We start from the raw sequence: 63056 nt of genomic DNA, 5'->3' as shown, positions 1-63056 counted from the left end.
ACATTCTGACTTTGTCAAGGGGGAAGTACTCAAGCTTAAGCAAGCTGGGGCTATAAAGGAGTTATTTTACCCTAAGTGGCTGGCCAACATAGTAGTGGTAAAAAAGAAAACTGAGAAGTGGCGAGTATATGTAGACTTTACGGAATTAAATAAAGCTTACCCAAAAGACCCTTTCCCCTACCTCGGATAGATCAATTAGTGAACGCAACTGTAGGCCATCCTCGGATAAGCTTTTTGGATGCCTTTCAGGGCTATCATCAGATACCATTAGCTCTGAACGATCAGGAAAAGACTGCTATTCTTACACCCACTGGGAATTACCACTACAAAGTAATGCCCTTTAGATTGAAAAATGCAGGGTCTACCTACCAGAGGATGATGACCAGAATGTTTGAACCTCAATTAGGCAAAAATATTGAGGTGTATATAGATGATATGGTGGTGAAGAGTAAAGTAGAGTCCAAGCATATAGATGACCTCAGAAATATTTTAGGGATACTGAGGAAATACAAATTGTGCCTTAATGCCGCTAACTGTTTTTTCAACGTAGGCTCTAGCAAATTTCTAGATTATATGGTTACCCATCGCAGAATCAAAGTTGACCCTAATCAGATTAGAAAAATTAACAATTTGCAGCCTCCTCATAATAACAAAGAGGTCTAGAAGTTGACAGATATAACTGCCGCCTTGAACCGATTCATTTCTCAGTCAGCAGACAAGTGTAGGCCCTTCTTCTAGTTGTTGCATAAGTGGAAGGGATTTGAATGGATAGAGAAGTGTTCCTCGGCCTTCCAGCAATTGAAGGAATATCTTTCTCGGCCATCTATTATGTCCAAACCTGAGGAGGAGGAGGTTCTATTTGCCTACATTGTTGTAACCTCACACACGGTGAGTCTAGTGCTGATACGGGTCGATGATGGGGTACAGAGACCAGCTTATTATGTGAGAAAATCACTACATGAGACAGAGGTTCGTTATTTACCCTTGGAGAAGACCATCTTATTGGTAGCACATGTTATACGGAAACTCCCACATTACTTCTAAGCTCACACCGTTGTGGTTCTAACCCAACTCCCTCTTTGACCACTGCTCCGGAAAGCTGATTACACAGAGAGGATTGCAAAATGGGGAACGATCCTAGGAGCTTTCGATATCAAGTATATGCCTCATACTTCTATAAAGGGTCAAGTCCTTGTAGATTTGGTGACGGAGTTTACCAAGCCTTCCCTAGAAGAAAATGGTGAAAGGTTGAACATGGATGGAAAATCAGTGGGGATGATCTCCTTACAGGAATATCTATCTTAAAAGGTGTATGTCGATGGCACAGCAAATCAAAGGGAATCAGGAGTGGGGCTAGTTGTAGTATCTCTTGAAAGGATCATCATTTAGAAATCCTTAAGGCTGGGCTTCTCAACCACAAACAATGAGGCTGAGTACGAGGCCTTGTTAGTGGGAATGGCTATGGTTCAAAAAATTGGAGGAAAAATAGTGGAGATATTTTTAGATTCGAGGTTGGTTGTAGGCCAAGTAAAGGGAGACCTAGAAGCTAGGGATGTAAGAATGCAGGACTATTTGAAACAAGTTAGGCACTAACAGTCAGGGTTTGAATCTTTTTCCTTACAACAAATCCTAAGGAGCAGAAACACGTATGCTAACTCTCTCACCACTCTTGCAACCTCCTCGACACAGAGTTTACCTCAGGTTATCTTGGTTGAAGATTTATGCAAGCCTACCGAGATGAGAGAGGAGAAGGTCCTTATTCACCAGACTAGGGTGGGACTTAGTTGGATGGATCCTATTGTGCTATTTCTTAAGAATGACATCTTGCCCAAGGGGAAGGGTGAGGCTGATAAAGTGCGAAGAAGAGCTCCTTAGTTCTGGTTGTCCGAGGATCAAAAGTTATACAAGCGCTCTTTTTCTGGGTCATATTTGCTATGCATTCATCCTAAGGCAGTTGACCTACTCTTAGAGGAGCTACACGAAGGGATTTGTGGAAGTCATACAAAGGGCAGGTCACTGTCTCACAAAGTCTTTACCCAAGGGTATTAGTGGCCAAATATGCAAAAAAAAGCATAGAAATACGTGAAGAAGTGTGACTAATGTCAGAGGTATGCCCCAAATATTCATCAGCTTGGGGATGTCCTTAATCCTTTGTCTAGCCCCTGGCCTTTTGCCCTGTGGGGCTTGGACATTGTGGGGGTCCTTCCTTAAAGTAGCAGGAAATAGGAGGTGGTTATTGGTCGGCACTGATTACTTCACCAAATGGGTTGAAGTTGAGCCCCTATCAAATATTAGAGATATGGACTCCAAGAGATTTGTGTGGAAAAATATTGTTACTCGATTTGGGATCCCTCACACCCTCATCTCAGAAAATGGTTAGTTTGATAGTAAAGCCTTTAGGAGATACTGTTATAATTTAGGCATTAGGAATCGATACTCTACCCCGACTTATCCACAAGGGAATGGACAGGCTGAGGCTGTTAATAAAGTCATAGTGAGTGGACTTAAGAAGAGACTAGATGATGCAAAGGGTAGATGGGTGGAAGAGCTGCAGCACGTCCTTTGGACGTATCGGACTACCCCTCGTAGGTCAATAGAGGAGACGCCCTTTTTAATGACCTATGGAGCCGAGGCCGTGATTCATTTAGAGACTGGATTTTCAACGCTAAGGACAAGCTTATTCACTCCAAACAGCAACAACAACCTACTAGAAAAGAGCTTGGATTTAACTGAAGAACGAAGAGAAAATGCTAAGGTTTAATTAGCATATTATCAGCAAAAGCTCAAACAGGGGCATGACTCAAGCATGAAGTTAAGACCATTAGCCTTAGGGGACTTGGTATTAAGAAAGATTGTGGGTATTGCAAGAAACCCGACATGGGGAAAGTTAGGGCCCAATTAGGAAAGGTCATACCGTATCACCTTGGTAGCTGGAATAGGTGTATACTTCCTAGAAGATCTAAATGAAAATGTTGTACCACGCCCCTGGAATGTAAATAACCTTCAAAGGTATTATTATTAATGAAAGGCAAATCTGCCATGTTTTTGTTAGAGTTATATGTCATCTTAATTGCTTGTGTGGATATTAAACAGAACATTAGTTATGTCTGGCTCCTCAGACCACATACATTGGGTAAATTAATATTCCTAATTACTTGTGTGGATATTAAACAAAATCTTGGTCATGTCTGACTCCTTGGATCACATACCTTGAGTAAATTAATATTCCTAATTACTTATTTGAATATTAAATAGAATATTGGTCATGACTGGTCCCTCGGACCACATGCTTTGGGTAAATTAATATTCCTGATTACTTATGTGGATATTAAACAGAACTTTGGTCATGTCCGGCTCCTCGAACCACAAACCTTGAGTAAATTAATATTCCTAATTACTTGTTTGAATATTAAACAGAACTTTGGTAATGACTAGCCATTTGAACCACATGCCTTGGGTAAATTAATATTCCTAATTACTTGTGTGGATATTAAACAGAATCTTAGTCATGTCTCGCTCCTCGGACCACATACCTTGGGTAAATTAATATTTCTAATTACTTATTTGAATATTAAACAGAACCTTGGTTATGACTGGCCCCTCGAACCACATGCTTTGGGTAAATTAATATTCTTGATTACTTGTGTGGATATTAAACAAAACCTTGGTCATGTCTGACTCCTCAGACCACATACCTTGAGTAAATTAATATTCCTAATTACTTGTTTGAATATTAAACAAAACTTTGGTCATGACTGGCCCCTCGAACCACATGTCTTGGGTAAATTAATATTCCTAATTACTTGTGTGGATATTAAACAGAACATTAGTCATGTGTGGCTCCTTGGACCACATACCTTGGATAAATTAATTATCCTAATTACTTGTGTGGATATTAAACAAAATCTTAGTCATGTCTGGCTTCTCGGACCACATACCATGGGTAAATTAATACTCCTTATTACTTCTCTAAGTATTAAACAAAATCTTAGTCATGCCTGGCTCTTTAGACCACATGCCTTAGGTAAATTAATACTTTCTATTATTTCTTTAAGTAATAAACAAAACCTTGGTAATGTTGAGTCTTTTGGACCACATGTTTTGGGTAAATTAACACTTATAATTATACAAGCCCATTGTGGGATGGAGTGTTAAGTGAAATTCTAAGTATGATGGCCTTCTTGGATTATATACCCTGAATAGACATGAACTTCACTACCACTTGAGGTTAAGAAGAAAATCTAGAAGTACACTTTATCCTTTGAGCTATTTATCTAGGGTACACAAAGTTTTTTTTTTAAGTTGAGTTACTAGATGCCAAGTGCCACGAACAAGGTAAAGTTGTCCAACTACTACTAATCACATGAAGGACAATAGTCGGACTGTTAATTGCATGAGTAAATGTTAACTTTAGGGGTCAGAATATGTCTTGGTCAAGGTGATGGTCATTCTTCTCACTATTTACACGGGCTTAATTCACTTGAATTAACAAACGAATCATTACTGTTAGCTTTTGTTAAAGTATGGGTGTTCACCCTCAGAAGCATCATCAATTTAACATTTCAACAAAGAATAACGCAGTAACTATAGCTAATCAGATATAAGTATAGCAAGAAAAACAAATGTTCAAAAAGCAAAAGTTGATATCTTTTCATTAAACAAAGGAAAGATACATTATAAACAATGGAAAACTGCCACAACAAACGGAGAAGTACAAAAGGGGGGGTAGAAAAGTAAAATCCTAAGCTAGGCCTTGGCTGTAGGGGGTCTTCTTTGCAGGCTGGGTGGGAGACAGGGGGTCAGCAGCCTTGGGAGCAGTTTCCTTAGCCTTGGGAGCAGCATACTTGGCTTCTTTACCTTTGCCCTTGTCCTCTGGCCCAACTCTACCTTGACTAACCTCCTTACCCTTGGCCACTTCCACCCCGTGACCTGGGTCATTGGCCTTGCCAGGCCCTTTAGTGGCCTCGGAAGGAGGAAGAGAAGCCTGGGTGGTAGGAAGCTGCTCAGGTGCAGGCGGGGCAAGGGTAGCATCCGTCCCAAGGCCCAAAGCTGCCTTAGGAGCCTCTCGGAGGTCTTCTAGATAATAGACGTTCTCAGCCTTCCTCCACTCTGAGTTGGCAGGAACCTCAGCTGCGTTTAGGGCCTCAGTCCACACCTCGAGGCAGTAATCCCTGCAAACCCCAGCCAACTCATCAATTAACCAAGCCTCGGTCTCCTACACTCTGAAGTCGTAGAACTTTTTCCCTGCAGCATCCGCAGTCGCCTAAGCTGCCTAGGTAGCCTCCTTAACTTTCCTTAGCTCCGCCTTCAACTCCACCACCTGCTGCTTGTCCGTGGCCAGCTCTATCTCCGTGTAGTGGAGTTTTTGGCGCTACTCCTCTGCTTGCGCCCAGCGGTCCTCAGGCCGACCTCAGTGCTCCTCCAATCCTTATCCACAACAACCAACTTCAAAGCCAACTCCTTATTCCTACCTTCGGCGGTGGCCAAGGACTTGCTGGTCTCTGCATAGAGGCTATCCGTGAGTCTAGCCTCATTCCGAGCGTCCTTCACCCACTCCTTGAGCATAAAGACCTCTTGGATGGCCTATGCAAAAACAACAAGGGAACGCTATGTCAAAAAAGAAAAGGACAACCTAGCATGAAATCAGGAAGGCATGACAAAAAGCTTACCAAAGCTAAGTCCCTCTTCAGGGATAGGAAGAGATCCTACTGCCACACGTTCTTTAAGGTAGCCATGTCCTTCGGCAGTAGGAGGGGCTTCTCTAGAGCGTCGGCCACATAGTGGGTGTTCCTGTAACGACTCAAGGAAAAGCGCTAGCCACATCTGCACTAGCCACATCTGCGCTATACCTCAAAATGACTAGTCACAATTGAGACTCATTTTAGTTGTTAATAAAGCCCAGATTTACCTAGTAAATACCTGATATGGGACTCATCACACACCTACACACATCATACAATCAATCATATTAGGGCATCACAATCTCCCCCACTTAAATCCCTAACGTCCTCGTTAGGGCCCACTTTGTGAGGTAGTGTCTCTGAGCCCACACAGGATTACCAACCTGGCTCTGATACCATATGTAACGACCCAAGGAAAAGTGTTAGTCACATCTGCGATATACCTTAAAAGGACTAGTCACAATTGAGACTCCTTGTAGTTGTTAATAAAACTCAGATCTACCTAGTAAATACCTGATGTGGGACTTATCACACACCTACACACATCACACAATCAATCAAATTGGGGCATCACAATATGTAATGACCCGAGAAAAAGCGCTACCCACATCTACGCTATACCTTAAAAGGACTAGTCATAATTGAGACTCCTTATAGTTGTTATTAAAACCCAGATCTACCCAGTAAATACCCGATGTGGGACTCATCACACAATCAATTAAATTGGAGTATCACAATTTCTCCCACTTAAATCCCTAACGTCCTCGTTAAGGCCCACTTTGTGGGGTAGTGCCGCTGGGCCCACTTTGTGGGGTAGTGCCTCTGAGCCCACATGGGGTTACCAGGCCGGCTCTGATACCATAAGTAACGACCCAAGGAAAAGCACTAGTCATATTTGCGCTATACCTCAAAAGGACTAGTTACTATTGAGGCTCCTTGTAGTTGTTAATAAAGCTCAAATCTACCCAGTAAATACTCGATGTGGGACTCATCACACTCCCACATACATCACACAATCAATCAAATTGGGGTATCACAGTTCCCCCCTCTGGAACTCCCTGATGGAAGAGTTCCAAGGTATGGTTGTGCCATCTAATTCCAGCCTAAGATTCCATGCCTAATTCGGGGGGCGCACCTCGGCTAGGGGCTCAGACTCCTTGATCTCGATAAAAAAAGGCCCTCCCTTTACCCTTGGCCGTCTTAGGCAACTTGGGAGGAACCCCTTCATCTAAAGGGACTACCTCCCCCTCCTTAACAACCTCTTTGTCCTTCTTCCTTTTTTTGAGGTTGGCGAGCACGAAAGGGTTGATTGAAGAAGGAGGGGGAGGAGGAGGAGGAGGAGGAAGAACAGGGGGGAGTAGAGACCTCGAGGCATCTTTGGGCGCCGACCCTTTAGCCCTGCCCGCGAAAAGCTCACGTAAGCCCTTCTTCTTGTTGTCCAACGGCATTTTGTCCTTCTCTTCTTCCAAACTGCCGTCTATGCAGACGGACGATAGAAAATATGTCGAGCTCTTCTCCTAAATCCAAGACTTGGATCACAATCTCTCCCTATTCCTCCCTGTCTTTCTCGAGCTGAAACTGATCTATCTTCGCCTTGAGTGACAGGCAAGAGGAAGCTATCTCTCCTCTCGGAACCACGGCCTCAAGGGGAGCATGGTGAGAGGGCAGTTCGACTTGCACGATACCTTCTTGGGCCAAGAATCTGGGCACTGAAACATCGATCCGAGCTAGTCGAGGGTCACCAACTCAGATCACATTGCCTACATCCTGGGACTTGTCGGACAGGGGCTTGAAGTCGAGGATGAGGTGGACGGCTCTCAATTGTCTATCCTCGCTTACGAACACTTCGGATCTCAGGACCCTGTTAAGATCTAGATCGTTAACAAAGTTCAGGTTAGGAGTCACATATCTTTTACTCCTTCTGTCCTAGTTTGTTTGTCCTCTATTCTATTTTGGGATGTCCCAAAATATTGTCCTGTTTCTAAAAATAAAAGTTATTAATTTACTAATGTTCCTATCATACCCTTTCTTTATCTTCAAAACTATTTGAAAAGAAAACTAACAAATATTTTAAAAAATCAATCTAATTGGGGCACCTTTTTAGTTGCCTCATTAAGAATAAATCTTTAAAAAAAATGATAAATTTATTTAAGGGCAATTTTGTAAACTTATACATTTTTATAAAGTAAACAAGACAATAAATGATGTTCCTTTAAAAATTTTGACTTTTCAAACAAGACAAACAAATTAAGACAGAGGGAGTATCTGTAAAAATAGCCGAGGAGCAAAATCATGGTCAGAATAACAAAACCTTCCATCAAAAAGAAACAAAATACTAAAGAAAAAGAGAAAGCAGCAAAACTACAGAACTAGTGCCCATGTTAAAAGACCTAAACCTAGGGTACCCCACCTGGCTCTCCCTCCTGGACTGGGCAATGATGATCGTTATGCCATTCACCCGAGACAATCAGAAAGTCGTCTTTCATGCCCTTGTTGGATTTGGGAAGACATGAGATGAGCCTAACTACTGAGGACCTAGACTTAAGGTAGTACCCCGAATTTGCAAGTAAATGGCACTTGTACATCCAGACGACGTTGTGCCAGGTGAGGCCTAACCCCATTTTATCATTAAGAGCATCTACACTACCTAAGACTCTAAATAGGTTGGGGGCGCACTAGTGAAGGCAAATCCTATAAGCTATCAAGTAGTCCCTAGTCACCCTTCCCATAGGTAGGCTCATCCCCCTTTCTATAAAGGTGATCATAGGAATAACCACTTCCCCCTCCCTTCTAAGGTCAATCCATTCGCCCAGAGGGCGGTACTGCAGGGAAACGCCCCAGGAGATCTGATACAAGGCCCTAAACCTCTCCATACCTGTGGGAGTATCAACTAAATGAGCAAACCTACCCATTAGAGCAGACTAAAGAAAAGTGAAGGAAATATTTGTGAAGAAGAAGTAAAAAGTAAAAGGCCGAGGAGAAAATAGCCTAAGAACGAAAAATCTTACGAAAATAAGGACAAGGGTTACTTCAGGAGCTTCTCGAAAGTTTGAGGATTTGGGAAGTCTTGAAAGTTTGGAGATTTAGGAAGTCTCGAGAGTTTGAAGGTTTGGAAAGTGAGAGAAATGAATCCCCCAGGCGCCTTATATAGGAGGCGGGCTTTGGTGAGAGTTATCCCGCCTAAAATTTGAGAAGAAATGCCAGCATTTAATGAGATGTTGTGGACTTTGAAGCACCACAACGGTTGTGGGGCACGCGAAGTGACGTTCTCATGTGTGGAAGTCAAAGAAACGTGTGGAATTAATTATCTAAGGTCAAAACCCCATTTTTCTCCTCTGATAAGAAGAAAAAATCGGAGTTTTGAGAGGCTATTGTGGGGTACAGGAATTTAAATAAGGTAATTGTGCCACGTATCATACCCATGGCCGAGGGGGCCATTATCGTGCCGAGGAGGTCACAACTTCGGACAGTAAGGCCACGTCAATAGCTCGTTACAAGAGGAGGTCATAATGTAGAGAAAGAGTTTTGGAGAAGGGGTTAGCCTTGACATGACTAGAGGGATGGTGGCTGCCACCACATTTTATGCATCCCATAAAATCTCTTGGCTGCATTTATGTGGAGAAGACTTCTGAACAGTGCTGCCTTGGCTGCCGCAACTCACAAGGTATTTGGGAAGATGTCTAATGGGACAAGCACTCAAGTAGTGGTCTGGACGACTAACAAATGGAGGGCCAAAATCATCTAAAGTGAGCTATATAATGTAAGAGACCCTCTAGGGAGAGGGGATCATAAAATCTATAGAGAAAACACTGTAGCAATAAGAACTGAAATTGTATCAAAGTCTAAAAGAACTATATTCAAGAACCACTCTCCTTGGACTTCGCTGAGGAAGAATTTCTTTGCATAGAGCTTGTCTTTCTTTGCTTTCTTATTATCTATAATCCACTGTGTGTGTTGCTTGATCCATTGAAACCTAGCTTTTAAGCCCACTCTCTACATATTCATTTTGTTGGGCTCTTTGGGCCCGAATCCTTCTACTTTTTGGGCTCAGGAACCAAAATGACACCCTTACAGCTCCAAAACAAACAAAAAGGTGCATGCTGCACTGATGAAGGATTGCCAGTGATATACTAGAGGAACACGGGGATAATGTCAAGTTTGCATGACCATGGACTAAGTCAAAGACGTGCTACAATGACAATTATAATGAGAAGTAAGGATGTAAGGTAGGGCAAATTCGAAAAGATTGCCTCAATTCAGATTGTTATTTGCAACTCGATAACATGAAGTTGGTATTGGTAATCGCAAATCACCACATGCCGCAGTTAATATGTACCTAACCCTATACACAATTTTTAATTAAACTAACACAATATTCCATTAAAAAAAAAAAAAAAACCAAACTATGAATGAAATAAAACTCTCCTCTTTTGAGGTTTATCCATTTGTGGATGCATGACATTTCAACCCATATGTATAAATTATTATGAATCTTTAAAAAAAAAAAAAAAAAAAAAATTTGAATATTATTGATGAAAACTTAACTATTGTATTTATATACAAAAACTCACACGAAGTGTTATTTCATGAAATATTTATGAGTGTCATTTTGTAAAATCTCAAGAGAGATTAGGGTAATTTACCCTCATGGCACACATTTTTTCTTTATCATTTTTTATTTGGGCATGCTATAGGTATATAATTTTTTTTTTTTTTAGAATTTTAATGAGTCTTGTTACTTATTCTTTAACTAACTCGTGTATAAGAAAAAAAAATTGAATAATTATAATAAAATCAACAACCTTAACCAATGTCTCCATACACTCATCAACCAATCCCTTGACTTGGCCAATATTGAACCAGCTACAATGCTACTAAAAACAAGGTCATTGATATCAACGTCCCTTATCTACCACCCCTACCTACAAATGCTTCACCTACTCCTCTTTCACACATCTAACTGATGATTTTTTTTTTCCCTAAGCACAAAGACTCTCCCTCTCTACCTTCCTTTCTTTCAACTTTGAACCTGTAACACTCACTCTTTAGCAAGGAGTGCACATGTTGTCACGTTGCTCAGAGACCAAACCCCCTCTCAGCTTCTGTTTTTCTGTGTCAGCGACAATGTCACCATTCGGAGCCTTGGCGGGGTTCTTCTTCTTGCTCTTAGCCTTGTATTGTGGCACAGACCCTTTGAGGCACAGTGCCATCTCTGACTTCCCTGACTTCGAATCGTACAAAGTGGACATGCCACCTTGGTCCCAGGTTCCCACAGAAAAAGACACCCAGAATTTGCTTCAGAATTCAGAAATTAAGTTTCTCAACCAAGTCCAAGGCCCTGAGAGTGTAGCCTTTGACCCTTTTGGCTGTGGACCCTATGCTGGTGTCGTTGATGGCCGGGTTGTCTTCTGGAATGGCCAGTCTTGGATTGATTTCGCTTACACTTTGCCAGGTGAGGCCTAACCCCATTTGCTCATTGAGAGAATCTACACTACCCAAGACTCTAAATAGGTCGGGCGTGCACTAGTGAGGGCAAATCCTATAAGCTATCAAGTAGTCCTTAGTCACCCTCCCCATGGGTAGGCTCATCCCCCCTTCTATAAAGGCAATCATTGGAATAACCACTTCCCCCTCCCTTCTAAGGTCAATCCATTCGCCTAGAGGGAAGTACCGCAGGGAAACGCCCTAGGAGATCTGATACAAGGCCCTAAACCCCTCCATACCAGCGGGGGTATCAACTAAATGAGCAAAACTACCCATTAGAGCAGACTAAAGAGAAGTGAAAGAAATATTTGTGAAGAAGAAGTAAAAAGTAAAAGGCCGAGGAGAAAATAGCCTAAGAACGAAAAATCTTACAAAAATAAGGATAGGGTCACTTTAGGAGCTTCTCGAAAGTTTGAGGATTTGGGAAGTCTTGAAAGTTTGGAGATTTAGAAAGTCTTGAGAGTTCGAAGATTTGGAAAGTGAGAGAAATGAATCCCCCAAACGCCTTATATAGGAGGCGGACTTGGGTGGGAGTTATCCCACCCAAAATTTGAGAAGAAATGCCAGCATTTAATGAGACGTTGTGGACTTTGAAGCACCAAAACGATTGCAGGGCACCCGAAGTGACGTTCTCATGTGTGGAAGTCAAAGAAATGTGTGGAATTAATTATCTAAGGTCAAAACCCCGCTTTTCTCCTATGATAAGAGGAAAAAATCGGAGTTTTGAGAGGCTATTGTGGGGTACAGGAATTTAAATAAGGTAATTACGCCACGTATCACACCCATGGCCGAGGGGGCCATTATCGTGTCGAGGAGGTCACAACCTCGGACAGTAAGGCCACATCAGTGGCATGTTACAAGAGGAGGTCATACTGTAGAGAAAGAGCTTCGGAGAAGGTGTTAGCCTTGACATGATTGAAGGGATGATGGCTGCCACCACATTTAATGCATCCCACAAAACCTCTTGGCTGCATTTATGTGGAAAAGACCCCTGAACAGTGCTGCCTTGGCTACCGCAACTCACAAGGTGTTTGGGAAGGTGTCTAATGAGACAAACACTCAAGTAGTGGTTTGGATTATTAACAAATTGAGGGGCAAGATCATTTAAAGGGAGCTATATAATGTAAAAGACCCTTTAGGGAGAGGGGATTAGAAAATCTATAGAGAAAACAATGTAGCAACAAGAACTGAAATTGTATCAAAGTCTAAAAGAACTATATTCAAGAACCACTCTCCTTGGACTTCGCTGAGGAAGGATTTCTTTGCATAGAACTTATGTGTGTTGCTTGATCCATTGAAACCTAGCTTTTAAGCCCACTCTACAAATTCATTTTATTGGGCTCTTTGGGCCCGAATCCTTCTATCTTTTGGGCTCATGAACCAAAACGGCGCCTTTACAGCTCCAAAACAAACAAAAAGGTGCATCTTGCACTGATGAAGGACTGCCAGTGATATACTAGAGGAACACGGGGATAATGTCAAGTTTGCATGACCATGGACTAAGTCACAGACGTGATACAATGACAATTATAATGAGAAGTAAAGTTGTAAGGTAGGGCAAATTCGAAAAGATTGCCTCAATTCAGATTGTTATTTGCAACTCGATAACATGAAGTTGGTATTGTTAGTAATCGCAAATCACCACATGCCGCAGTTAATATGTACCTAACCCTATACACAATTTTTAATTAAACTAACACAATATTCCATTAAAAAAAAAAAAAACCAAACTGTGAATGAAATAAAACTCTCCTCTTTTGAGGTTTATCTGTTTGTGGATGCATGACATTTCAACCTATATGTATAAATTATTATGAATCTTTAAAAAAAAAAAAACTTTTTTGTGAATATTATTAATGAAAACTTAACTATTGTATTTATAAACAAAAACTCACACAAAGTGTTATTTCATGAAATATTTATGAGTGTCATTTTGTAAAATCTCAAGAGAGATTAGGGTAATTTACCCTCATGTTACACATTTTTTCTTTATCATTTTTTATTTGGGCATGCTATAGATATATAATTTTTTTTTTTTTTTTTGTTGAGAATTTTAATGAGTCTTGTTACTTATTCTTTAACTAACTCATGTATAAAGACTTTCCCAAAAAAAAAAAAAAAAAAAAAAAAAAAAAATCGTGTATAAGAAAAAAAAAAATTGAATAATTATAATAAAATCAACAACCTTAACCAATGTCTCCATACACTCATCAACCAATCCCTTGACTTGGCCAATATTGAACCAGCTACAATGCTACTAAAAAACAAGGTCATTGATATCAACGTCCCTTATCTACCACCCCTACCTGCAAATGCTTCACCTACTCCTCTTTCACACATCTAACTGATGATTTTTTTTTTTTTTTTCCTAAGCACAAAGACTCTCCCTCTCTACCTTCCTTTCCTTCAACTTTGAACCTGTAACACGCACTCTTTAACAGGGAGTGCACGTGTTGTCACGTTGCTCAGAGACCAAACCTCCTCTCAGCTTCTGTTTCTCTGTCTCAGCGACAATGTCACCGTTCGGAGCCTTGGCGGGGCTCTTCTTCTTGCTCTTAGCCTTGTACTGTGGCACAGACCCTTTGAGGCACAGCGCCATCTCTGACTTCCCTGACTTCGAATCGTACAGAGTGGACATGCCACCTTGGTCCCAGGTTCCCACAGAGAAAGACACCCAAAATTTGCTTCAGAATTCGGAAATTAAGTTTCTCAACCAAGTCCAAGGCCCTGAGAGTGTAGCCTTTGACCCTCTTGGCCGTGGACCCTATGCTGGTGTCGCTGATGGCCGGGTCGTCTTCTGGAATGGCCAGTCCTGGATTGATTTCGCTTACACTTCGCCTAATAGGTCAGTTTTTTTTTTTTTTTTTTGTTTTTTTGTTTTTTGGTGTAATGGGGTTTCTGGGTTTTTGTCGGTTTATGAGTTTCTGAGCTCGGTGGTACGTTCTGTGGGACCCACATCACATGTGAAGAAAATGGTGACTTATAATATCTGCTTTTATATTGTATATTTAGTGAAATTACATGGGTTGCACCCTTTTCTGCTTCTTCTTTTTTTGGGGTTAAGAGTTAGTAGTTTAAAGCTTGATTCTTGACATGAGAGAGCATTTAGCCTGAAAATACTGAATTTGCATATTAAAAAGAAGGGAATAGAGATGGAATAGATAGAAGAGCAAACATGTAAAAAGTGCGACATGGATAACTTATTGGAATCACATTTATGTAAGTGCCGTGAGCTGTTATGGTGTTACTATGGTAGGAAAGCCCCACTGGTTGCCCCTTTAACCGCTTATATTTACCCCAAAAAAAATGTTTGTGAGGGAAATGTGAAATATTATATTAATTGAGATGTAAGAATCATGTCATATGTTTTGATTATCATAAGTGTTGTTGTGTTCACGCTCCACACTCATATAAATTATAATCTCCAAGATGCCATTGATTGGATTTTGTAAAGGAATTATTTCTTGGTGGATTCTTATTTAAATTTTTGGTTTTCTTCATGTTTGTATTCTTCACTCTTCAGTATACTCTTTCATCCTCCATCATGTTGGTTATAGTTTGTCTTTTTATTCACTGTTTGGTACTCTTCATCATATGGTTCAGACCTATAAGCAAACAAATTATGAGAACATGTCACATGGGATCAGAAAATGAATGGCTCCATGTAATTAACAGCTTCCTTGATTAATAGAATTGGTCTGAGTCATTCTCCTGTGTTTTGCTACTTTATTAAAAAATAATTCCTAGTTGTGTTTTTGCCTTTTGGTTATTTATCTTTGCAATAATGCCTTTGGGAATAATAATTTGTATTCCATCTATTATTTGGGATTCAGGTCAGAACTGTGTGATCCAAAACCATCACCTTTGAGTTACTTGAAGAATGAGCACATATGTGGCAGGCCTTTGGGGCTCCGATTTGACAAGAAAACAGGCGATTTATACATTGCAGATGCATATTTTGGGCTACTGAAGGTGGGACCAGAAGGTGGTTTGGCAACATCACTAACAACTGAGGCAGAAGGGGTTCCATTGGGGTTCACCAATGATCTAGACATTGATGAAGAAGGGAATATTTATTTTACAGATAGTAGCACCAAGTATCAGAGGAGGTAGGCCCTTTAATGCTATTCCTTCTGAGAAGGTGACAATGCATTTTTTTGAAGTTGTTACTTCTTTGGATGTTAGTTAGTTATACATGATTCGAGAATGTCAAAGAGACCCCCTTATTTTGTTGTAGTGTCCCACTCACTGCTGAAATGCCACTTCCCCTATACAGTGCACAATAGAATGCACAACCTTATTTTGTAATGAGAAGCATTAGAATGCTTATTGTCCTTTAGGGCATAAAGAAGAATGTAGTTTCCCTTTCTTCTATTGCAGTGGGACATCGTCTTATTCTGAAAGGCATTAAAATGACACTTCTGTGCATAAAACTAATGCAGTTAGAAAAAGGACTAATATTTCTTCATAGCAATGACCAGCATACCAGGGTATATGGTTTTTAACTTCATAGATCAGTATGGATGATAAGTTTAGGCTGAGAGCCTTGTAGTTGAACTCACACCTCTTAGTATTTCCAATGTAGACATCTAGGGTTCAAATCATTCTTTCCCGAACTATCGATTTATCAAAAAAGTATCGATGATAATTTGAGAGAGTTGATACTTCCCCTGCAATGACCCTTCAGATATTCAACTGATTTGAAAGAGTGATTGTGAGTATCTTCTTTCTGTTAAACTAGTAATGACGGATTGTGCAGTGACCTGTCAGGAAGTGATATAATTTGGTTTTTCTAATTTTAGATCTTGCATTTGTACATGTTTATTCAAAATTTGTGATAATTGAAAATGTTGTATTTAACTTGTCATATCAGGTCCCACTGAGTGTCTATTAACAATTGAGAAATGAATAAAAACCCATGTTCCATGTAGGGTTTTTCTTGTATAATGACTCTCACCATCCACTTTGCTCATTTTAACCTGCATATTTGATATGATGGTATGCATGGATAATTTTTAAGTGGCAATGAATTTTCTTTATCCAAATTTACCAAATTATATGAATTTCGTAAATATGCAGATTAAACCTCAATATCTCTATCAGATTTACATTTTGAATGATTGTAAACATGGTAATATCACATCTTCTGCAAATTATTCACAAAAAGATTAGATATGTAAGATTGCTGGTTTAAGATCCACTAGGTGCACTTGTAACTTACCAATAAAAAAATAAAAATTATTGGCAAATATTTCTTAAAACAAAAACAATGTTCTTTCTTCTTTTTATGCATTAGTTATGGATACACTTACTAGATTGATTCAAGATGAAGCTCCATGGTGTATGGTTTTAGCATACAATATACTTTAGTGGATGAAACTAAATGTGGAGTCAAAGCCAAGCTTGAAACCTTTAGGTTTAGAATTTAAAGGCTTTTGGTTAAGTAAGTCTAAGACAGTATATGGGGTGTAAATTCAGTAACAAGAGAAACAAAGATGAAGGGGATGTAAAACTTGATGGCCAAGAGATACCACAAAGTAAGTGATTTCAATATCTCAGATTAATAATTATAAGAATGGTGAGATTGAAGAGAATGTGAATCATAGGATAAGAGTAGGATGGTTGAAGGAGAAATGCATAAGGAATAATGCGTGATTGTTGAATACCTACTAAATTAAAGGGAAGGTTTTACAAGACTGTTGTAAGACTAGGCATGCTATATGATATTGAATGCTAAATATGTTTATAAAATGAGTCTATCTAAATTTAAAATGAATATGTGAAAATGCAAGGAAAGATAATGAAGAAATTCAATTAAAAATAGGGGTAGGTCCCATTGATAAAATGATGAAGCCAAATCGCTTGAGATGGTTTGGTCATATGCTAAAGAGAGTGATTAATGCACTTGTAAATAAGAGTAATTTGATTAAAGACGAGGGAACAAAAAGAGGCAGAGAAAGACCTAAAATAACACGTAGAAATATTAAAAAATGACTTGTTAATTACGAAGGCAACAGAGTGTGATTTTGGAAGGAATAGAATAGCAAAGAAGAACACGAGAGGATCCATAACCGACCTCATAGTTCTGGGAAAATGGCTTTGTTGTTGTTGTTTTGGTTCCATTAACATTTCAGATTTTGAGAGAATATTTAATTTTCCTGATCTTATGTTATTTTAACTACCAAAAATTTTGGTATCTTGAATTTGTGATATCTTCATTTTTTCCCAACGCTTGAATTTGTTCTTGAATCTTGAATTCTTTCCCCAGTATGTATAAAACTCTTGTATCAACTTGTTTTCATATAATACCCAAATGCTTTCAGAATTGTCAGTCAGTTAATTTCTGTAATCTGAAATTGTATAATGCCAAAGATGGTTGCAACCCAGCAAGTCATTGGTTTAGAAGTAATTTAAGACTACTGCTGTCAAGTTGTCTGGGTGGCCCCTAATAGATTTCTCCAGCTCTTTTTGTGTTCGGTAGACTCCTCAGTTTTTTCTGCTAGTTTCTTAATGATCATTCAGCCTTTTCTTTTTAACAGCATGAGAACCACTATGCATCAGTGTTAACACAGTTATTTCATGCAGGAACTTCATTCAGCTGGTTTTTTCTGCAGAGGATACTGGGAGGGTACTGAAATACAGTCCAACTACTAAAGAAACCACTGTCCTTGTTAGGAATATCCAATTTCCAAATGGTGTGTCTTTAAGCAAAGATGGTTCCTTCTTTGTCTTTTGTGAAGGAGCCATTGGCAGGTGAGGACCCTCCCTGTGAATGTATGCCACTTATATATAGGCAATGTCAATGTCTAGAGTCACATGACATGGACCCTCATTTTGCTCAGTTGTTATTCATTGCATTGTTTGCCTTTTAAATTGGTAGTCAGTAGTCACAAATTTAATTTATTATGCGATTATTGGAATTGAATTGGGACTACTTTGGAATACTTTTCATTATGAGACTACTTTGGTCATCAAGAGACTACTTGGGTATACTTTTCATGAGAGAGAGAGAGAGATACAGATAAGTTGACATCACTATATGTGACTCGTGGAGAGCAAATATTGCTTGCTTTTGGCAGAGTTCTATAAGAAGTTTTAACTCTGAAGTTGCTAGATAGATGTTTCTCAGAAAATATTTTCCAAAGTACTGTACTCTTACCTTGACATTTTTCCTTTTGACAGAAGATCTATGAGAAACATATAACTCATCTGTATTTTTGTCCATATGTTTTGTTCAACAGTGTAAAGAATACCTTTATATCAAATTGGTACAGCTGAACAATTTTAAAGTAATCTGGTATGTTATGATCATCAATTGATATAGTCCGCATGCATATATCCCAAGTAGGTTTCCTGGGAATATTTTTGGGTCATTGAAGCCATTGTTATCAGAAATAATTTTTGCTGTAATCTTTTAGTCATTAGTGAAGTCTGATATCATCTTGATTATGTAGGTTACGCAAGTATTGGTTGAAAGGCGAGAAAGCTGGGACTTCAGAGGTATTAGCAATCCTACCTGGATTTCCTGACAATGTCAGGACAAATGAAAAGGGCGAGTTTTGGGTGGCAGTCCACTGTCGACGAAATCTATATACTTATCTTTGCGCATTATACCCACAAGTTAGGAAATTTTTACTCAAGCTCCCAGTTCCTGCAAAAATTCAGTTCCTGCTTCACATTGGGGGCAAACCCCATGGGGTTGTTGTCAAGTACAGTCCAGAGGGTAAGCTTTTACAGATATTGGAGGACAGTCAGGGGAAGGTAGTTAAGGCAATAAGTGAAGTGGAAGAGAAGGATGGGAAACTGTGGATGGGCAGTGTTTTGATGCCTTTCATTGCAGTTTACAACTTGAATTGAAGCAAAAAAAAAATCTGTAATCCTGATAAAGGGCTTTCATTGCTCATGTTGGGGGTAGCTCCTATGGAACACTTCCCCCTCTAAAAAATGTTTTTTCCCTTAATTTTCCACATTTAAGAATCCGAAATGTTTTCAGTCCCAGGGCTAGAATATGATGATTTTACGATCGTATTCCATGTTTCGATATGTATCAAGTATTTTGTTTTCACGGACTGACTTTGACTTGTGTCAAAATTTGTTCATTTTGCTTTCTTCTAATGCTACAGTTAAAAGTAAAATATATTAATAATGATTTTTGAGACATGCATAAATCCTTAAAAGGCATTTTCTGTGAATGCCAAAGTTTTTTGTTGCCTTTCTCATTTGGCAACCACAATTCCTTGAAATGCAAATGCAAATGCAAAGAACAGGGAAAGAAAGCCACTCCCCAACTTAAATGTCATAAATTACAAAGAATGCTTTAGCAAAGGCATGCTAGAAAATGGTGGCCTATGGAGAAATCAGGAGGTACTCTCTTCCCTTGACTCCCTTAACTTGACTGCATAATTGCTCTTATCTACTTAGTAAGACAAACTTTTAGACCTCACTAATGGATGATTCTAGATCATGAGATATGATGATATATATGATTGTAACCTTAACTCAAGGGATGAAAGAAAGAAAAAGTAGAACACTGCACTCCGATTCCAAAGTTCGATCTCTTCTTTTTAGTGAAATAGTCACTAGAATTGAGTACCAATTTTCTTGAGGTCGGTTTCTGTTGATATTGGGCCCGTATGGCTTGAATTGCCAAGCCCAACTCGGTCATCTAAACCAAATACAAGCGGTAATAGGAAACCTCACTGGCCGACTTTAACATATCAATATTTATCTTGTATTAAGTGCAGCCGTGTGTGTAGAGAATTCCAATAACCTATTAGGTATAGCCGCAAAAGAGAAAAATAGAGAAAAAAGAGACAGTCAGCTTCTATTTCTATTGTTTTTGTGAGAGAGTTCTAGGGTGTAATTGGGATTTGGGTTTCTTAAAAATATTCTTGTGCAATATTGTATCTCCCTATTTTTATAGTGAAATTTCTTTGTCGTCGTTGTGGAGGTATGCAGTTTGTCAAACTACGTAAATTCTTGTGTTCTTTGTATTTGTGTTTAGTATTTAATTTCTGCTTATTTATTGTTATTAATTTGAGTCCTAAGGTACTATCTGTACAACAGTTTCCTTTTAAAGCTGTGTTTTGTTTTTTTTTTTTTAATGGGAAAAAAATAGTTAGGGGCACAATTTAAGTTGGCGGCTTTCACCTAGACATGACCATAGGGCACTCTATCTGTTGGGCCTAAGCCTACAGTAGCAATGAATCTAGCATGAGCTAAGAGAATGAAAATTTTTTCTGAAACACTTTCCATTGCAAGATTTAAATCTGAAACCTCCACCTTTCAAACCCTTACGAATGCCCATGACCACTAAACCAACTAGTCCGGTGTTCTTTTAAAGTTGTAATAGTTACTTTAGATAGCCTATTTTTCATAAGTGGAATTGTATTGATGGGTGGTTATTAATGATTTGTAATCACTACACGTGGTCCACATGTTGTGTATTACCAGCTTAATGCACATTCAACACATGGGTGTTATCCATTTACGACGAACATGGCTTGTGGTTTGGGTAACGAAAGGCCTCACGTGGTATGGTCAACTTTGTTTTTTTATCTAGCTAAACACCATGCCTAATATGCCGAGTAGAGTGGTCCTTGATCTAGTTTGTCAAGCATAGGTTACTATGTAATGCTCACAAAGCTCGATCTCCCAACCCACCCCATTGTCATTACGCAAACAAAAAGGACATATGCTCGAAGAGTAACTTTGTTAAAATAAATACACGTTTCAACGGTGGAAAATGGAATATAACCATTCTGAAGTTTAAGTTTTTGAAAATACTTGGCAAAACCTTTTTATATTTATTTATTTACATTTGAACTTATCGTATTTTGTTTTTTTTTTTACAAAAACATGAATCCTGATTCCAAAATAGGTGACCAAATAGGCCCAAAATCACAATATTAATTAATGCAGGCCAACGAAGAAGCCCATTAAGGTTTGGGCCAGGCCCATAAAACTTTAGCCCAGCCCATTTTGTACTAAAACCCAAAATTATAAAATCCACGGCACACTTTGTACTAAAACCCCCAAACTATAAAACCCCCTCATCTTGCCTCCCTTGCATACTTTCACCTCACTCTCGCTCTCTCTCTCTCTCTCTCTCTCTCTCTCTCTCTCTCAAAACTTAGTGTTATAATAAGAACCGTTACCCCCCCCCCCCCCCACACCCCCACACAACACACACACACACACACACACACACACACACATATATATATATATATATATTTGTTTTGTTCCTTCTAAAAGTAGAGGAAATTTTTAGTTTGTAAGTGCCATCCATAACTTTGCATGCATGATCATTAGTATGACATAGTCGTAATTCTAACATTTTTTAAAATTTTTTTTAGACAAGTTAATCCTTCAAACTTTTGCCATTTCTTTATGTTCTTAATGAGTATGTCAAGTTTGGTTCAAATGGAATGTTATTTATTATTTGATTAATAATTTTTTTTTTCTTAGTTTTAGAGTCCAAAAACTTAAAATTTGATTGATGACATAGCTATTAATCTTTTATAAGCACGAAGGATATAATAAGAATATGCAATCCAATAAAAATATGTTTTTATTAGATAAGAGGAATTTTGGAAAGAAACCTTTTTTTTTATTTTTTATTTTATTTTATAGAGCAATCAATAGGTTTTGCAACTCAGAATCTTGCTTTGTGTTATTGGCCAGATTGTGCTTCAAACGTGAAACATAAGGCAAAATCGCATGGTTTTGCACTCTGGATCCTTTGTAAAGTTCAAACATGGTGAGTTTTGCAATTTTCTTGAGGAAATACAAATACAATGCTTTAACAAATATGAACTGAAATTTACTTATTTATATAAAATTTATCTGTATGAACCTGTTTGTTGGAATTACAGTCAGGGAATAAGCAGACGGATATAAGGAAGTGGTTTATGAAATCCCATGACAAGGGCAATGGCAAGGAATCCAAGCTTGCAAATCCTGCCCCAACCAATAAATCACAGCCAGAAGAACCGGTGGGTATTCTTACATTTTTATCTTGCATCCTTACATTATTAGTAGAACTTGTAAAAATAGGATGTGTCAATTAAGGAAGTAACAAAAAATATGAGTTCAGATAAAATAGAATGAAGAAAAATAACATATGTGGCTGGCTCTGAATAATTTTTTGAGGTTTTATAGCCGACCCAAAAAGTTTGGGACTAAGGCTTTGGAACTTATTTGGGCATGTACAATTTTTTAAAGCCTCATTTTTCTAGGGTACAACCATCATTTAACCAACTTTCAGAAAATGAGTGATAAAAATTAATTTAAAAAAAAAAAAAAAAAAATTGCATCCAAATGCACACTAAGTTTTGTATAAAACTTAGTTTTGCTTTTAGCTGCTTTGGTTCTAGTTAAAAATGGATTCCTGTATTTTGTTATGTGTGTATGCGATAAGCCCGAGTTTCAGGAAAAATTGGGAAGATAGAATAGAATCCAACTTTTGACATGTGTCAGGTCAAAAATGAAAAATATATTTTTGTGGATTATTTTTTTCTATTAAATGGATAGAAACTGAAGGTACTGATCATCACCTAGTGCACCTTTTTAGTTTGCTATCTTGACTTACTAACACATGAATGCACCAATGAGCTTTGGCTCAAATGGCACTTCCTCCTCCCATAAGAATATGGGAAGGGTGAGATCATGATTCAAACCCCATTGGGTGCGTCCATTACTTACCAATAAAAAAAAGCTTACTAAAATATGAATGCTATCAACAAAACAAGAAAACATGAAGTATGCATGACTATTTGTTTCTTACCTTCCCCCCCCCCCCCTCTTCTTTTAACTGTCGTGAAGTAATTGAATGATACAGTCATGGAAGATTAATATGCTATTACTTTGCAAATTCACCTATTCAAGAATTATTTTATTGGGTTCTCCTGTGACTTCCTATTGAAGTGAAAGTAGTGCCTTGTTAATGGTCTAAGTATGAGTCTTTTAGGGTTAAAACAGTTTTTAATTTGGGTTTTTATTTTACTAGTTATGGTCAGTTTTATATTGAGGGGCAAATCTGCAATTTCTGCAATTCATGCGAATTAAGGGTATTTTGGTAATTTTGTTGAGTCTAGAATCTTCTAGGGTTTTAAGTATCTTAGGTTTATTTACTTCGGGTCCAAGTTTGTATTTATTAGATTTTATTAGTAGTCCTAATACTAGTAGGAATCATATTACTACTAGTACAAGTAAGAGTCTTTATATATATATATATATATATTGTGCTCAATGTATTCAAAGAAGTAGAATGAGTTGACTAATTAAATTGAGTGTTTTGAGCAATAGGTTACCGTTCACGGGTACTGTTCACACAGCCCCTAAACAGCCCTAACTTCTCTCTAATGCTTCTTCTTTCCTACCCTAAATCCACCACAACTAAAAGTAGACCAATCCCTAATTTGTCCTGCATCATTGAAGTAAGTTGATAACTTATCTATTTATTTATTTTATATTTGGGACAAATGCAGGCTCATGCAAGCCAAGAAAGTTCAGACAGAAGGAAAACTAGCAAGTATCTTGTTACTGACAAACAAAAGCCAAAAGATGAAAAGGAGACACAGGAACTTCCAACAAAACGAAAGGCTCAAAAGCATAATGATGAATCAGTTAAACCACCACCTGTTAAAAAACTTCACATAGTTGATGATGATGATGATGATGACGACTTTATCTTGTCTAGTTCTAGGAAGAATTCAGTTGATGTGACTTCTAGGAAGAAGTTGAAGAGTGGGTCAGGTAGGGGAATTGCACAGAAACCTGTAGACATTGAAGAAGGTGATGAGGATGATGATAAGGATATTGATACTCATCTTAAGTCTGGTGGAATAGGTTCATCAGCAGAACCAGCTAGTGGAAGAGGCAGAGGTAGTGGATGGGGTTCATTTATTAACTTTGGAGAAAGGAAAGATCCTCCACATAAAGGGGAAAAGGTGAAAAATATTGAAAATTTATGGATTGATTTGGACATGGTTGTACCATTCTCAATGTTAATGTTGAATCTTGTTTTGTGTCTTAGGTAGTCCCTGAGGGTGCTCCCAATTGTTTAGCTGGTTTAACTTTTGTAATTAGTGGAACACTTGACAGGTAATTCTGTTCATCTTTGTTTTGATGTAATCATGTTTATCTTTAATGGAATTAAATATGAAAAATCCTATATTTTTGTGTTCATATGTGGTCTAGATCACATTTTGCTGAAAGATATTAAAAAAAAATGATTTTTGATTTGTGAATGTCATAATTCTTTGGCGATTATTGTCTCAGCTGTGATGCTGGCCTAATTGTGGGATTACTTTTATCTATTGCACATGTACTAAAAATAAAATCCATTGCAAAATCTCTTTACAATTGTTATATACCTTTTGCATTGTATGGGCTTGAGAGTGTATATTGAAGTTTGACTCATTTTACAGCCTGGAGCGTGAAGAAGCTGAAGATTTGATTAAACGCCATGGTGGTCGTGTCACTGGATCCATCAGCAAGAAAACGGTTTTCATTACTTTTTTCTTGAATGTGCTTGGATTGATATGACTATCAGCATGTGATTAACATCTTCTGTTTGCAGAATTATCTTTTATGTGATGAAGATATTGGGGGTCGGAAATCTTCTAAAGCTAAAGAGCTAGGGTTTGTAATCTGAGACCCATACATGTGATTTGTTGTGAGTTCCTTTCTTTGTTATATTCTAACACCTCTAGCTTCATATCTTTATATAGCACTGCCTTTCTCACTGAGGATGGATTGTTTGATATGATCCGTGCATCAAATCCTGCAAAAGCACCTGTACAAGAAGGATCTAAGAGGCCAGTAGTGGATAAGGTTGCACCTCTTCCAAAGAAAAGCCCACAGAAAATAGAAGCAAAGAGTATGTCCCAAATTAATATGTGCACTTGTTTTTAATCATTTTGTTATTAGTTGAATATCTCAATGGCTTTTGTTTTTGGGTTATTCTGTGGGTCTGAATTCCTTTTCCCTCTTTTTAAATTTTATTTCAAATATGTGGTTTTGCTCAAAGGGTCTGCTACTGATTTTGACCTTGGCCCTTGAATTATGGGACCTTTTCTCTGTCTGTTGTGGCCTTGCTGGGTGTTCATGATGCATTATCTTCTAATGTCTATCCATTTATTGTTTGATTAAGTCACATTATGCGATAACTGTGAGGACAAATTGGAAGTTTATGTGTGGCATTGAGACCCAGAACTGTTGCAGGGCAACAAAATCAATGCAAAGTGATTTCAATATCTTTATGACTTTTGACAAAAGCTAGCTCTAGCTAGAACGGATACCCTATATTTGAACCTTAATGATTTTTTATTATTATGGGTAGATAGTGGTGGAGGGGAAGGTGGGGTTCGAACTATAGACATGGGGCACCATAAAGGATGCCGTTACATTTGAGCTATCACTTGAACCCCAACCTTATAGATTTTCTAATTAGCATACTCCAGCAAATGCATTGTGCAGAGGGCAAATTTAGATGTAAATTCTATTATTTGGCATAATTTGATTGTTTTGTTCCTAACGTTGTTTAATGAGGTGGAAGTCAGACTGTGTAGGTTCTGCATTAATCCTAGACTTTGCTGGTATCAAAGATCACATTTCTTGGTTCTTCCAAAAGTTGCAAATATATAGCTCTTGTATTTTCTTTGAAATTTGTGTGTGTGTTTTAAAAAAAAAGAATTATAGGAGATTTGTGATTCCAAAAAGGCATTTCTTTTGCTGATTGGACTGTTCGAATGTTTATTATGGTGATTTTTAAAGATGAGATAAAATGTGAACTGTTTTTTGCTTGTATTTTTCTCCATTAGTCTTGCTTGAGCCTGCAAGGGGAACCTGATCTTTTAGCATGTTGGAAGTAATGGAGGCCCAATCAAGTTTTAGTCTTTTGGAATTAGAAATGCATATGATAGAGACTTAACCAAGTAGTTGCATTATTCCTTGGGTTTTCTCTTACATATGTTGGTAACTGATTATTCTAGAAGATAGCATTGGCAACTCCTTGGCAGCAGCTGTATCTGGAAAAGGCTTGATCTCAGGGTTGTCCCCAGCTAAGCATAAAACTCAAACCGTTGCAATGAATGCTTTGACATGGACGGAAAAATATAGCCCAAAGGTTCTGAAAGATATTATTGGAAATGAGTCGCTGGTATGTGTGTTAGTTCTCATCTTTCTGCCATTGCTTTTGGAACTAAATTTATATTTTCATGTATCTAAATCTGGAAAAAGAATTGTAAGGACTCCTTTATCTAATGATGTGCAGGTTGATCGGCTTCGGAAGTGGTTGGCAAATTGGAACGCTCAATTTCTTGATACTGGAAATAAGAAAAAGAGCAAAAGACACCAATCAAAAAAAGAAGAGGAGAAGGGCAAAAAACAAATTAATTCTGCTGCCAAAAAAGCGGTGCTAATAAGTGGAACTCCTGGTATAGGAAAAACTACCTCAGCAAAATTGGTTAGTCAGATGCTCGGTTTCCAAGCAATAGAGGTGGCGTAATATTTTATCAAGATACATATTTCTATAGAGCATCTAGATCATGAGTTTCACCCCCAAGACATATGAATCAATAGGATGATTTTTAATCTGCCCTTGTGTTCTCCCTTATTTCATTTAGGTAAATGCTAGTGACAGTCGTGGGAAGGCTGACACCAGAATTGAGAAAGGAATTGCTGGAAGCAATGCAAATTCTATAAAGGAACTTGTCAGCAATGAGGCCCTAAGTGTCAACATGGATCGGTTGGTTTTGCATTCTTTAATATCTCACATAAGTGCACAGAAATATGATTGGTTGAAATTTCTGCTAAAGTTAATTGTTGAAGTTGCAGATCAAAGCATCCAAAAACTGTGCTGATTATGGACGAGGTTGATGGGATGTCTGCTGGAGATAGGGGTGGAATTGCTGACCTTATTGCTAGCATCAAGATTTCCAAAATTCCTATTATCTGCATTTGTAATGACCGATACAGCCAGAAACTAAAAAGTCTTGTGAACTACTGTTTGCTTCTCGAATTTAAGAAACCTGAGGAATCGCAGGTTTTTGTGCTCATTTCTATAATTGTTTTTAAAGTACTTGTTTTCGTTATGCATGAAATTCCATGTAGTTGTGATCTAGTCCCTTTATCTGGTACTTTTTGAATTGAAATTCTCGTGTTTTTTGCATATGTGATGATGTTTAAAAGACTAGAGTTAGTCAGATTATCTAAAATATACCATTCCAAGTTATGTTTAGCTTGGACCGGCCTTTTTTGGGAAATTTTGTCAACTTGAGTTCTTGGAAAGTTCATGGCCTAAAGTATAATAGTTGATATATGTAGATATACTAGTTTGATTTTAATAATAGGTGCCTAGACTTAATGGAAGTGAAAGGCATTTTTGTTTCTTCTTACTTCTACTTTTTTTGAGTTTGTGGGGGACTCACTGGAATCATGTTTATGTTTAGATTCTTCCCTGTGAGATTTTTACACAAGCACACTCATTGGTGTTACCCACATTAAGCTTTTATCCAAGATTTGGATTAGCTTTGTTGATGAGTCATGAATAGTAATATTTCTTATCCTTAGATTCTCTCCTTAATATTGTTCTTTGGGAAAATTACAACTAGCTGCCTTCTTTTATTCTACATGACTGCTCCAAAATTTAAAATTTACAAGATGAGGGAACAAAAAAATATAGAGGAATACCAAAAATCACATTAGTAGAAATAATAAAAAAAGACATGGAAATTAAGGGAGTAACAGAGAGTATGACTATGGGTAGAGTAGAATAGAGGAAAAGAGTACATATGGCCAACCTTCACTAACCTGTCGAGGATCCATAGCCAACCCCAAAATTTTGGGACTAAGGCCTTGTTTGTTTGTTGTTTGTACCCCAAGTGTCTGAAATTTGATTTTTGGTTTTGTTGTTTTAAATTGATTGTACGAGATTGAATTTCCAAGGCAAAGGTTCATTTTATTTTTGTTTAGAAGATGCTGAAATGGGTGGACTTGAAGAGTCCACCATTTAGAATCACTAAGGTCAATAAACTTTAAAAGAGATTCTAAAAAAGTGATGTTTCATAATTGGAGTAACACTAGGTTTGGCCATGAGCAAAGGGATGAGAGGTGGAAGCATTATGTTGAGGATGATGTTTTGGCTACAATATGTTTGTGATCACAGACATTTCAAACTCTGATCAAATTTCGTGGATCATAAATATACATTGTAAGAGAAATGTATGGTCACCTTTTATGACCCTAGACAGGTTGATTCATTGAATCAGACTCATCAAATGATGGGTTGGAAAGAGGCTTGGTCCAATCCTTTTTTGAGAAGATGGCTTTGGGGAAAATCAGTCACATTTTTTATAAACTTTATCTGAAAAAGTCTTGTATGGTGGTGAATGGTGTGCTACCCCATTTATGGGAAGCCAATGTGAGTATTAATATTGGGTATGCTTTGACTCTGTGTGTGTGTGTGTGTGTGTTGGATGCATATGCCAGTGTGATAGAAAATAAACATTTGGTGCTCTAGCTTCTGCAATATTTGCTGTACATTTTAAGTCCACTACTTCCAATTTTAGAGTTAATAATTCTAAATTTGGTTTATGATAGATGATGGCAAAGAGATTAATGGAAGTTGCAAATGCAGAAGGCCTTCAAGTTAATCAGGTAAATACTCCATCAATGCTTTAGTTTATATTTGCACTTGGTTATAGCTGCTTAAGTAAATGTTCATAGTGATGAACTCATCTAGTTTTACTGTTTTGTGACATGTTATATGTTTATTTTTATGTCTAATGATTCTCCTTTTTATTAATTTTAACTAATAATTAATCCACAGAAATTTTCACTATCTATTGTATCAGATTGTTCTTAAGGAACTTGCAGAAAGAGTCAATGGAGATATGCGTATGGCACTAAACCAATTGCAATATATGAGCCTCTCCATGTCAGTCATTAAATATGATGACATTAGGCAGTGTCTTCATAGCGGTGCAAAGGACCAAGACATTTCACCTTTCACTGCTGTTGACATGTATGACATTAATGATCCTATTTTACTACAAAAATGTAGCCCATGTTCTGGTTCATTTGCATGCTATATTTTTCTTCTTATGAGATAACTTTTGTGTGCTGCATCTAATTTCCTGTTTGACTTAAGATGGTTGGCTGAACTTGACATTCTGCATACTTAGTCTCATCTCAATTCATTGTGAAGTTTCTTGGTTTTTCTATTTTTATTATTTTTTGGATGAGAAAGGCTCTAATTTCTTCAGAAAGGTGCTGCAACAACATAATGGGTTATTTATAATAGCGTAGTTCAAATACATACTCAAGTCATGACTACTATTTTGGTCTGATATATGGAGTTTCGGAGTCTTTGTATTCATGAAATTGGGATTTTAGCTATATGTGTGGTGCAGATACAGATGTGGGTCTAGACGGATTATTAAACTAAACAAAGCCCTATAAAGTATACCTTGTTTACTAATTTACCATTGAGGATTGGGAAATGGTCTAGAAGCCCTTAGGAATTCTAGACCCAGAATATGAATTGCTTTGTATCTTCTTTTGATATTTCTGTTAGTTGGGAGATTTTTGGTTGCTTCCAGATCAAAAATACAAAATTATGAGCTGATATGGTTACATTCTACCCTTTTTCTAGTTTAAATGATCACACATATGCATGCCTTAGACTAACTTGAAGGCTTTATACCTTATCCTTTGTTAAGTTTTGACAATTACATTTCATCCTTTCCATGTGATTGTAGCCTGTTTAGATCCAATGGGAAGTTGAGGATGGATGAGCAGATCGACCTGAGCATGAGTGATCCTGATCTAGTCCCTCTTCTTATTCAGGTTCTTTTCTTGAGCTTTTGAAAATTCTATACTGCATGGTGATCAATTAGTCTCTGCAGAATCTTCCAACTATGAAATCAACAAAATGTTATGTGTAGTTTACCATTTGAGATTTGTAGTGGAAAAAAAATTAAAAAGAAAAGAAAATATATGACTCCACATATTAGAGTGATAGAACCAATACAGACAATACCATTTTCAGAAGGTTTGGTCACCATGTTGCTGGCTCAATGTATATACTGTATAGTTGAACTGTGTTACCACAAATAACTGATTGGAAATACAAAATATTTTGAGAAAATGCAAATTAATGGTAATTGAAAGTCTTTTTGGAAATTCTTTAGGTGGTAATTATTTTTCTGGGGAATATTACTACTTGAAATTCTACATTTTTTTTACAGTTTGCATAGGAATGAAATGCTAATTAGTTTTTTTTTTTTTTGACACCAAGATTTGCTCTTTTTTTGTTGATAAGTAATCCAGAATTTTATTATAAAGAGTACTCTATGTTCCCGAACACAAAGTACTAGAAGCAATTACATGCAAATCAAATAGAAATTCTAAAAGAATGTTGAAAACCAGAAAGGGAAGTACAATGAGTAAAACCACAAACCCAAGATCAATCAAACAGAGTCCATATTTGTAAGGAATTAAAATGATCTATAGGACTCTCAACATCCTCAAAGGTGCAACTGTTACATTCCTACCATACTAACCACATCAAACACACTTGCACCAAATTCCAAACATCTCAGGATTGTTTCTCCAACCAATTCCACTATCCAAACAAAAGAATGGCGACCTTTTCCAGCATCACCCATTGAATCCTAAACATTTAGAAGACTTTGCACCATAAAAGATCATCCACCGTTTTCCCACAAACAACAACACATTCAGCACCAATTAACTAGAAAGAGGCCACTCCTAACAAGTTTATTGATGGTAGGATTCGACCCCAAGAAGTTGCCCATAAAAAGAACGAAACCCTTTTTGGGACCTTTACATGCCAAATACTCTTTCATGAGAAAGAAACAGTAAGGAAACCACAAATAGAGTTATAATAAGAGCATACATCAAAAGCACCACTTCTAGTCAAATGCTAAATCAGCCCATCTCAGTGTTGGTAAAAGCGAGGGGCGCACCTAAGCGCAAAGACCTCTTGGGGCCTAGGCGCAAAGCGCAGAGCGCAAGCGCGCGTTTGATTGAAGTGAAGCACACATTAAAAAAAAAAAATTTAATAAATTTAAAAATAATTATTAATGAGAAATGCAACTATCAAATGATCAAATTATCATAGAAATTGAAATAATTTTTTTTATATAATTCATATAACATTTAGAAAAGCCCTACTTTTGCAATTTTAACACAAAAATTGCAAATCAAGTCATTTTATTTTTTTGGATAAGCTAGATATGAGTACTTCCATGTAATATCCTTTCTTAAATCTCCAATATCCACAATGCCCTATGACTAATTAGTAATATTAGTTAATAATTTAATCACTTGTAACTCTATAGGAATTAGTTTGCTATGTTCAACATCAACCACTAAAGTAACTAAACAATTACCACAAATATGTTATATTGTACTTTTTTTTTCCCCATGAATGAGCTAAAGAATATGAGGACATAGCAACATGGTAATTGGTACCAAGCAGATATCCAAAAGGGAAAAAATAGAATAAGAAGAAGAAGCTGGGTGGGTTACTGTTTCAAGGAGAAAAATCAAGAAAAAATAAAAATAAAAATAGGGAAGAACTGAGAGGTTGTGGGTTGGGTTTTAGCCTTTTAGAACAAGTTACACTCAAAATATCTTTTTTTGATAAGTAAGTTACACTAAAAACATGTCAAATCAATGGTTTATATCAATAATGTCAAGATCCTAAAGTTTTATTTCAGTTTTGATTTATTTTTTTGAAAAATATAAAAAAGCGCCAAAAAGCGCGCTTTGAGCTTTTTGAAAGAGTGCAAAAAAGCGTGCTTAAAGCGCACTTCTTTGAATGAGCCTAGCTTTTGAGGCAAAAAGCGCTGGAGCCTTGGGGCTTCGAGCTTTGAGCTTAAGCGCACTTAAAGCGTGCTTTTAACAACACTGGCCCATCTTCTCCCTCCCCCTCAACAACTTAGAATAAAGAAGCTCAAAGAATGAAAGAACATCCTCCAACTCACAATCTTGAAAAGCTCTATGGAACTGTAAATAACCTATTATGTTGTTGCGTGCTATGTTTCTAAGGAAGCATTGATTTGTGCTATTATAAACAACCTATTATGTTGTTGCAGCACCTTTCTGAAGAAATTAGAATGAGATTGTTCTAATAGGTTATTTAGAATGCAGCATATCACAAATCAATGCTTCCTATTATGTCCCACCTCGCCTATTGGGACAATCTCACTCTTGCCAATATTAACTTTCAAGCTTGTGATAGCTTCAAAGAAAATCAAAACCATTCTTTTATACAATAACTGCTCCCTGGATGAATCGCAAAATAAAATAGTTTCATTAGCAAAAAGAAGGTGTGGGACACTCAAACCCACGGGCGCATTGAGGCCCACTTGGAATCCACGAATAAAACGTCCCTCCTCCATTCTCTTCAACATCCTAGTCAACACCTCCAACACCAAGAGAAATAAGAGAGGAGACAATGATTTTTTCCATATGCTTAGGAATTAAAGAAATGTTTATGCACCATCTCTTTTTATTGTTTGCCAAAATCGTGTACCTTTTCATCCTTTTTATTTTGGATTTAGGAAAAATTTTCCCTTGTTCATTTGTTTTGACAACTTGACCTAAAACTTCAACTACTTCTGAATTACTTTTTCTAAGAAAGATTTATTATGATATGGCAGGAAAATTATATTAATTGTAGGCCAAGTTCGGTTGGTAAGGATGACAATGGAATCAAATGTATGAGCTTGATTGCTCGTGCTGCTGAATCTATTGGTGATGGGGATATTATCAATGTACAGATTCGACGATATAGACAGTGGCAGCTCTCTCAAATTGGTTCCCTTGCATCGTGTATAATTCCGTATGTGTTCAGCTCTTGCAATTACAAGATTTAGTACTTGGTCTACGTTTTACAACTTAATTGGTGTTTAATTAATTGGTGTTTATTTATTTTTTAATTTTTGTTATAATCAGTGCTGCACTGTTGCATGAGCAGATGGAAACACGTAAACAGGTAAGGAATTGTCTATTATATGAGAGTTGTATGAGAGTTTCTGTATTTTGGCATTTGGGCATTCAATGCAATATGCAAGGGACAACTTGACTATAATAGATTAGGATGAATGAAGTCCTGATGCTTGCATCTGATATTCACATAGTATTCAGCATTTTCTTTTTAGTTTTCTCCCCATACATACTTTCTGAAGCTAGCACATACTTCTTTTTTTTATAATTTGATTATTGGGGGATGGGGGATTTGAACCCTAGACGTCTCTATTGGAAACACTAGGAAGTGTCAATTTAGCTGCAAGGCTCTTGGCTAACAATATTATTTGGTTTTAGCCTGAATCTTGATGTCAGTTGTAATCATGTCTGCAGAGAAAGAATAATTTTATTAGATTTGGAGGATGGCTGGGAAAGAACTCAACAACGGGAAAAAATTTGAGGCTTTTGGAGGATTTTCATGTTCGTCTTCTTGCTTCTCGTGAATGTAGTTTGGGGAGGTGAATTTCTATTGCATCCAATTTATGCTTTTTTTAACCTCATGTTCTTGTCTATGTGCAATTGTTTTCTAGTTTTTTATTGTAAAAAGCACCTACATGTACTTATCAGAAAAATAAAAAATAAAAATTGTAGAAAGCACCTACACGTACCTGAATATTATTCATAAGGCTTTCTTAATGATTTGAATTTTTTTTCAACAAAAGGGGAACTGACTTAGACATTAACTGCTGCCCCAGCATTGTTTACAGCACATGGCTTTATGAAGCTGTACATATGCACTCTTTTTTTTTTTTTGATAAGTTGTACGCATGCACTCATTACACATCTAGTTTGGTCAATGATGTTTTGCAAACGAATTTTTTTTGCATTTACCTTTATTTTTGAAACATTTTAGTTAGTTGTCATGTTTGCACAACTATTTGGCAAACTAGCATCTTGAGGCTCCAAAACTTGAGTTCAAAGATGAAATGCAAGTCTTAGTCTCCAAGGTAAAAAAAATTTGGAATTTTTATTTGTTTGAGGTTGCCATGGTTGATATTTTCCTGCTTTCATTTTCCTTTTTCCTCCTTTTACATGAAGTTACTGTTAGTGTAACATTCAGTGTCGATGCTGATAATACAAAATATTTTTACTATTTGCTCCAGCTGCAGCAGTTATTTGTCTAGCAAATTTAACTTGTAAAATACTAAAATTCATTAAAGTACTTAAAAAAAAAAAATCTTCGTCATAATTGTAAATCATTCATACTAAGAAAGAAGAAATAAAAAAGAAACATGTCAATATGGAAGCTCAAAACTAAGGTCACTAATTGTCTAGTTTAATATGCAAGTTTTTTCTCCTGTTACCTGTTTGTTAGAGTCAAATCTCAAAGTTTTCCTTTTGCTAATGAACTGTAACCCAAATGGCACCTCCTCATTATGATGGGATGGAGGGTGAGGTTGTGGTTCAAAACTAACTGGGTCTGTGCTTCACTTACTAATTATATTGACTTCAAGTTTTCCTTTTAGAATTCATAGGGTTTAGAATACTCCTTTCTAGTGTTAGTACCAGGATATCTACTTAGTTTGACTTGAAGTAGACTTCTAATTGAAGTAATTTTTACGATTTCCTTAAGAATGAATGTTAAGTATTTAAAAGTCAGAGTAGATTTTTTGTGTTTTCCTCAATGTTCGGTATTCCTCTTTATCTCTTGTTTTCAACTTGATGCTGTATTATTGATAATTCTGGTTGTATATGCCAGTCTGTCTATTTTTCTCCCTTGCGATGCGTCTAATCGCCTTTCTTATGTACTGTGTAATTTTCACTTGGTTCTGATGATATAGGGAAACCCTGCGAGTAGAATACCTTACTCTCCTTACACTTGTTCTGAAACGATTGACTGAGCCACTGCAGGAGCTGCCTAAGGTTGGAACTGCAATATGTTTATTATATTTACACTAGAAAATCCTGGAGAAGTTAAAATGGAATATTTGTTGAATTTGCATTTATTCAATCTGAGATGATGACCAGGATGGAGCTGCTCAAAAATTTGTTGAGTTTATGAATATGTACTCAATAAGTTGGGAGGATTTCGATACAATTGTGGAGCTATCAAAATTTCAGGTACCCCTACATACCTTGATTGCACCTTGGTTGTCAGAACTGCTATTAAACTTTCATGTTATTTTATGGTTGTCTTTATGCATCAGGGGCATCCAAATCCGCTGGATGGAAAACAGCGTGCTGTGAAGGCTACTCTCACCAAAGCTTACAAAGAAGGAAGAAAAACAAGAATGGTACGAGCTGCAGATTTAGTCAAGCTTCCTGGTGTGAAAAAAGCTCCTAAGAAGCGGATTGCAGCAATTTTAGAGCCATCTGATGATGGATTTGTTGATGGTGGTGGTAGCACATTGGCAGAAGGTGAAGAAGACAATTCTTCAGATATGGATGAGTTGGGTAAGCTTCAATACCTAATGCAAGTTTTTAAGCAAGACAATAAAGATCACCCAGTACCAAATTTCTTAATATTAACAGGCTATCTTTACATCCATGACTTAAATTCTTTAGTAAGAATAGGAAAACCAAATTTGACTTAATTCTTCTCAACCTCCTTAAACCCAAGGGCCAAGGAAAAAGGGAATTTTTGGGGTTGGGGGGAATCTCCATAATCAATTGCTATTAGGGGAGGTTTTAGGTTTCTATGCTATGATCTTTGCATAATTGATATTACTGATTTGCTGGTTCTAAAGGTCTCTGTCTGAGTTCAGGAGAATTCTGGTCAGTTGTTATAGTTTAAGGTTTTCTCATAGTTCAAACTTCAAAGTGAAAACTTTTTTGTTATTAAGGTTCGAACTTCAATTTTTATTTTTTATTTTATCGAGACAGTAGATTAATTTTGTCGTCATGATGATGAACACAAAGTAACCTAAACGAATAATAAATTATGCTCAAAACTTAAGTAAACCTGTGAAATCTAAAATGGAATTGCCATGTAAAAGACTCCATGCACAAGACTAGTAAAACAGAGTTTGAATCTACAATGATTCCAATTGAGGAATTGATCTCTCAGTATCTTCTAACTGTTTTGTTCTCTCCACAATGTCCACATTAGACATAATGGAACAAGGTTCCAAATACCCGATGAGTGCTTCCCAAACCAATTCCTCCACCCGAATGAGAGATCAGCTACCCTCCTAGACAACACCCCATGGATCCCAAAAGCCTTAAAAAATTCTGTGTTATACATTTTTTTTTTTCTTAGCAATCATTCAATTTTTTATATTTATGTCAATCTTATGTGCATATTGAATTTTTCCAATAATTTGGTGTTGATTCCAACCAACCCGGGATTCTTACTCCTAGGTTTTGTATCCCTGTTGGCATTGATTCCAAACAACCCTAGATCTTTTTTATTTTCTATTCTTCATTTGCATTGTTGCATCCATTTTGGCTTTGTCCCATGTCAGTTTTGGAACCGGAGCAAAATTCCATCGCGGTTTTCAAGCATCCTGTGGATCATAACAGTAACCAGACCCAAAAAAAGAAAGCAAATAAAATTCCCTTGTCGTAAACCATTCCTGCTAGCACCAACTCTCTTCTTCCTCAGCCATCTTGCCACAATCAACACTCCCGACATTTAGGCTTGCAATAGATTGGTGCTATTTTATAACATGTGGTCCAATCCACAAAGCTAATACATTGTGTGTTTTAGGGTCGTGGCATGGCATGTGTTGCTTCTCTTCATTTGTTTAAGGTCGTGGCAAATGGCCGTGTGTTGCTTCTCTTTATTTGGTTAAGGTTGTGGCAGTACTTTCTTCAATGGGCCGTATTTACTCAGTCCAGGTTGACAAAACTTTTAGCCCATTGCACATTGGAGATAGTGGAAGCACTTATCTATGTTGATCATCAAGACTCTGAATTTTCAACAGTTGGTTACACACGAGATGGACCAATTCTTTGAACAAGTAGGTTAATCAGATAACCACAAAGTTAGGCTTTTCAAGATGAAACTCATTGATAGAACTATAGATTACTGGAATGATATTGAGAACCTTCACCCTTAAATTGTACAAGTCTATCATAATTAATTGGGAAGAAATGAAAAGAAAAGAAAAACTGAGAGGAATACTTACCCCGATCTTATTGAAAGAACAATCTCATTAGGATGGTTTTCTAGATTGAAAAAACAGTTTTAGGCCAAAGAACAGATATTCAGTTAGCCCATTTTGAAGCAAACAAGAGTATTTTATCCCTTTAGCAAGTTGCATATTCTTGCCAATAAATAGTGCCTTAGCTAACTTGAGGCCCTCTCTGGTCATGAGCTTCAAAAACAGTTTTTTTGTTTTGTTTTTTGGGAGTCTCAAAAAACAGGAATTAAATGTGATTGAGAATGCAAAAATGCCATAGATTGTTTGTTTCATCTGTATTTATGCAGTAAGACACAAATTTTCCGAAAGCTGGCCTGTCTTCTGGGATCATCTAATTGATGCTCTTAGTTTCATTTAGGTGGCATTTGGTACGGGGAATCTACATTATTCCTGGCATTCAGATTCCTGGGAATGTGATGCATTGCAATCTAGATGCCTAGGAATGTAACTATTCCTATGTTTGGTTTAATTGAGAATTTAATAAGATTCCTAGGAATGTGAGATTATAATATTTGGTTTATTCCTAAGAATCTTAACTGAATTATTTATTTTTCCCATTTTATACATAGATTTGTAAATCCAATATAAGTCTTTCAAAAAAAATAATAATAATAATCTTCTTCTAAATAAATAATGAAAAACAAAATATAAACTATAAATTATGACAAATTTATTAAAACTATAGTCTAAAAGAAGAAAAGATGAATATATCAACAGAGTTGTCTATCATGTTTATGTTGTTTTGGTGGGAAGAGATAAAGACAAAGGAAAATATATTGATAATTTATTTTATATTTTATCTCAATTGCTTAAATGATAAGGAAAAAGGGTTAAAATTGTTAATTTATAAAAAATACAATTTCCTTTAAACTTGGGAATCTAGGCATATGAAAAGAGTTAATGTAATTTTAACAAAATTCCTGTTGAATTCAGTAAAGTATTTTAGGAAGCTGTTTTATCAACATGTAAGCAAACATGCCAGAGATCATTTGTTTCTTCTATTTATTTATGTAAATTGAATTCTTCTGGGTTCCCAATATGTTGATTGCTTGTTTAAGCATGGTGAGTTGATTAAGTAATTGTTTTTTCCTCTTCTCGTGATTGTATTAGAAGGCCCTGCCAATGTTGAGAAGCTACAAATGGAACTTCAGAGTTTGAATTCAAAAGGTTGGTGATAGTACTTCATATGTGATTGTGATGTCTGGAGTGTTCACCTAAATACTCAATTTCATTTTGAGTCATTTGGGTGATTGGTATTCCTGATTGATCAGAATAATTGATGGGCTCTTTTACTGTGCCTCATATATTATAGGAATGCAAGTGGAGTTCGATATGAAGGGCACAGGAAAGTCAAAGAAAACACCAGTTGGCAAAGGAAACGGTGGTTCTGGACCTTCGGAGAAGAAAGGTGCATGGGGTTCAGTGGCTGGTGCCAAGAGAAGGAGATGAGAAATGATGAAAGCAGAGGATTTGGTAATTTTGGCAATGTTCATAATCATTGTAACTTGGTTTTTCTTCCTTTTTTGGCTAAGTAATTTGGAGAGAGAAGAAAAATAGACTTTCCTCCTGTACACTGTTTTTGTAGGTAGATGTGAGAGTTGTAGGAGGGTGTTCCTTGCTAATATTTCCTTTTTCCAAGGAAGGCTTTGGTATCATTGATGTAAACACATGGATTATTTCTTTTTGAGTACATGACAGGGCTGGGATTTGTGGTCCATTCAATGATGCATGATCCTTAAACCATCCCTCTAGCACCAACTCTCTTCTTCCTCAGCCATCTCAACACCATTGACACTCCAGACATTTTAGGCTTGCAATAGATTGGTGCTGTTTCATAATTGTGGCCCAATCCAAGAAGTTAACATTTTGGGTGTGTTGCTTCTCTTTATTTGGTTGAGGTTGTGGCAAATGGCCGTGTGTTGCTTCTCTTTGTTTTGTTAAGGCTATGGCAAATGGAATAGCAAAGAAGAATACAAGAGCATCCATAGCTGGCCTCACATTTCTGGGAGAAAGACTTTGTTGTTGTTGTTTGTTTTGGTTCCGGTAACTTTTCAGCTTTTGAGAAAATATTTGATTTTCTTGATCTAAGTTATTTTAACTTCCAAAAAATTTTGGTATCTTGAATTTGAGACATCTCCATTTTTCCCGACACTTGAATTTGTTCTTGAATTCTTTCCCCAGAATGTGCTGAATCTCTTGTCTTAACTTGTTTTCTTATACTCCCAAATGCTTTCGAATTGTCAGTCAGTTAATTTCTGAAGTCTGAAAGTTGTGCAATTCGAAGTGTTTTCTGCTGGTTTCATAAATTTCATTGGGCTTTTTCTTTTTAACAGAGTGAGAACCACCATGCATCAGTTTTAACAGTTATTTCATGCAGGAACTTCGTGCAGCTGGTTTTTTTCTGCAGAGGATACTGGGAGGGTACTGAAATACAATCCAACTAGTAAGGAAACTACTGTCCTTCTTAGGAATATCTAATTTCCAAATGGTGTCCTTAAGCAAAGATGGTTCCTTCTTTGTCTTTTCTGAAGGATCCATTGGTAGGTGACCCTCCCTGTTAATGTACCCCACTTATATATAGGCAATGTCCATGTCTAGAGTCTCGTGACATGGACCCTCAATTTGCTCAATTGTTATTAATCTCATTGTTTGTCTTTCACTTTGCTAATCAGTTATCACAAATATAATTTTGTATACAATTACTGGTTGAATTGGGAGATGAATGGCTTCTAGGACATGCTAATATTTAGTTTGCTAGTTTTGGGTCATCATGAGACTACTTTGGTATACTTTGAGAGAGAGTGAGAGAGAGATACAGATCAGTGGACATCACTATCTGTAACTCCTAGAGAGCAAATGTTGCTTGCTTTTGGCAGAGTTCTATAAGAAGTTTCAACTCTTAAGTCTCAGAAAATATGTTCCCCAAGTACCATACCTTTAACTTGACATTTTTCCTTTTGACAGGAGATCCATGAGAAACATATAACTCATCTGTATGTTTGTCCAAATGTTTTGTTCAATGGTGTAAATTGAACAAGAATACCTTTATATCAAATTCATACAGCTGAACAAAGTCAAAGGAACTCTGTATGCGGATATTAATCAATCGATATAATTGCAAGTGAAATACTGCAAAGTCCATATGTCTATATACCCCAAGTAGGCTTCCTGGGAACATTTTTGGGTCATTGAAGCCATTGTTATCAGAAACAATTTTTGCAGTCATCTCTTTGTCATTAATGAAGTCTGATATCATCTAGATTATGTAGGTTACACAAGCATTGGTTGAAAGGCAAGAAAGCAGGGACTTCAGAGGTATTAGCAGTCCTCCCCGGATTTCCCCGACAATGTCAGGACAAGGTAAGTTTTGGCTATTCACATTGTACCCAAAAATTTGGAAAATTATACTCAAGCTCCCAATTCCTGCAAAAATTCAGTTCCTGCTTTATGTCAGGGCTGGCCTCATGGAGTAGTTGCCAAGTACAGCCTAAAGAGTAGGCTTTTACAAACATTGGAGGACAATCAGGGGAAGGTTGTCAAGGCAACAAGTGAAGTGGAAGAGAAGGATGGGAAACTCTGGATGGGGAGTGTTGATGCCTTCCATTGCAGTTTACAACTTGACTTGAAGCCAAAAAAAAAACCCTGTAATCCTGATAAAGGGCTTTCATTGCTCATGCTGGAGGTAGCTCATATGGCACACTCCCCCCACTAAAAAATGTTTTTCCCCTTAATTTTCCACCTTTAGAATCCGAAATGTCAAGGGCCACTGATTGAATATGATTTTAAGATCATTTTGGATTTGTATTGATATATTTTTACGCTTTAATGACCTTGTTTCAATATGTGTCTAGTATTTTGTTTTCATGGACTGACTTATTTGTTCATTTTGCCTTCTTGTTGTGCTACAGTTGAAAATAAAATATTTTAATAAAGATTTTGAGATATGCATAAAATCCTTAAATAGGCATGTTCTGTGAGTGTCAAAAGTTGTTTTGTTGCCTCTCATTTGGCAATCACAATTTCCTGAAATGCAAATGCAAATAACAGGGAAAGAATGCCACGCTCCAACTTTAAACGTCATAGATTACAAAGAATGCTTTAGCAATGGCATGCGAGAAAATGACTTACCTTTTAACATGATGTGTAACTACCAAAGTAGTATACAATATTGTTGACCGACTTGATTAGAGGAATGAAATATCTTAGTATCGGTTAATACTAGTATGTATTTATTCACGTGGACTTCTTATCCTTTTGTATTTAGCCTTCTGTTAATATCAGCATAGTTGAGACTTGTGGTCGACCTTTTGGACCACTTATCTTTCTTTTGGTACCTAGCAATGGTAGTTACAAAGCTCAATCTTCTAACTAACCCATTTTTGAGAGAGAAAGAGAAGATATCATGTGTGTAAACTCTAATTTGGAGAACATTAAATAAAGAGAGAAAACACGAGTCACACTTAACTTGGAGAACATTAAATGAAGAGACTTGGAGAACATGAAATGAAGAGAAAAAACATTAGTCCATTTGACTGCTTATTTTTGATAACTTATCTGCACAGAGTTTATCAAAAGATGTAGTTTTATGTAACTTTTATATTACATGTGTGACATACTCAAAAAAAATATATATATATTACATGTGTGACAAAAAAATTAAAAACTAAATTTTTTTTTTTTTAAACAACTAGTTAAATTATTTTGGAAGAAAAAAAAAAGAGAGAATAAGCAAAAAGCTTTTGCCTATTCGCCAAACCCAAAAAGATGTTTTCAATTTAGTGTTTTGACAAATTGAGTAACCATCTTTAAGTTACAATTTTTTTTTTTTTTTAATTAAGACACATTCCATTTTGTTTTTAAAACTAGTTTTGAAGCACGTGTTAGCTAGTAAAAAGATTACAATTATGGATAGAAATAGAATTTATTTATGGTTATTTAATTATTGGATTGCCTAGAAATTATACTATCAAATGTTTCAAAATATTCAGATATCAATAATTTAGCCCTGTTCTCGTCACTTTTCTCGTAAATGCTATTTTTTATATTTTACTGTCAAAGATCACATACATAAATAAAATAAAATAAAAATGTAGTATATTACTGTATCTCACCCTCTTCTCTATTTGCGGCTGTGAAGAACTTGAGCAGCTCAACAAAATGACAAGGCACACACGGTAAAATTGATGAAGCATCTACATTCTAGGGTTAATAGGTGAAAAGATATAAATACCTAGACATGGCAAAATGGGCGGGTCGGGTTCGGTTCGGTTCGGGTCAATCGGGTTGCGGGTCGGGTCGGGTTGCTTCGGGTTGACCCGTATTTTTCACATGAATTTTTTTTTTTTAAGAAAACAACATATATTTGCCATTTGGAAAGTTATGCAACAAATTACTTGATGTAAAATGCATTATTTTGAATTCACAACTTATATCAAGAATGAACTCAGTTAAACTTATTAATACTTATTCAATTATTTTAAAATTATACAAATCCTAACATTGCTATCTAAAACAAAATAACACAAAGATAAGTAAAACAAATACAAAAGTTTTATTTTTACACAATATCAACATCCCAAATCATAAAACAAAATTACAAATGACTTATTGGATAACTCATTTGATAAAGAATAAAAACATATAAGAAATTTACAATCTTGAAAATTAATTTTATAATTTATTATCAATTGTGGTTGACACTTTATTTCAATTTGAGATATACATTAAAATTTGATTGCTTACTTATTTATATATGGTCTTTTTTATGAATATCATATCATTGTTAAGCAACACATACTCTTGGAAATATTATAATTTATTTTGTAAAACCGTTTATTTTAGACATAAATTGTTAAAAAATAGGTCTAAGCATTCATAATTTATGCTAATTTAATACTTTGGCTTCACTATTTTCACACTTGTGAATGTTTCTCACACATGTCTACAATTTTAAATCTATATTTTTAACTCTACAAATTTTTTGGCATGTACTTTGCTATTTGATATCTAAAAATATTTACTCATTACAGAATGTTCAACCACATGCATTTATCTTTCAATTAATTTGCATGCAGTTATGTAAATGTATCAATTGTTTCCTTAAAACTCACAATAAACAATTAAACCAATATTGTCTTAATTTTACTCTCTTTTTTTTACCAAAAAAAAAAGTTAAAAAAAAAATTGTTCAAATTTAGGTCAGGTCGCGGGTCGGGTCAGGTTGATCCAAAAAAAAAAACACGGATCGGGTCACGGGTCAACCCGTTTTTACTTCAGGTAAAAAAAATGGGGGTCTGATCAGGTCAGGTCAGGTCGGGTCAGAATTTTCTGACCCCTTTTGCCATGTCTAGAAATACCTCCATACATTTTAGCCTACCCACAGAGTTGAGAATGAAAAAAACTAAAAAGCCACCCACTTTTTCTCTAGGAAACAAATAAAGTTACAAGTAAAAAAGTATTTTCCACCAAGTGTGTCAGCAGAAGGTTATAAAGGGGAAGACCAAAAAGTGGTTCAAGCTTCAATGTTTTTTTCTAAGCTCACATATATCTGTAGGGGCAGCAAATAAGATACAATCAAAGGAAAGATTAATGGATCCAACGAATTGTTAAGAAAGAGAGAAGAATTTTGTTTTGGAAAAAAAAAAAAAAAAAATGATGGAAGAGTTTATGAAATGCATTTACATGGGTAAGAATCATCGTGTCCATCAATATAGTAGGTGGCTGACCAAAAAGGTCGACAAAGAGATAAGATCAAATAAAATATGAGCAAAAGACAAAACAAACCCTTTCAGCCTGCTTGTATATTAAAGGTAAATAAGTTAAAAAGGTGTTGGATAAAGTCGGTCAAAAAAAAAATGCCAAAACAATAACCAAAAGGGAAATGCTGAGTGCCTTTGGGCACTGGTTAACAATTCAATTAAAAAAAGTTTTTATGGGAAAAAAAAAAAAAGATAATTAATGTTTTGATAGTTTTTTTTATTTTTCATAAAAATGATGTCAAAACTTTCCTAAAAAGAGATTATTAATCAGTGTCTTAAAGATACTCATTAACATGGCCCATAAACGAATAGCAGACAAGGTGCTTGACAAAAGTACTATTCACAAGTGCATTCGCGCTTTTTAATATAGGTGATAGACATAAACCATGTATTTTAACATTGTTAACCAAACAAGCCCATATACTTGTTCATATACACAGCCCTACAAAGTTTACTGTACAAAAACAGCCCTAATTTCAATTTCACTTGGGCCTTGGCTGTCTCTGTCATATCCCCCAAGTCCAACTCTCCCAACGTGTAGGCAAACAAGGTGACATAGAAAGTTATTCTATTCTGGTGCAGGTAGATAACTCTGCTTAACCAAACAGAAGGGAGTGGAAGTGGGAGTGGGACCCATTCTCCATTTGACTTGTGCTGATATGGCAGCGTTTCTATTTTCCACTATCCAGGCTCCGAGCATTAATATTAATGGTGTTAAAAAATTAAATTGTTATTTTTATCATTACCATATAAATAAATAAGTAATAATAAAGTTAAAATATAAATTATACCTCTAAGTTTTGCTTAAATTCCTTTTAGTCCCTTAATTTTATTTTCATTTAATTGAGTCTTTTAAATATTAAATTTATTCAATTTAGGTATTTTGTTTAATTTTATTAAAAAATTGCCTTTAAAACAATATTATTTTCACATGAAAATTTTTATAAAATTAATAAGGTTAAAATGCAAAAGCTACCCACTATGTTTCGCTATAATTCATTTCAATCCTTCAATTTTACTTTCGCTTATTTTAGTCCTTTAAATTTCAAGTTTATTCAATTAAAGTATCTTCGTCAACTTTTCTTATATATTACAATTGATCATCCAATTTTTTATTTATTTTTCTTTATATTTTTAAAATTAGGCTAAAATATAAATTGCATCTTTTAAGTTTGACTGAAATTCATTTCAGTTCACTACCTTTACATTTTTTCAATTGAATTTTCTAAATTTCAAATTTACTCAATTCAGATTATTCGTCAAATTTCGTTAAAACTTTTCAGTTAATTATGCAATTAACTAATGAAAAACTTATTATTTTTAACTATTCCCTAATAAAAAATCTATAATTTTTTAAAAATTTATATATATTTTTATGCAAATTTTTTTTCATAGCAATTATTTTACAAAAATGAATAGAAAACCTTAAATGAATAAATTTGAAATTTAGAGGATTCAATTGAATGAAAGCAAATTTTAAAAAACTAACATAAAGTTCACAAGTTTGTTTGGATTGAGAGAGTATAGTAAAATTGGCTAAAAATAAACTTATTTCTAGCTAACTCCCCTCCACTCCCCCTCCCTCCTTCCTCAATCCAAACGACTCAAACATTTTTTTTTTTTTGGAGAATACTAAAGGCTCGTTTGGATAGCAGCCACGTTTAAGCGTTTCTACGTTTTCCCTTTTTTTTTTTTCTTTTTTCCTTGACTAGCACCTCTTGCACTGTTCATGGGATATGAACAGTGCAAGTAGGCAAAGCTACAGTGATAAAAGAGTGAACAGTGTTGTATAAATGATTTTTTTTTTTTTATTGTTTTCAGTTTTTAGCAAAATAAACGGTATCTAAACGCACACTAATGGTACGTTTGGTACGCTGTAATAGCTCTTGAAATGGAATAGCTATTCATGTGTAATATCAATTCGGTCATTTGGTTGCATCTTTATTACATGGATTAGTTATTACATTGGAATAACTATTCTTTAAATTGAAGAATAGTTATTCATCTTTAAAATGGATGTAATAACTATTCCTTAGTGTATATAATAGGTTTTAAAATTAATATATTTCAAAAAATATAAAGTTTCCTTTTACATAATCTTTTACAAGTTTTCCATATGTAACAACCAAACATATGAATAGTAATAGTTATTCAATTACAATGTCTTTTATTCCCAATAATAAAGATTACTATTCTTAATGTAATCTATATTTAGTGTACCAAACGTACCCTAAATATTATAACACACACAAACGACCCAAACTTAGGAAGCATACTTTGCATTTTAGCCTATAAATAATAATAAAATTTAATTAATGATTGAAAAATATTTTCCAAATTAATGAAAATTAATAAAGAAACATTAATTGAACAATAATTTCTAAAAATCTCTTTTATTAGATAATTACATACTTAATGAATTTTTTTTAACGGGATTAAAAAGGAAAAAAAAAAACTTAGAAAACTTATAAATCCTTTAAAAACTTTTATAATATAAAATAGAGAGGGTCAAATAAAGTTATAAGAATAAAATGAATTTAGTGCAATTTCCATTTTAGCCTAATAATAAATAAATAAATAAAAATCCCCTCGTCTCGCCTAGTTGCTTCCAGTTTCCAAGGCACACTTGCATTGCAGTACATTCCCTGTAACAGTCGTATCATCGTATGCCCTCTTTTTTAGTTTCTCAATGCCATTGATTCCTTTGCACGCCTGATCATGACTATGCCATAGTGGTAATTCTAACTTCTTCTTCTTCTTCTTTTTTTTCTTTTTTTTTTTTTTTATAATAAATAGCAAGCAAGGTTTTGTAACACAGAATCTTACTTGTGTTATCGACCAGATTGTGCTTCACAACGCGAAACCCTAAGGGCAAAATCGCAGTTTTCGCATTCTGGATTCTTTGTAAACTTCAAACATGGTGAGTAAGGGTTTTCAATTTTGATTCTTTTTTTTACCTTTTTTTGGGAATATTCTTTGCGTTCTTGGGACAATGCCTTTAACAAATAGTAACGTGCAAACAAACAGAGGGCTTTAGGGTTTAACTGTTTTGTTATGAATTAATACTAATATTAGTGTTTGCAAAATTTTGACTTCTTGTTGGGTGTGTCTTTGTTGGAATTTACAGGCAGAGAATAAGCAGGCAGATATAAGGAAGTGGTTTATGAAATCCCATGACAAGGGCAATGCCAAGGAATCCAAGCCTGCAATTCCTGCCCCAACCAATAAATCACAGCCCGAAAAACCGGTGGGTATCCTTGCATTTTTTATCTGCATCCTACATTAGTATTAGTAGAAGAAGTAGGAAAAATAAGTGTATGTCAATTAAGGAAGTAAATGAGAGTACGAATTCTGATAGACTAAAATGTCGGAAAAGAATATCTAAATAGTATGTTCAGTGTCCGTTTGGGAACAGCTTATTTAGCATTTTGCTTTTGATAAAAGCTAAAAGCTAAATAAAATAAGGAAGAGAAATAAAAATATATTGTATGTGTGCAAGAGACAGTAATATAACTTTTGGGTATCCTTAACTTTTTTATATTGTATCGATACATTAGTATTAGTAGAAGTAGTAAAAAAAAAAGACATAAAAGTTCAGCAAAAAGCTGCATCCAATTGCACACTAAACGTCTATATAAGTTTTGTGTAAAGCTTAGTTTTAGCTTTGGTTCTAGTAAAATTTGGAAAAAGATGGAATGAATTCCTGTTTTTTGTTATGTGTGTATGTGTTAAGCCTGAATTGAAATTCGGTTTCTGAGTTTTGGGAAAAATTTGGAAGATAGAATAGAATCCAAGTTTTGATATGTGTCGGGTCAAAAATGAAAACTTTATGTTTATGTAGATGTGTGTATGTGTTCAAGTGTTACATAAGGGATGATAAGCTTGAAATTTGATTACCTCTGGGGTTAATTTGGAAATTTTGAATTTAATTCCAGAATTTCAATGCCGAAGGTTTCTATTTTGTGCACTGATCCTTTCGAGAGTTTTTTTCTTATTAGTTTTATAGTACTCTCTGTTTGGTTGTCAAGATTTCCACTAGAAGACTCCACAGAAAAGAGGAATTTTTTCAGGTTGTTTAGAGGAATTGTTGTGGGGTTACTGTTTTCTTTTATGTAGATAGAAACTGAAGGTACCGGTCATCCCCTAGTGCATATGTTTAGTTTGCTATCTTGACTTACTAACAAATGAATGCACTAATGAGCTTTGGTTCAAATGGCAGTTCCTCCCCCCATTGAGGTCATGGTTCAAAGCCCCTCGGGTGAGTCCATAACTTACCAATAAAAAAAGAAAAAGCTTACTAATACATGAATGCTATTGACAAAACAAGAAAACATGAAGTATGCATGACTATGTTTTTTTTTAACTTCTTGTTCTCCCCCCTTTGTTTTAACTGTCATGAAGTAACTGAAGTAAGTTGATAACTTATCTATTTATTTATTTTATCTTTGGGACAAATGCAGGCTCGTGCAAGCCCAGAAAGTTCGGGCAGAAGGAAAACTAGCAAGTATTTTGCTACTGACAAACAAAAGCCAAAAGATGAAAAGGAGACAGAGGAACTTCCAACAAAACGAAAGGCTCAAAAGCATAATGATGAATCAGTTAAACCCCCACCTGCTAAAAAAGTTCACATAGTTGACGATGATGATGATGACGATGACGACTTTGTCTTTTCTAGTTCGAGGAAGAAATCGAATGATGTGACTCCTAGTAAGAAGTTGAAAAGTGGGTCTGGTAGGGGAATTGCACAGAAACCTGTAGACATTGAAGAAGGTGATGATGATGATGATAAAGATTTTGAAACTCCTCTTAAGTCTGGTGGAAGGGGACGTGGTGGAAGAGGTTCATCAGCAACACCAGCTGGTGGAAGGGGCAGAGGTGGTGCACAGAAACCTGTAGACATTGAAGAAGGCGATGAGGATGATGATAAAGATATTGAAACTCCTCTTAAGTCTGGTGGAAGGGGACGTGGTGGAAGAGGTTCATCAGCAGCACCAGCTGGTGGAAGAGGCAGAGGTGGTGGACGGGGTGGATTTATGAGCTTTGGAGAAAGGAAAGATCCCCCACATAAAGGAGAAAAGGTGAAAAATATTGAAAATATATGGATTGATGAATAAAAATTCTTTACCATTCTCAATGTTAATGTTGAATCTTGTTTTGTGTCTTAGGAAGTCCCTGAGGGTGCTCCCGAGTGTTTGGCTGGTTTAACTTTTGTAATTAGTGGAACACTTGACAGGTACTTTTGTTCATCTTTGTATTGATGTTATCATGTTTATCTTTTATGGAATTAAATGTTAAAATTCCTACTTTATGTGTTTTCATATGTGGTCTAGACCACATTTTGCTCAAAGATATAAAAAATAAATTTTGATTGTGAATGCCATAAGTCTTTGGTGATTATTGTCTCAGCTGTGATGCTGGCCTAATTGTGGGATTTCTATGGTTATATACCTTGTATATTTTATGGGCTTGAGAGTGTGTATTGACTGATTTTACAGCCTAGAGCGTGAAGAAGCTGAAGATTTGATTAAACGCCATGGTGGTCGTATCACTGGATCCATCAGCAAGAAAACGGTTTTCTCATACTTTTTTTCTCGTATTTGCTTGGATTGACATGACTATCAGCATGGGATTAACATCTTCTGTTTGCAGAATTATCTTTTATGTGATGAAGATATTGGGGGTCGGAAATCCTCAAAGGCTAAAGAGCTAGGGTTTGTAATCTCAGAATCATACATGTGATTTGTTTTGAGTTCCTTACTTTGTTATATTCTAACACCACTAGCTTTTTGTATCTTTATATAGTACTTCCTTTCTCACTGAGGATGGATTGTTTGATCTGATCCGTGCATCAAAACCTGCAAAAGCACCTGTACAAGAAGAATCTAAGAGGCCAGTGGATAAGGTTGCACCTCTACCAAAGAAAAGCCCACAGAAAATAGAAACAAAGAGTATGTACCAAATAAATACATGCATTTTTTTTTAATCATTTTAATATTAGTTGAATATCTCGATGGCTTTTGTTTTTGGGTTATTCTGTGGATCTGGATTCCTTTTTATTTATTTTAAATATGTGGTTTTATTCAAAGGATATGCTCCTGGTTTTGATTTTGGCCCTTGAATTATGGGCCTCTTCTGTATCTGTTGTGGCCTTGCTGGGTGTTAATGACATGCTATCCTCAGATGTCTGTCCATTTATTGTTTGATTAAGTCTCATTATTTTGAAGACTGTGAGGACAAATTGGAGGTTTATGTGTGGCACTGAGACCCAGAACTGTTGCAGGGCAGAAAAATCAATGCAAATTGATTTCAATATCTTTGTGTCATTTGACAAAAGCTATAGAATGGATGCCCTATAATTAGAACCTTACAGTTTTTTTTTTTTCCTTTCTTCTTTGATAGGTAGATAACGGGGGAGGGGGAGGTGGGGTTCTAACCATAGACATGGGGCATTAAAAAGGACACCATTACTACTGGGTTATCAATTGAACCCCAACCTAGAGATTTTCTAATTAGAACACTACAGTGAATATGTTGCACTTAGGGCAAATTTAGATGTAAATTCTATTAATTGGCATAATTTGATTGTTTTATTCCTAATGTTGTTGAATGAGAAGAAAGTCAGGCTCTGTAGGTTCTGCATTAGTCCTAGACATTGCTGGTATCGAAGATCACATTTCTTGTATTTTCTTGGAAATGTGTGTGTGTGTGTGTGTGTTAAGGAGAATTTGATTCCAAAAAGGCATTTCTTTTGCTCCATTGGACTGTTCAAATGTTTATTATGGTGATTTTTAAAGATGAGATAATTGTGAACTGTCATTTGCCTATATTATCTCCATTAATCTTGCTTGAGCTTGCAAGGAGAGCCTGATCTTTTAGCATGTGGAGGAAATGGGAGGCCCAATCAATTTTTAGTCTTTGGACATAGAAATGCTTATGATAGTGACTTAACCAAGTAGTTGCATTATTCCTTGGTTTTCTCTTACATATGTTGGCAAATTGATTATTCTAGAAGATAGCATTGGCAACTCGTTGGCAACAAATGTATCTGGCAAAGGCTTGACCTCAGGGGTGTCCCCAGCTAAGCATAAAACTAAAACAGTTGCGAAGAGTGACTTAACATGGACGGAAAAATATAAGCCAAAGGTTCCAAATGATATTATTGGAAATCAGTCACTGGTATGTGTTAGTTCTCATTTTTCTGCCATTGCTTTTGGAACTAAATTTATATCTTCATTTATCTAAATCTGGAAAAAGAATTGTAAGGATTTCTTTATCTAATGATGTGCAGGTTAAGCAACTTCATGACTGGTTGAGAAGTTGGAATGAGCAATTTCTTGATACTGGAAATAAGAAAAAGGGAAAAAAACAAAATGATTCTGGTGCCAAAAAAGCTGTGCTATTAAGTGGAACTCCTGGTATAGGAAAAACTACCTCCGCAAAGTTGGTTAGTCAGATGCTCGGTTTCCAGGCAATAGAGGTGGGGTCATTTTTTACCAAGATACACATTTCTATTGAGCATCTAGATCATGAGTTTCACCCCCAAGACATATAAATCAATGGTATGATTTTTCATTTGCCCTCATGATCTCCCTTCTTTCTTTTAGGTAAATGCTAGTGACAGTCGTGGGAAGGCTGATGCCAAAATTGAGAAAGGAATTGGTGGAAGCAATGCGAATTCTATAAAGGAACTTGTCAGCAATGAGGCCTTGAGTGTCAACATGGATCGGTTGGTCTTGCATTAATTAATATCTCACATAAGTGCATAGAATATGATTGTTTGAAATTTCTGCTAAAGTTTATTGTTGAAGTTGCAGATCAAAGCATCCAAAAACTGTGCTGATTATGGACGAGGTTGATGGGATGTCTGCTGGAGATAGGGGTGGAATTGCTGACCTTATTGCTAGCATCAAGATTTCCAAAATTCCTATTATCTGCATTTGTAATGATCGATACAGTCAGAAACTAAAAAGTCTTGTGAACTACTGTTTGCTTCTCAGCTTTCGAAAACCTACAAAACAGCAGGTTTTTGCTCTGATTTCTATAATTGTTTTTAGAGTACTTTTTTTTTTTATGCATGAAATTTAATGCAGTTGTGATTATCTAAAATAAACATTCCAAGTTATGTTTAGTTTGGACCAACCTTTTCTTGGCAATTTTGTCAAATTGAGTTCTTGGAAAGTTCATGGCCTAAAATCTTATGGTTGATATATGCAGGTATACTACTCTGATTTTAATAATAGGTACCAAGACTTATGGAAATGAAAGGCATTTTTGTTTTGTTTTTATTTTTTATTTATTTGTTTGAGTGTGTTGGGGGGGGGGGGGACTCCTTTTTAGACACTGGAATCATGCTTATGGTTAGAATATGCTGTGTGTTTTTTACACAAGCACACTTGTTGGCATTTCATGGGTTGCTATTGATACCCACATGAAACTTTTATCCGAGATTTGGGTTAGTTTTGTTGATACATCTTGAATAGCGTTTAAGTATGGAACATCACAAAATTTTGAGTTTCCACTGGTATATTTCTAACTCTGGGATTCTCTCCCTATTATTGTTCTTTGGGAAAATTACAACTAGCCTTGTTTTATTCTACATGACTGCTCCTAAGTTTCAAATTTACGAGATACTGCCACCTTTATTCTTACTCTAATACGTGGTGGCTTTATGTTGAGAATTATGTTGTGGCTACAGATATTTGTGATCACAGACATTTCAAACTCTAATCAAATTTTGTGGATCCTAAATATCATTGTAACTTGTAAGAGAAATGTGTGCTTATGGATATGTCATGATTCTTTATATGATTAAAGGTCACTTTTTATGACCCAATTCAGTTGATTCATTGAATCAGACTCATCAAATGATGTGTTGGAAAGAGAATTAGTCCAATCCTTTTTTGGGAAGTGTGTGTAAGGACATGCTCTTAAGGCTTTTGGGGCCAATCAATCTCTTTTTATAAAATTTACCTAAGAATTCTTGTATGGTGGTGAATGGAGTGCCAGCCCATTAATGGGAGGCCAATGTGACCCTTGATATTGGGTATGCCTTGACTCTGTGTGTGTGTGTGGGATGCATATCCCTCTGTGATGGAAAATAAACTTTTGGTGTTCTAGCTTCTGCAATATTTGCTGTACATTTTAAGCCCACTACGGCCAATTGCCCAGTTGCTAATGCCAAATTTGGTTTATGATAGATGGCAAAGAGGTTAATGCAAGTTGCAACTGCAGAAGGGCTTCAAGTTAATCAGGTAAATACTCCATCAATGCTTTAGTTTATATTTGTAATTGGTCATAGCTGCTTAAGTGAATGTTTATAGTGACTTATCAACAAAAAAAATATTTATAGTGATGAACTCATCTAGGCCCCATTTGATACGCGAGTTCAAACACATGTTTTCAGTTTTTAAACAACATTACATATATTTCCACACTTTTTTACCCACACGTATTTCCAAAAAAACTGAAAACTGTTGTTTAAACACACGTAACAAATGGGCCCCTAGTTTTACTGTTTTGTGACATGTAATATGTTTATTTTTGAGCCTCGTGATTCTCCTTTTTATTAATTTTAACCAATAATATATTCACTGAATTTTTCACTATTTATTGTTTTAGATTGCTCTTGAGGAACTTGCAGAAAGAGTTAATGGAGATATGCGCATGGCTATAAACCAGTTGCAGTATATGAGCCTCTCCATGTCAGTCATTCAATATGATGACATTAGGCAGCGTCTTCTTAGCAGTGCAAAGGACGAAGATATTTCACCTTTCACTGCTGTTGACAAGTATGCCAATGATCCTATTTTACTTTAGAAATGTTGACCATGTTCTGGTCTCATCTCAATTCATTGTGTAGTTTCATGGTTTTTCTGTATTTATTATTTCTGGATGAGAAAGGCTCTAATATCTTCAGAAAGGTGCTGCGACCACATAATATATTATTTCTAATAGTGTAAATCAAATACATACTCTTGTCATGACTCCTACTATTTTGGTCTGTTTATATGGAATCTTTTTATCCGTGGGATTGGGATTTAGCTATGCATGTGCTGGAGATAGAAATGTGGGTCTAGACCGATTGTCTAACTAAACAAAGCCCTATTAAGTATACCTTGATTAATAATTTTACCATTGAGGTTTGGGAAATGGTAGAGCTTCTAGACCCAGAATATGAAATTACTTTGTAGCTTCTTGTGATATTTCTGTTAGTTGGGAGATTTTTGGTTGCTTCTAGATCAAAAATACGAAAGTGTGAGCTGATATGGTTACATTCTACCCTTTTTCTAGTTTAAATGATCACACATATGCGTGCCTCATACTAACTTGTAGGCTTTGTACCTTATCCTTTATTAAGTTTTGACAATTACATGTCATCCTTCCATGTGATTTTAGGCTGTTTGGTTTTAATGCGGGGAAGTTGAGGATGGATGAGCGGATTGACCTGAGCATGAGTGATCCTGATCTAGTCCCTCTTCTTATTCAGGTTCTTTTCTTCCTTGAGCTTTTAAAAATTCTATACTGCATGGTGATCAATTAGTCTCTGCAGAATCCTTTTTTTTTTTTTTTTAATAAGTAGTCTCTGCAGAATCTTCCAACTAAGAAATCAACAAAATGTTATATGCAATTTACCATTGGAGATTTGTAACAGGAAAAAAAAATGACTCCAAATTTCAGAGTGACAGAGCCAACACAGATGATAGCCTGTTCAGCAGGTTCAGTCACCATGTTGCTGGCTCAATGTATATACTGTACAGTTGAACTGTGTTACCACAAATAACTAATTGGAATTACAAAATATTTTGAAAAAATGCAAAATTAATGGTAATTGAAAGTCTCTTTGGAAATTCTTTAGGTGGTAAGTATTTTTCTGGGGAATATTATTTACTTGAAATTCTACATTTTTTAAGAGTTTGCAGGGGAATGTAATGCTAGTTAGTTATTTTCTGACACCAAGATTTGCTCTTAATTCTAGTGTTGTGTCCAAGTCTCCAAGAAGTATAGTTGTTAGAACCATGACCAAGAAAGTTGTGCATTGTCCAAGTCTACAAGAATGCTTTGTTTGTTTCAACGTTAAATTTTTCTAGAAAATGAGTCATCTTTTGAAAAGTATTTTCTATAAAACTATCCAATTTTCCTATGTTTGGTAGCAACTTTAAATGTGTTGGAAAACTATCTCCTAATTTCCCCTTTTTAGCTTGCCACAAGATAGAGTTGCTTTCCAAAAAATATTAGTGGAAAACAATCTCTAAAAAATAAGTTATACTTTTTATTTTGACCAAAAATAATTTCCTTTGACTCGTTTTTTCTGATGCTAACAAACACTGGAAAACATGGAAAACTATCTTCACGTAAAGTTATCCATTGAAACAAATGGAGTGGAAGTGTAATTGTCAAAATGATCACCAAGAAATTGTATACTGATCTCCATTGGCTAATTCTTTTTACCTTTTTTCAGACTTGGAAAATAAATAGGACAAAAAGAAATGCCTGTTGTGCACTTGCAAACCCCCTTCTCCCCCAAATAAATTCTCTCCCTCCCTCCCTCTCTCTCTCTCTCTCTCTCTCTCTCACACACACACACACTCACTATACAAAGGATAAAGCATGCTATCTTACAACCCCTTCCCTTCTGCGTGTTTTACATAATCCTTTTCTTGGTACCATATATATGTCTTAAGGCTCCAATGCCTCATATCTGTACGAATTTCTTGCAATTTTATTGCACTTACAGTTTTTCCTGCACCCTTGTCATTCTTTATTCACGTCAATTGATATTCTCCATATGCTTAGGAATTAAAGAAATGTTTATGTACTGTCTTTTTCTTTTGTTTACCGAAATCATGTGCCTTTTCGTCCTATTTTTTGGATTTACAAAGTATTTGCCTCTGTTAATTTGTTTAGACCTTAGTTATGCAACTTGACCTAAAACTTAAACTACTTCTGAATTACTTTTCTAAGAAATGATTTATTTTGATATGGCAGGAAAATTATATTAATTACAGGCCAAGTTCTGCTGGTAAGGATGACAATGGAATCAAACGTATGAACTTGATTGCCCGTGCTGCTGAATCCATTGGTGATGGGGATATTTTCAATGTTCAGATTCGACGGTATCGACAGTGGCAGCTCTCTCAAAGTAGTTCACTTGCATCATCTATAATCCCGTAGGTGCTCTTAATTCAGCTCTTGCAATTACAAGATTTTGTACTTGTTCTTTGAATTACAACTTAATTGGTGTTCAATTATATATTTATTTTTGGTTATAATCAGTGCTGCACTGTTGCATGGGCAGAGGGAAATACTTCAACAGGTAAGGAATTGTCTATTTCATAAGAGTTGTTTGAGAGTTGTTGTATTTTGGCATTTGGGTATTCAATGCAATATGTGAGGGACAACTTGAGTGTAGTATATTAGGATGAACAAAATCCTGATGTTTGCAGCTGATATTTTACATGTATTCAGCATTTTCTTTTTAGTTTTATCCTCATACATACTTTTTGAAGTTATCACATACTAGTTTTTTTTCTGCTTTTTTTTTTTTTTTTGTTGATAATTTGATAGTTGGGGGAGGGGGGGATTTGAACCTTGGATATCTCCATTAGAAACGTCAGGAAGTTTCAATAAAGCTACAAGGCTATTGGCTAGCAAAAACTATTTGGTTTTAGCTTGAAGCTTAATGTCAAAGTTGGAATCATGTCTGCAGGGAGAGAGGAATTTTAATAGATTTGGAGGGTGGCTGGGAAAGAACTCAACAATGGGTAAAAATCTGAGGCTTTTGGAGGATTTGCATGTTCATCTTCTCGCTTCTCGTGAATCTAGTTCGGGGAGGTGAATCTCTGTTCCATCTTTCAATTTATGCTTATTGTAACCTCATGTCCTTGTCTATGTGCAAGTGTTTTCTAGTTTTTTATTGTAAAAGGCACCTACACGCACTTGAATATTATTCATAAGGCTTTCTTAATGATTTTATTATTATTATTATTATTATTATTATTTTTTTTTTTTTTTTTAACGAATGGGGAACTGACTTAGACTTTAACAGCTGCCTCAGCATTGTTTACAGCACTTGGCTTTATGAAGCTGTACACATGCACTCATTGCACATTTAGTTTTGTCAATGACGTTTTGCAAACTGATACATGTATGTTTCCTTGGTTCACAACTCAGTTACTGAGGAGACAGACCAAGGAAAACAAATTTTGGAATTTATATTTGCTTTAGGTTTCCAAGGTTGTGAAATTCTTGCTTTTGTTTTCCTTTTTCCTCCTTTCACATGAAGTTGCTGTTAGTGTAACATTCAGTGTCGATGCAGACAATACAAAATATTTAGGCTACTTTATTATGCTATTTGGCTTGAACATGAGGCACTATTTATACTATTTGCTCCAGCTGCAGCAGGTATTTGTCTAGCAAATTTAGCTAGTGAAATTCATTAAAGTGCCTTATTTTTTAGTCTTGCTGATAAGTGTGAAATTATTCATACTAAGAAAGAAGAAATAAAAAAGAAACATTTATTTTATTTTATTTTATTAGAAATATAAAAGAAACATGTCAATATGGAAGCTTGAATCTAAGGTTACTAATTGTTAGTACCAGGATATCTACTTGGTTTGACTTGTAGTAGACTTTTCTAATTGAAGTAATTTTTATGATTTCCTTAAGAGTGAATGCTAAGTATTTAAAAGTCAAGTAGATTTATTGTATTTTCCTCAATGTTCAGTATTCCTCTTTATCTCTTGTTTTCAACTTGATTCTGTATTGTTGATAATTCTGGTTGTAAATGCCAGTCAGTCTATTTGTCTCCCTTGCAATGCGTCTAATTGCCTACTTTGTAATTTTCACTTTGTTCTAATGATATAGGGAAACCGTGCGAGTAGAATACCTTACTCTTGTCCTGAAACGATTGACTGGGCCACTGCGGGAGCTGCCTAAGGTTGGAACTGCAATATGTTTATTATATTTACACTAGAAAATCCTGGAGAAGTTAAAATGGAATATTTGTTGAATGTGCATTTATTCAATCTGAGATGACCAGGATGAAGCAGTTCAAAAAGTTGTTGAGTTCATGAATATATACTCAATTAGTCAGGAGGATTTCGATACAATTGTGGAGCTATCAAAATTTCAGGTACCTCTACATACCTTGATTGCACATTCATTATCAGAACTGCCATCAAAGTTTCATGTTATTTTATGGTCGTCTTTATGCATCAGGGGCATCCAAATCCGCTGGATGGCATACAGCCTGCTGTGAAAGCTGCTCTCACCAAAGCTTACAAAGAAGGAAGCAAAACAAGAATGGTACGAGCTGCAGATTTAATCACACTTCCTGGAGTGAAAAAAGCTCCTAAAAAGCGGATTGCAGCAATTCTGGAGCCATCTGATGATGGATTAGTTGATGGTGGTAGCACATTGGCAGAAGGTGAAGAAGAAAATTCTTCAGATACAGATGAGCTAGGTAAGCTTCTATACCTGATGCAAGTTTTAGGTTTTCAATGATATGATCTCTGCATAATTGAAAATTGATATTACTCATTTGCTGGTTTTAAAGATCTGTCTGAGTTTAGGAGAATTCTGGTCGGTTGTTTTAGTATAGGTTTGCTCATTGTTCAAACTTCAAACTGATAACTTTTTTGTTATTGTTAACACTTACTAATAAGTCTTCACCATTTTTTTAAAATTATTTTATTAAGACGGTAGATTACGTCATGGTCACGTTGATGAACACATGATGAAGGCCCTTAGATTCTCTTGCCAAATTTATATATTGGCATTAGCTCCACTTCTAGTTTCATCCGCTAAAACAATATCATCTGCAAAAAGCATACACCAAGGGACTTCTTCTTGGATCAATTTAGCAAGAGCTCATCCATCACTAGTGCAAAGAAATATGGACTTAATGCTGATCCTTAATACAAACCTATATAGGAAACGAAACCCTCTTATGATTCCTTCACATGTTCTCACAATAGTTATAGCTTCATTGTACACGTCCTTAATATGATTAAGAATGCAAATGAAATTTATAAATATATAAATAAATAAAATCCCCCAAAAATGGGAATTCAATGTGATTGAGAATATGCCTTTGTTTGTTTCATCTGTATTTATGCAATAAGGCACAAATTTTCATGAAGCTGGCCTCTCTTCTGGGATCATCTATTGATGCTCTCAGTTTCATTTTATGATTTCTTTTCAATGCATATGAAACGAGTTAATGGAATTTTAACAAAATTTCTGTTGAATTCTGTAAAGTATTACAGGAAGTTGTTTTCTCAACATGTAAGCAAATGTACCGGAGATCATTCATTTCTTCTATTTATTTATGTAGATTGAATTCTTCAGGATTACCAATATGTTGATTGCTTGTCTAAGCATGGTTAGTTGGTTAATTAATTGTTTTTACCTGTTCTTGTGATTGTATTAGAAGGTTCTGCCAATGGTGAGAAGCTACAGATGGAACTTCAGAGTTTGAATTCAAAAGGTTGGCGGTACCATTGTAGTACTTCATATGTGATTGTTCTAGTGTGTTCACCTTAATACTCAATTTCATTTCTGAGTCATTTGGGTGACTGGTATTCCTAATTGATCAGAATGATTGATGGGTTCTTTTACTGTGCCATATATATTATAGGAATGCAAGTGGAGTTGGATCTCAAGGGCACAGGAAATTCAAGCGCTAAGAAAACACCGGCTGGCAGAGGAAAAGGTGGTTCCGGATCTTCAGAAAAGAAAGGTGCACGGGGTTCAGGGGCTGGTGCCAAGAGAAAAAGATGAGAAATGATGAAAGTAGAGGCTTTGGTAATTTTGGCAATGTTCATAAATCAATGTAACTAGGTTTTCCTCCTTTTTTTTGGCTAGGTAATTTGAAGGGGAAAAAAGAGTAGACTTTCCTCCACTGTTTTTGTAGGTTGATGTGAGAGTTGTAGGAGGGTGTTACCCGCTGGTATTTCTTTCGTCGAGGAAGGCTTTTGGTATCATTGCTGTAAACACATGGATTATATCTTTTTGAGTACATTATGGGATTGGAATTTGTGGTCTGTGTTCATTGATGCGTGATCCTTATATTGCATCCTAAAATAATGTCACCTAATCATTTTCCACCCTAAAATTTGTATCATCATTCCTTAACTATTAATTGATCATTCCTAAACTATTGACAATGTTGTACTTTTTATACCTTCTGTTCTAATCTAACGTAGTGAATGATTAGGTGACACTTTTTGGTCGGTGAATTCCATTCAGATTTTTTATGCTAGTGGGAATTTCTTTCTCAGGAGTTGTCATCAGACGCAAAAGGGAATGCAAATGTAGAATGGAACGGATGTCTAGAGCCTCCCCTGTTTTGGACACGAAGTTTTTTTTAAATCAAGAGTATCTTAAATTTTAACCTAGTACATGATTAAACTGAAATGGGATATCCTGTTTTTCAGCTAATTCAATAAGTTTATATGCCATTAGATCCAAAACCTTTTCTGTTGATGAATCCAAGTAATTCTCAAATGGTTGTTTCCAAAAAAAAAAAAAAAAAAAAATGTAATTCTCAAATGGGGTGGGCCTTCGGTCCATGCACCCAAAACTTGAGTAAGTGCGATCCACTAGATAGGCTCGCTGCAACATGATTATGGACTTTTCGATCCACTAGAAGTTTTTTACTTTTGAGTTACGTGAGATTGATGAGAATGATAACTTACTGATTCTGTTGTTTAATGCTATGAGGCTATGGAACGCTAAACCACCTCTCTCTATCAGCATATATTTAACTGCTTTTTCTTGGTCATGTTTCAATGGATCCTAATTTTGTTGAGTGGTCATAAAATCCCACACAAATGTTGCACATTTTTAAAATTCTTGTGTAAAGCAAATAAATTTAGCTGAAGAATATGATAATATGAACTTATATGGATTGATACCTCTTGGAAATGACATTTTATATCGAGGTAAGCATGTTCCTCCTTACTCTTCCTCCCAGAGTCAGGTCCTCCCACGTGTAAGGTTCTCTTCATTTTTTAAGGACACTTGCCTAGGCAGAGAGAGGGAAAGTGGTTTTGTGTGCGTGTGTGTGTGTGTGCGCATTTAAGAAATATGGTGAACCATTATGCAAAGGTCCTATGGGAGCAGGAGCTTTGCTTGCTTTAGGTTGACAATGCTTATAAAATGTTAGGGTGAGTGGATGAGAGTTTTTTCATTTCCATTTCTTTTGAAGCCCTTCATACATGTCTTATTAGGTATGTTATCTTTGTTCATTGGAAACATTGAGAAGGTGGGAGCACTCTTGTGTGGCACCAATTTGACAGGCCACCTCCCCTTTCCTCCTCTTTTGTGTCTGACTTGAACAAGATCAAAATGGTTTGTTTGCTATCTTTCATATATTGGTTATGAAAAATTGCCCATCTGGATTTGATTATAGGTAAATAAATGTAGCGACATAAAAATATTCATGACATTTTTTACAATTTATGAGGTGATATGTTGTGATTTCTAAATAGTAATAAAATGGCCAGTGATTCAATAGTGGATTCATGTGAAAGTGATGTTACTTCAAACACAACTTATTACTTAAGAAAATTGTAAAAAATTAAAAATGACTGTAAAAAAAGTTGTCTCTAGGATTGCTAAGTATATATTGATTTGTACACAATCAAAGTGATTATGCATAACTGTTGCATTTATCAATCAAGGGCAGGTTCTTGAGGATGAAAGAATGGGACAAGTAAATCATTGAAAAGGTTCTATTACGCCTACGGGGATTTGTGTGTATTAAGGTTCTTACTTCTTAGCCCTGTTCTATATGAGAGGTGCGATGCTTTCCTTTCTAACAGGAGATATGTTCGGTTGGACATTTTGGACAAGAAATTGCAAACCACTGGCTGCAACTTTACAGGTTGGACACCATGGATGCACCCTGTACAGGTTAAGTTTATGGAATGGTGGGAAAAGAAAAGTGAGGATCAGTCTCAACTTTGTTTCCAACTTTTCAATAATAATCAAGTTCACCTGTGTTAAAAATCTAATAGTTGATTAGAATACCTTTTCTTTCTGTTAGATTTTTTTGAAGTGAGGGATTCGTCTTTTCCCTTTCATAAAATCCCCATTAGAAAGTGAATTGATATTTTTTCATTATCTAATAGATAATTTAGAAAGATCTTATAAAAGTATAGAATCATGCAGAAGGCCATAGACAATTGCTTATAAACACACAAGCGAGCTCACTCTTAACCAACATGGAACAAACAACAAAGAGCAAAGTGTTTGGAACACACATCCACGTGTACATGTGATTGCTTGTCGGACTACTATGATTGGTTTCTTGCATTTATGTTTATACAAGTTATCCATTTCAATTTCAATTTGTGAGGTTGATTAGCCCAACCAAACTTCTATTAGTGAACACATCATACACATAATTGCATTATGCATAAAAAGGCTTTTTAGGTGATCATGAGGGAACTACCCCCTATAGACATTGGGACAAATCGCTCTAAAGTCAGAGGCCCATCATACCTGGGGACACAGCAGGTTGGACTGAAGTTTAGATCTCAAGTGACAAGAATTCCAGTTGGCCTGCCTCTTGGGCATTATCTTGAGTTTTGACTTTACTAACTTCATTTACTCTAATAATAATAATGGTTCTAATAATATAGATAATCTGAAGATTGGTCAGGGGAGCAACAGTAAAATAAAAAATAAAAAACAAAAAAACTTAGACTAGGATTAAAATTTATATTCTTTTCGCAAGCCTCAAATTGGGGATTGCACTGGTGGTGATTGTCGAGGTTAATTTAGAGATCTAGTAGTGAATGATGCAAATTTGATTTTATCATTCAATTCCTTAATTGTTTTCAGTAAAGTGGGTATTCCCTCATTAGTCTCTCATGTAAGGTCAGTGTGTAGCTTCCCAAGCCAGATTCTATTATTCTTTTTGTAGCATTTGGTCCTTTTACCTTGGACTACTTCAATGCAAATATGAAAAGCTCTTT

At 35.9% G+C, this 63056-nt stretch overlaps 3 protein-coding genes across 15 annotated transcripts; all 3 read left to right on the top strand.

Annotated features, from left to right (window-relative positions):
- The first annotated feature begins 13384 nt into the window (after positions 1-13384).
- LOC115982237 (protein STRICTOSIDINE SYNTHASE-LIKE 3-like) lies at positions 13385-19273 on the top strand. Its single transcript, XM_031104781.1, has 4 exons — positions 13385-14010; positions 14999-15274; positions 17751-17918; positions 18620-19273. The coding sequence occupies exons 1-4, from the start codon at positions 13679-13681 to the stop codon at positions 19020-19022; spliced, it is 1179 nt and encodes a 392-aa protein (XP_030960641.1). The 5' UTR covers positions 13385-13678; the 3' UTR covers positions 19023-19273.
- A 2087-nt stretch (positions 19274-21360) lies between these two features.
- On the top strand, positions 21361-40944 carry LOC115982173 (replication factor C subunit 1-like). Of its 11 annotated transcripts, none has more exons than XM_031104713.1 (26): positions 21361-21441; positions 21852-21927; positions 22043-22162; positions 23657-24118; positions 24205-24272; positions 24599-24674; positions 24751-24812; positions 24902-25050; positions 26165-26331; positions 26446-26670; positions 26798-26919; positions 27009-27216; positions 28773-28829; positions 29027-29196; positions 29933-30020; positions 32864-33045; positions 33159-33198; positions 33564-33688; positions 35012-35093; positions 35199-35291; positions 35378-35624; positions 38426-38482; positions 38628-38788; positions 39693-39758; positions 40585-40675; positions 40770-40944. In XM_031104713.1, exons 2-23 carry the CDS (start codon positions 21925-21927, stop codon positions 38762-38764), a joined length of 2940 nt encoding a protein of 979 aa, XP_030960573.1. In that variant the 5' UTR covers positions 21361-21441; positions 21852-21924; the 3' UTR covers positions 38765-38788; positions 39693-39758; positions 40585-40675; positions 40770-40944. The 11 variants fall into 11 exon arrangements, with proteins under 11 accessions (XP_030960573.1, XP_030960631.1, XP_030960624.1 ...); XM_031104764.1 differs by lacking the exon at positions 21361-21441 and having other exon boundaries at positions 21772-21927; positions 23657-23924; positions 24018-24118; XM_031104728.1 differs by lacking the exon at positions 21361-21441 and adding an exon at positions 39014-39358 and having other exon boundaries at positions 21772-21927.
- Positions 40945-46638: 5694 nt separating this feature from the next.
- Positions 46639-60124, top strand: LOC115982155 (replication factor C subunit 1-like). 3 transcript variants are annotated; one of them, XM_031104695.1, is made up of 24 exons: positions 46639-46808; positions 46916-46993; positions 47201-47320; positions 48534-48888; positions 49027-49151; positions 49239-49306; positions 49569-49644; positions 49723-49784; positions 49876-50021; positions 51083-51249; positions 51362-51550; positions 51678-51799; positions 51888-52095; positions 53271-53324; positions 53692-53861; positions 54469-54559; positions 56059-56240; positions 56347-56386; positions 56780-56904; positions 57937-58009; positions 58112-58204; positions 58291-58534; positions 59504-59560; positions 59711-60124. In XM_031104695.1, the coding sequence occupies exons 2-24, from the start codon at positions 46991-46993 to the stop codon at positions 59851-59853; spliced, it is 2913 nt and encodes a 970-aa protein (XP_030960555.1). In that variant the 5' UTR covers positions 46639-46808; positions 46916-46990; the 3' UTR covers positions 59854-60124. The 3 variants fall into 3 exon arrangements, with proteins under 3 accessions (XP_030960555.1, XP_030960551.1, XP_030960542.1); XM_031104691.1 differs by having other exon boundaries at positions 48534-49151; positions 59507-59560; XM_031104682.1 differs by having other exon boundaries at positions 48534-49151.
- The last annotated feature ends 2932 nt before the right edge of the window (positions 60125-63056 follow it).

Source organism: Quercus lobata, chromosome 1 (assembly GCF_001633185.2).
Source record: "Quercus lobata isolate SW786 chromosome 1, ValleyOak3.0 Primary Assembly, whole genome shotgun sequence".
NCBI lineage: Eukaryota > Viridiplantae > Streptophyta > Magnoliopsida > Fagales > Fagaceae > Quercus > Quercus lobata.
Note: the sequence above shows the minus strand (reverse complement) of the source record. Positions and strands in the feature narration are given on the sequence as shown.

Bases quoted from the DNA above. Each gene is read 5' to 3' on its own strand.
- LOC115982155 (XM_031104682.1), top strand. The intron at 47,321-48,533 runs GTGGGTATCCTT...GGACAAATGCAG, and splicing joins AATCACAGCCCGAAAAACCG to GCTCGTGCAAGCCCAGAAAG. The intron at 56,905-57,936 runs GTGAATCTCTGT...CTAATGATATAG, and splicing joins CGTGAATCTAGTTCGGGGAG to GGAAACCGTGCGAGTAGAAT.
- LOC115982173 (XM_031104713.1), top strand. The intron at 24,813-24,901 runs GTTTGTAATCTG...ATCTTTATATAG, and splicing joins TCTAAAGCTAAAGAGCTAGG to CACTGCCTTTCTCACTGAGG. The intron at 28,830-29,026 runs GTAAATACTCCA...CTATTGTATCAG, and splicing joins AAGGCCTTCAAGTTAATCAG to ATTGTTCTTAAGGAACTTGC.
- LOC115982237 (XM_031104781.1), top strand. From the start codon at position 13,679: ATGTCACCGTTCGGAGCCTTGGCGGGGCTCTTCTTCTTGCTCTTAGCC. The intron at 14,011-14,998 runs GTCAGTTTTTTT...TTTGGGATTCAG, and splicing joins GCTTACACTTCGCCTAATAG to GTCAGAACTGTGTGATCCAA. The intron at 17,919-18,619 runs GTGAGGACCCTC...TTGATTATGTAG, and splicing joins TGTGAAGGAGCCATTGGCAG to GTTACGCAAGTATTGGTTGA.